The 72,089-nt window shown below is 31.7% G+C and overlaps 5 protein-coding genes across 5 annotated transcripts in view; 4 read left to right on the forward strand and 1 right to left on the reverse strand.

Annotated features, from left to right (window-relative positions):
• Positions 1 to 130, forward strand: part of LOC124921914 (putative cyclin-A3-1) — a 1,349-nt gene extending 1,219 nt beyond the window's left edge. Inside the window, exon 1 of the mRNA XM_047462621.1 lies at positions 1 to 130. This exon is cut by the window's left edge and continues 1,219 nt beyond it. The gene's annotated coding sequence lies outside the window, so the exon portion shown is untranslated.
• A 9,514-nt stretch (positions 131 to 9,644) lies between these two features.
• LOC124921911 (cyclin-A3-2-like) lies at positions 9,645 to 10,715 on the forward strand. The gene has a single exon (XM_047462618.1). The coding sequence runs from the start codon at positions 9,696 to 9,698 to the stop codon at positions 10,713 to 10,715; it is 1,020 nt and encodes a 339-aa protein (XP_047318574.1). The 5' UTR covers positions 9,645 to 9,695.
• Positions 10,716 to 21,336: 10,621 nt separating this feature from the next.
• On the forward strand, positions 21,337 to 22,417 carry LOC124922156 (putative cyclin-A3-1). Its single transcript, XM_047462885.1, has one exon. The coding sequence runs from the start codon at positions 21,375 to 21,377 to the stop codon at positions 22,389 to 22,391; it is 1,017 nt and encodes a 338-aa protein (XP_047318841.1). The 5' UTR covers positions 21,337 to 21,374; the 3' UTR covers positions 22,392 to 22,417.
• Positions 22,418 to 33,667: 11,250 nt separating this feature from the next.
• LOC124921830 (putative cyclin-A3-1) lies at positions 33,668 to 35,119 on the forward strand. The gene has a single exon (XM_047462528.1). The coding sequence runs from the start codon at positions 33,893 to 33,895 to the stop codon at positions 34,904 to 34,906; it is 1,014 nt and encodes a 337-aa protein (XP_047318484.1). The 5' UTR covers positions 33,668 to 33,892; the 3' UTR covers positions 34,907 to 35,119.
• A 1,019-nt stretch (positions 35,120 to 36,138) lies between these two features.
• LOC124921333 (U-box domain-containing protein 8-like) lies at positions 36,139 to 37,523 on the reverse strand. Its single transcript, XM_047461977.1, has one exon. The coding sequence runs from the start codon at positions 37,382 to 37,384 to the stop codon at positions 36,272 to 36,274; it is 1,113 nt and encodes a 370-aa protein (XP_047317933.1). The 5' UTR covers positions 37,385 to 37,523; the 3' UTR covers positions 36,139 to 36,271.
• Positions 37,524 to 72,089: the final 34,566 nt, after the last annotated feature.

Genomic DNA, 72,089 nt, shown 5'->3' on the forward strand with positions numbered 1-72,089 from the left:
AGCCCTTTCAAGGAAAACTTTAGGTGTTAAATTGGTGTTTTGTTCATAATGTCCAAAATGTTTTGGCTAATTTCTTAGTTTGTACCTATTTCTAGTTTAATAGTTTAGTTTCTAAAAAATTCCATTTAAATGCAATGATATTAGATTTTTGTATGAGTGATTGCTCTTCATTTTCTTACTTAGTTAATGACGAGATCACGTTTGATTAGGCATTTGATTACGTTTAAACTAGGATAAATGTGTTAACGATGGTAGGTTAGAAAGTGCAGAAATAGTTTGCGATTGAAGAAGAAATTAATCGACATTTCGTGATTTTGTTGAACACTTGGGCTAGAATGATATTGGAACTGAAAATACCGACTCATTATTGTTATTAAATGATACAATGGTGTTTATTTGACAATCAAAAAATTATATGTTTTGAATATTATATTGTTTGATTATTTCGTATAATTCAATGAATTGTCGGAAGTCGTGAGAATATTTTCTTAGAAGCACCAAACTAGTTCAAAGAATTTGAAAGGTGGTGACAGGTAAATTAGATTGGAATATTTTACCATTGTTGAGATTGATGATTATTATTGTAATAGGTGTTGATTCATTCCCTCAAAAATATGGACATAGGTATTTCGATTCGTAAGATATCGAAATGCGATATGATAGAGAACAATGTGTGAAACTTTCAATTTCTCAGTCATCGTTGCTCGAGAGAAAAATATATGCACTATGATAGAATTGATAATGATGCTAGTCGTGGAAAAGGGAATTGATAATCACATATAAATTCTTAAGTAATCTCACATCTCTCAATGCCAAACGTCAACTAGAAGCTAGTACATCCCAATATCACGAGTGTCATTTAGAATATTGTAGTAGTTCGTATAAGTGAGACATTATACTCACAGTTGATCTAGTGACCGAAAAATGTTCTTGTAGACTTTGAAATATATATAATATTCCGTTCACCATATTGGAAGTTTTAGTATACTATTTTGAAATTTTAGGTAATATTGATATGGGGTGTACAGGTATGGCTGCATATGGCCAAATTAAAATATTAAATTAGGCCAAACAACAATGGGTCAATCTTCATAGAAACAATCTTCACAGGATCAAATCACACAAGGTCAATCTTTCACAAGGTTAATATTCACAAATTCAATCAGCACAAATTCAATCGTTAACACAAATTCAAGCTTGACATGCCTAATCATACAGACCTGTAACAACTCTGATTCCTAATTTAATTAGACCGAGTGCAAGATGTTTTAAAACGTACATACATAAGTGGAAAAACAAAAACCTTTGCGGAAGAGTTATAAATATATAAGTGGCATTACAAAACTCATTCCTTTAAAAACAGACACGGTCCTTTACATCAAAAACAATTAAAAGATGGTCCAATATTACAAAAATAGTGGTCTTTTAAGTGCTAGACCCTAAAAGTGCTTTAAACTTCATTTTGTTCCTCCTCCCACACACACACCTCCCCTACACCCTGCCCACTCTCCAAGCCTCCCTTCATTAAGGCAACATAAAGTTATGGCTATGTACCTACACCACACAAGCATAGTGAGTCTAAAGACCCAACAAACATTTATACAGAGTATAGCAAAGGCATTTAAACACTTATTGTATTGATATGCTGGTTTATAAAATAATATTCTCATAGTGATAAAATAGAAACATTTCGAGCACATATTTGACCCTTGACCTTGAGGGTTGATCCTCAAGGTGAGGTATCCATTTTGAGCACATATTTGGAGGGCACTCTTCGGAGTCTATCCCTAAAGTCCACAAACTGGTTAGACACATTCTGGGTGGGTAGATTTTCTGATAGCTCATGTTCAGAAATCAGTCCCATAATAAGCATCCATAACTTTGAATTCGGACTACCAGTGCTCATGTTGGCTATCCTTCCTCCCATAACCATAATATACATCCATATTCACTATGTTTTCCATAAAAATATATCATACCTTGAAAAACAGTTTATTGTTTGGGAAAACAGATCATAGCTTTGGAAAACAGATTATCATTTGGAAAACAGAATATATTTTGGGGAAACAGATCATAGATTGGAAAACAGAATATACTTTGTGAAACAGATCATAGAATATATATGAACTATATAAACTGGTGTGGGTTTCTAAAGATGGGTTGAGAAAAAGAGCTTGCCTTAGATGATCTTACTTCTATGTTATGATTTTGCTTCTAAAGTGTGCTATGACCTTGCTCCTAAAGTGTGCCTTTGGTTTTCTTAGTAGAGAGAAGGAGGAAAAAGATAAAATGAATGAAGGGGTGCAATATATATATTAATTAATAAGACTGGTCACTAGCTAGTCATAAGCATGGGATGGCCAAGTAAATGATGAAAGGGGCTGGTCATCAGTTTGTCATATGCATGAATTTAAGAAAAAGGGCTAGTCACCTACTTGTCATTGGCATAGGTTAATCAAAAAGGGCTGGTCACCTGCTTGTCATCAGCTGGGTTTAATAATAAAATAATAAAAGGGCTGGTCACCTGCTTGTCATTAGCATTGGTTAATCAAAAAGGGCTGGTCACCTGCTTGTCATCAACTGGGCTTAATAATAAAATAATAAAAGGGTTGGTCACCTTCTTGACATTGGCATGGATTAACAAAAAGAGTTGGTCACCTGCATGTCATATGTTTGTTGAATAAGTATGGGTTGGAAGCATGAGGTGGCATAAGAATGAGGTGGCATAAGTATGGGTTGGAAGCATGAGGTTACATAAGCATGAGGTGGCATAAGTATGGGTTGGAAGCATGAGGTTACATAAGCATGAGGTGACATAAGTATGAGTTGGAAGTATGAGGTGGAATAATCATGAGGTGGCATAATTATGAGTTGGAAAATATAATCAGTCGGACCCCCACAGTCGGACTCCCTCGGTCGAACCTTCTCGGTCGGACCCCCCTCGGTCGGACCCCCTCGGTTAGACTCCCTCGGTCGGACCCCGTTGATTGGACCCCCTCGGTCGGACCTCCTCGGTTAGACCCTTCGGTCGTGACATAGATTTTCCCTTGGCCCCGACACAGATTTGACTTGGGCCATTTGTTTTGGTCAGGACCGAAGTTACTCGGTCTAAAATGAAATTTTGGGTGTGTTACAAGATCTATCTAGTCTATTTCATAGACTATATGGTGGACCAATTTTAGTTGGTTCATGTAGAGGTAATGGTAATAAAGAAGGTCGATAAGTCGTAGTTAATGCAATTAAGTTACAATATGATATTATGCCACCGAACCTGTTGTTGAATAGTGCACCAACATTGTTAATGAGAAAATTGCAAGATATGATTAATGAAAAAAAAATTTGTTTGATAAAAAAAATTGTAGCTTTTAGCTATGATTAAGGATGTTAAATTATTAGTGGTAAAAAATATTTGAATGTGGATGATTTGTTTTTTTAGGTTAGTGGTAGTAATTTTTTGGGTGTAAGGATGATATTTTGTTGGTGGTAATAAACTTTTGGTTGTAATAATTTAATAATTCAGTTTTATTTATTTTACCCAAGTCAAACCTAAAAATAGTTAAAAATTATTTAATTATGATTTTAAACATAAATTATGTTTAATTTATTATTTAAAATAATTAAATAAATATCTCAAAATACCTAAAAATAAAAATAATAAACAAAATTTAATTATGTTTCTAAAAATATATTTTGTGTAATTTTTGGTGAAGAAAAACGAAAAAAAGATTTAAAATTCGATTAAAATAATCTTTTTATTAAAAATATAAACAGATAATCTGGTGTAACCGAAATTATGTTTATTTTTTGCAGCCATAATATCAGCCATACGATCAGCGCTAGATGAATGAGGACGCCACGCATCCGGATGTAACAAAGCACGCGCGCTCCCGGGACCACATCTGATCAACTAACGGGACTTTAGGCCCGTTAGACGAAACACCCAAATGCGGACGGATCTCCAAAGGACCGCCAACGAAGAGTTTTGGACTAATTAAAACAACGTCATTTTGATTGTCTTCTTTGTGAATTTTAGCAGGCCGCGATGAACTTCGGCGATCTTCCAGAAGGATTATCTCCTACGTTAGTCGACCTTATCCTTCCGTTTTTGCTCCCACGTGCTCACCTTATCATCATCATCAATAGCCCACACCTAGAATCACCACCTTAACCTAAAACTAGATTGTCGAAGATAAGGATAAAATTAGGGATAAAACTTCAAATAGAAAAAATTGAAGTTGAATTCCTCCATCTCAACCGACCTAAACCTAGTATAAAAAGTCCTTAGGTGTTCCTCTAAAAAATGATAAAACATAAATCATATATTATAATTCAATCGAAGAATCAAATTCCGGCCAAGAACATATTTTTGTAAAATCTCCTCTAGTGATCATAGCTTCGATCCAGGCTTTGGAAAAGTTTCCAACAACTCATTGGAGTGTTCTCCAGCTGTTGGTATGCTTCCGTTCATTGAATTTCAATTTGTTATTGAAAATTATATTTTTCTATGTTTGATTAGTTTGACCTGTTCTAAGGTTCAATTGCATGATTTCTTTGTTTAGAATCAGTCCCTAAATGTTATATTAACTTTCTGTTGAAAGAGTTTTGATCAAATGAACCTTAAACGAAAAAAAAGATAATTGGATTGAAATTCTAGATTGTTTGAAATTCATGTTTTTAAGCTTTAATCCTGAATTTTTGATTTAATTAGTTACTAACATGTTTGTAAACATGTTAGGATGATTTCTAAATTATTGTAACATCATCCCGATCATGTTTGATCAAACTGAAATTAAAAAAAGTTGAATTTTGATTTTAAAAAGTTGTTATTAGTGATGCTATGATGTTCTTGTTTTGGTTGTGTTCAACTATGTTCATCATTTCAAATTTAATGGAATAATAATTAGGCCATAAGATGTCCTAGTTCAAAATATCCCAAATTTTGACCTAAAAACGGTTTTTAGAAATTGATCTTTGTTGAGATCATTTGATCGTGATTAGGGCTAGAGCTTTTGATCCCTTCCATCATATGAGTTGATTGCAACTTACAGACCGTGATTCCATGATCTAAACCAAAAGTTATAAGACCTAAAATTCTTGACCAAATCAAGAACACTTAGTCTCAACAAGACCAAGGATGAGGACCGAGAATCTTAGCCAGGACCGAGACTATGGACCGATGTTCTTGAGTCCAGTCCGAGAGCAAGGACCGCTGTTCTTGATTCTGGACCGAGAACAAGGATCGATGTTCTTGAGTCTGGACCTAGAGCAAGGACCGCTGTTTTTGAGTCTAGACCGAGAATAAGGATCAATGTTCTTGAGAAAGGACCAAAGAATCCAACCAAGGTTTCTTACCTCAGACAGAGAAGTCTGACTTGAGACTGAGTCTCCCAGTTCCATGACCGAGAAACCTAGACCTAAGAGACCGAGCCTCCCAAACCTAGGACCGAACAACCCGAGTTCAATACCGAGACTCTTGAACCCCAAGACCGAGTCATCTGGTCCCTCAACCGAATAGTCCGAGTTCGAGACCGAGCTTCCAAAACCTAGTACCGAGTTCTCCAGATCCATGGACCCATGCTCTTGAGCCCTAATCTAGACCACCCTAGTCTAGACCGAGCCACTCGAGCCTAGATCAGTTAAAACCAGACCCATACCCTAGGACTCCAGTCCAAAGGCATGTTTGGTTCCACTTTTCGAAATCCAAAATTATTTTTATAATTTTAGAACCTCAATTCATTTTCAAATAATCCTGAAAGTTTAAAAATAATATTTAAATATTTTGGGGATATTTCCTAAACAAATATTTTGACTAAGGCCCCGTTTGAAATTTATTTTTAAATTTTAACACTTTTATGATATTTTCAGGGTTTTAACTCAGTTTTATACCAATGCAATCACATATATGCCCTTTTAAATAATTTTGTACAATTATTTACGTAATCTAAACATATCTTTATTTAGGACTCCGGACTACTAATTAAATAAATAAATTTTATAATAGCCAGACTTTGTTTATTTTAAAATAAAATCGTCATTTTACTGGCGCGGAGGACATAGCGAGAAAACTCTTTCCCGAGCGTAACCAAAATCTTAATCTTTTACAAAAACTCTAGTGTAAAATACATTTATACATGTATCATTTTACTGATTTTTTAAAAATAATTTGGCAACTCTGTTTTCAAATAAATAATATTTTAAATTAATTATATTTGATTAATTTAAACCAAGTTTTAACCAAATTACTATTTGGTCCCTAGATTATTAAAATTTGAATAAAATTAATTATTTTTACCTAATTAGTTTCAAAATCTCCCAGTCATTCTTAAAATCTTTTAAAATAATGTTTTCTTTTAAGCGATGCTTATCACACAAACTAAGGTTAAAACACATTGAACCTCGAGCACCACCCCATGATATTTCCCATATTACCACGTGTTGTCCAAACACGTGCTAAGCTGTGGGGGAGTAATTCCTAAGGGTTACAGCTTTCTTGACGACTCTGCTGGGGAATGAATAGTTCTTTTAAAAATAAATAAAACTCTAGTTATATAAATTTTTATTTATAAAATTTAAAGAACATTCATAATAGTCTACCTTACAAGGTCTATCACCCCAAAAGGTAGCTAAGTTATATCCTAATAATTGCTAGAAACCCCAAAACGGGTATATCACCCGGGATTATGTGAGGAAGTACCAGATCGAAACTCTATACTTCTATGAATTAGGTGAACACCGATAATACCAATCTATGACCGAGAGATGTTGCAAGAGGAAAAACTAGGAACCCAGAATGGATCCTCCCTTACGACTTTGATACATTCGTCAGGTAGTGACCTTAGTGAAGATGGGGATAGATTTCAACAAAAACCTCTAATAAACCATAGCACACAAAACCTGGTTACTTTATCCAGCCGTTGTTTGATGTGCCTGAACAACAAAGCCTCGACAAAGTCAAACATCTACGTTCTTATTTATTATACATGCATACATCTATAATAGATATAATAAACATCTCTAAGAATATTTACTTTTATCAAAATTAAACGACATGTTTGTCAAGTAGATTATACAATCATAGAATGTCTCTTCTTGAGAATGATGATTTGTTCTTCTAGACTCACAATTTCCATGGAGCGGAATAGTACTATCGAGTCTACGGTCTTAGTACTGCTCTCAAATACACCTACTTCTGGATCCATCATAACTTCATGATGGAAATGCAACAAAAATGGACCCGATGCGTATGGCCTTCATGTTAGGAGATTGCCAGATTTGTCCGACCATCAAAGAATTCAAGGCCATCATGATGATCGATAACAAGAACATCATAAGACTTAATCTATACACAGAGTCCATGTCTCTTAGGCGTCTATTCCATGAGGAATTCGGCTATACGAAGACCACAACAGTTAAAATCATGGCAAGAACGTACCTAGACCTTCCACGTTGGGTAAACCAAGCCACTCAAACTGGAGAAATCCCATTAAACTTTAGTACCTCCCTACTCACCATGACAATCATGTTTACTCACTATTTCCTCGCCCCAACAGACAATTGTTCATTATCCTCTAAAGTACTGGTAGTGGTTTATCACCTTAGGGAAAGAAATACGAATCCCACGAGAATCATCTTAGTTGAGACATTGCTAGGTTTAAGCGAATCCTATTTCATGTGCTATCTCAACAAGATAGGGGCTCCAATCATCCTTTATATTGGCTATTGGAAAAGATGGAACGTATACCTCCTCCACTTCCTAGCAATGTGACGAGTGTTTTCTTCCAATATCGACACATTAGGGGTGTTAAGCCGGAAATGTCCGACGACGACAACGACTCCATATGTGAGCTTTTACCTTGGTATGATATTAAGAAAATGGTCTACCATATAGATGATCAACCCATGATCATGCTTATGGGTCTGAAATGGATCATTTTTTACTACACCAACGAGCTTTTTAAGCAATTCGGGTGAGATTGCATGTCTCCCTATCGTGACTGCATGGTCGCCATATATAGGCCCATCGAACCAACGAATTTGTAAACTACCTTGAATTGTGGAACGACGCAGTCAAGATGAGCATCCCAAAAGACAGGAAGAACTATATCGACCAGATCATCGATGAGTTCTGATACCAGCAAGAGAAATAAGAATGTGAAGGTTTTATAACGTCTACCTACTGCGGCCGAACCCGCTCCCCCTAAAGAAGGGCTCTAGTTTTACCCATTTTTGTATAAACGAAAAAAGTTAGAAATCCTAGTATAGCAAACCTAGAACACCGATATTTTTAAATATGAAAAATCGGTAGTTCTTTTAAAAAAAGCAAGTATTTAAAACTTTATGAGATGTTTACTCTAAGTCATGTTATTTGCATATGCATTTGCTCTAGTTTTTACAATTATAATACTCCACTCTTCTTCTATCACAATGATCAACGATGTCCATGCTAACGGATATCGAGTTGATTCCCTGGATCGATAACTTCCACACTAACAAATGGAATTATCAAAATTATGGCTTCATCCCCATCATAAGATTCATAAACTTCAAAGTGAATATAACTTTAATGATGGAGATGCAACAACAGTGGAACCCTGAAAAACGTGCATACTTCCTCGGTGAAAGCTATAAGTGCCCAACCATAGAGGAATTTCGAGTTATCTCTTTCTCTTCGCTAGTCGCAGTCCACTACCACAAGCCGATAAGATCTCACGATCCAAAAACTGGACGTTTTGTGCTCCAAAAAATGGCCAAAAGAACTCTAAAAATTGATAAAGATAAGGTTTTTCAACTTAGTTTGCTAAAATAAAAGCTACTCTTCAACAAATAACAGATAAGTTAGCAATATTAACTAATTTAATGATCAAGTTTGTTGTCAGGACTACCACACCAAACGGTTCCATCTATCATCTCACCAATAAGGATTAATATTCAAACTCGTCGAAACGTGGAAGAAACCTCACTCTACGAGGAATCTCTTTGAAAAAAGAGGTGATAAAATGGTGAGTATCTTAAAACAAAAGAAGAAGAAAAGAGTGAATTTTTTCATGATTTATATCAATTTCAAATCAAATAATTATTTAAAGAATAGAATTTTGAAATAAAATAAATAATAAATTTAAACTTATCTACATGATTTTTATAGTCTATCAATTGCAAATTTTATTTAAAATATATTAATATTAAAAGACTTTAATTTAAATAACGTGAAAACAATTGGAAATGCCCAATAAAGAAGGTCAAAAGTGTCTATGTAAATTTTACTTTATAATTATTTGTAATAATTTTTTAAAACATTATATATATATATATATATATATATATATATATATATATATATATATAATATTTTTATGTTAAAATTAATACAAATTATTTATTATATTATGTTAAATATCTTCTTTACAAGTCTAAACTAAAATATTGTTTTGAATTATTTAAATTTTCATTCCCCTTGAAACATTTTGGAATTTGGGGTTCTAATTTTGTTTTCATTTGAGAGAGAGCGCCACAGAGAAAACATTTGAAATTTACAGACATGGCGGCTTCTCTGGCAACATGCCTTCTTATTCATCACCCTCCCAAATCAAAGGCCATATCATCATCTCCTTCGTCGTCTTATTTTCCCCGGGTCTATCTCCTTCTTCTTCTAGGAAGAATCAATCATATAGGACGTGGGGGTGCGAGAGAAATTAGGTATGACTGTCAAAGTAAACTCAGTGAGTGTTACTCGCTTCGGGAAGAAGAGGACAGCCGACGCAATGGTCGGACAGGATTATCATCTGCAGCAGTCCCCCGCCAAGAAGAGATCCCCTCTCGATGGGATTTCCAATTTAATTAGTACGCATACGGCTGTACGTGAAATTGAAGCAGCAGCCTCCAAGTTTGATGATTCTGAGATGTGCGATGGTTATGTAACTGAAATCTACGATTATCTTCATAACATGGAGAAAGAGGCAAAGAGAAGGCCGCTGCAAGACTATATCGACAAGGTGCAGAAAGATGTGACTGCAAACATGAGAGGGGTTTTGGTGGATTGGTTGGTGGAGGTTGCAGAAGAATACAAGCTTCAATCCGATACACTTTTTCTCTCAATCACTTACATTGACAGATTCTTGTCTCTTAATCCTCTCAATAAGCAGAGGCTGCAGTTGCTAGGCGTTTCTTCAATGTCGATTGCATCAAAGTTTCAAGAGATTAATCCTCCAACACTTGATGACTTCTGCTACATCACGGATAACACTTACAAAAAGGAAGAGCTGGTGAAGATGGAAGCCGACATATTTAAATCTCTTAAATTCGAAGTCAGCAGTCCAACCATTAATACCTTCTTGAGAAGATTCTCCAGGATTTCTGAACAGGATCGCAAATATCCTGATTTGGAGTTTGAGTTATTGGGATGCTACTTGGCAGAGTTGAGTTTGCTGGACTATGGCTGTGTCAAGTTCTTGCCATCCATGATTGCTTCTTCTGTTGTATTCCTTTCCAGGTTTATGTTCCACCCTGATAAACATCCATGGAATGCAAACCTTGAAAGGTTTTCGGGATACAAACCTGCAGATTTACAGGAATGTGTTCTTCTTATACAAGACTTGCAGTTGGGTAAAAGAGGAGCCTCCTTGGTAGCAGTCAGAGACAAATACAACCAGCATAAGTTCAAATATGTTGGCTTGATGAAGGGCCCTCTTCAAATACCCAATTTATACTTTGAAGGTTGAAGAATGTTTGTTCTTGTCTTCCCCAAATCTATTTAATTCGTATAAAGATGACCTGAATGACCCACGATCAGAAAAGCCCTTTCAAGGAAAACTTTAGGTGTTAAATTGGTGTTTTTGTTCAAAATATCTAATGTTTAGGCTAAGGTCTTAGTTTGTACCTATTTATAGTTTAATAGTTTAGTTTCTAAAAAATTCCATTTAAATGAAATGATATTAGATTTTTGTATAAGTAATTGCTCTTTATTTTCTTATTTAAGTTAACGATGAGATCACGTTTGATTAGACATTTGATTACGTTTAAACTAGGATAAATATGTTAACGATGGTAGGTTAGAAAGTGCAGAAACAGTTTGCGATTGAAGAAGAACTTAATCGACATTTCGTGATTTTGTTGAACACTTGGGCTAGAATGATATTGGAACCGAAAATACCGACTCGTTATTGAACGACACAACGGTGTTTATTTGACAATCACTAAAAATTATATGTTTTGATTATTATATTGTTTGATTATTTCATTTAATTCAATGAATTGTCGGAAGTTGTGAGAATATTTTTCTAGAAACAAAATACATATTTTGTGCACGAAACTAGTTCAAAGAATTAGAAAGGTGGTGACAGGTAAATTAGATTGGAATATTCTACCATTGTTAAGATTGATGATTAGTATTGTAATAGGTGTTGATTCATTCCCTACAAAAATATGGACATATGTATTTCGATCGTCAGAAAACGAAATGCGATATTATAGAGAACAATGTGTGAAACTTTCAATTCCTCCTTTATCGTTGCTTGAGAAAAAAATATATGCACTGTGATAGAATTGATAATGGTGCTAGTCGTGGAAAAGGGAATTGGTAATCACATATAAATTCTTAAGTAATCTCACAAGATCTCTCAATGCCAAACGTCAACTAGAAGCTAGTACATCTCAATATCATAATATCATGAGTGTCATTTGGAATATTGTAGAAGTTCGTATAAGTGAGACATGATACTCACAATTGATCTAGTGACCGAAAAATGTTCTCGTAGACTTTGAAATATAAATAATATTCTGTTCACCATATTGGAAGTTTTAGTATACTATTTTGAGATTTTAGGTAATATTGATATTGGATGTACAGGTCAAGCTGCACATGGACAAATTAAAGTATCAAATTAGGCCAAACAATCAGCACAAATTCAATCGTTAACACAAAATTCAAACTTGACATGCCTAATTATACTGACCTGCCACACAAGATCTATCTAGTCTATTTCGTAGATTATATGGTGGACCAATTGTAGTTGGTTCATGTAGAGGTAATGGTAATAAAGAAGGTGTATAAGTTGCAGTTAATGCAATTGAGTTACAATATGATATTATGCCATCAGACCTGATGTTGAATAGTGCACCAACAGTGTTAATGAGAAAATTGCAAGATATGATTAATGAAAAAAAATATTTTTTTGATAAAAAAATTGTAGCTTAAAACACATAATCAGCATAATCAGCATGCATTGGCGGACCTACTAGGGGCCTCGGGGGGCGGGCCTCCCCTAACCAGGGTAAAAGTTTTAAGATATTATATATATATATATTTAACAAATAAGACTTTGTTCTGCTAGTTTTGGAGTTGAAATATATAAGAGAGGTCAAATTTATTTATATAAGTTAAAATATAAAGAATTATATATAAAATAATGAAAATTATATAATATTATTATTTATTTTAAAACTACATTTATATTATAATTATATATATATATATATTATTAATTTCAATATAATTAATAATACAAGTTACTTATAAAATAAAGATTAAAATAACAAATTATATAAATATAAGGGTAAAATATTATTTTATATTTCTTAATTTTAAATTAGTTTTAAATTATTTCAACAAATAAATGTAATTGTTAGATTTTATTTAGGGGGCTAGGGTTGTGACACATATTTATTTTATGTAGGATATAGAATAATGGAGATGTTCTATAAACGAATTTGTACTTCTACATCACATGACCAGCCTGAGCCTTCTCAATCAATTAATGAGCCTACTAATGAGTCTAATGTACATGGTTAAATATACATGGTTAGAATATAGCATATCAAAAGATGTATCATTTTGTTTTTGGTGTTATCTAATCAAGCCTTTAAATAGAGAATATGTAGATGATACCTTTATAGAAGATGGGTACAAAAATTGGAAAAGGGCATTAGAAAGATTCAATCGTCATATGGGAACTTCAAATAGTTGTCATAATGAAGATATAATTTAATTTGAATCATTTCAAGATCAAAGAATTAGCGTGAGAAACGTTTTACGTACACATGGTCGTGATATAGAAATAAATTATCGCACCCGTTTAACGACAATGTTTGATGTAACACATTATCTATTAAGGAAATGATTACATTTTCAAGGACATGATAAGTCAAGTAGTTCATCAAATAAAAGTAATTTTCTTGAATTGATTGATTGGTTTAGTCAACGTAATGAAGATGTTTTGTCTTCTTTTGTAACGACTCATGGACAAGAATAATTTAGTAATTGTGCTTGTTAGTATTTTGTAATTATGTTTATTAGTATTTTTATGTAATTACCGAGTAAAATTTTATATTTATTTGATCGCCAAAAAATGCTACGTTACTATGTATTTGACCCCTGAGAAAATATTTTTGGGTCCGCCACTATCAGCATGTGTGGAACAGATGCACGAATGACACAAATGATACAGCATGACATTGTTTTGGAATTATTATAGAAAAGTGATGTTAAAATGACAAAATATGGGAAAGTGAAAAAGAAAGGAAAGAAAATATAATGAATAAGTAGTTTATGTATTTGTCCTACATTAAAAGGCTAAAGAACCTCCAACATCACATGCCACTATAAATAAAATAGGCAATTTTCCACATTAAAATACATAGAAAGTGAGCCAAAAACAAATTCCGAGAGAGCCAAGGAAGCTGAAAGGAAAGAAATCCACATTTGTCGTCGGAGCACCTTGCCGAAAAAGTTCTAATTTGTGAAAGGGACATTCAAACACATTTCTTTTTCGACTGGAAATTCCCCTAAACTTGTTAGAAACTTTCTAAACCAGTTGTAAGTCTTCATTCAACCTGTAACTCTTGTGCTTGACAAAAATAAAAATTCAAGAAAGTTGAGTTTGAGTTTCCAGTTTAAGCTATTCATTCTCTAATTTGATTGCATATTACTGACCCTTAAATTGACTAAATTTTTTTGGCTGAATTGATTTGATCTAAACGAGCTAAATCAGAAATGTCGAATTTCAAAATTGATTTTCTGGATAAATAAGTTGTTGCACTCAAGAACAACAACTTAAAAATGATCTTAACATTTTCTAAAATGGTTTAGGATATTATTAGTTAATTTAATCAATGTTTGAGGCATTAGAATAAATTTTTTGGAGAATAGTGAAACCTTCGGATTTTTTATCAAGATATGTTGTAGAATAGTTTAGGCTGGTATTAAAATGTTTATACATGTGTTAGACTATGTTATATTAGTTGATATTCTATTATTATATGTGATTAAATGGGATAGAGATACAACTCATTAGGTTATAGAATGTTCATGTATATATATATATACTCTACACAAACCCTATTTAGGGTTAAGAATGAAATTACATTTGACATGGTATTAGAGCCTATCTAAATATTAAACCCTACCCAATATTTTGTCTAATCACCGCTGATATGTCAAACGGTGATGATATTTTCGGCGTCTTCGACGCGGAATTGCAGTCTTCCGGCGGCCTAGCCGCGGAGATGAGTTTCGCTTAGCAGCTTGCGATGTTGCTGCAGCAAGCGACGTTCGGTGGAGCTACTGGTTCAGTTCGTACAGGCGCGGCTGGTGGAGGCCAACCTCCGAAGGACCCATTTTTTTAGTAGTACTGATTTGTCCGGTCTCGTTATTACTTATGTTGTTTTGAAGGTTAATAATTATGTTGAGTGGTCAAAATCATTTCGTTTATCTTTGATGGCTCGTCGTAAGATGGGTTTTTTAAATGGTACTGTGATGAAATTAGAGGGTGATTTGGCATGATTGGAGGATTGGCATGTTGTTCAGGCAATATTAGTTTAATGGATATTAAACACCATTGATCCTAAATTGCGTGGTGAGATTCCTTACTATGATGAGGTGGGCCCTTTATGAAGTCTGCTTGAGGAGCATTATGCTATTTCGAACTCCTTTCTTAGTGAATTGTCTTCCTGTAACCAGTCTGTGATGATGTCTATCTCTTTTTACTTTGGGACATTACAACACCTATGGAGTCTGCTTGAGGAGCGTTATGCTGTTTCGAATGGAACCCGTCAGAACTCCTTTCTTCGTGGATTGTCTTCCTATAACCAATCTGCGACGATGTCTATCTCTTCTTACTTTGGGGCATTAAAACGCCTATGAGAGGAGCAAGTTTTCTTATTTCCTCTTCTGATATGTGAGTGTGGCAGGCCCCCGACACAGTTGCAGAGAATTATCATTAGTTTTTGGGGGGCTTGAGCTCTGAGTATTCTTCTACTCGTTCTGCTTTATTGGCTCAGAAACCCCCACCCACGTTGAATAGTGCTTATCAAACGCTTCGTGAAGCTGAGGATGCCCGTAATGCTAATTAGAAGGTCGTCTCTCATGAAATCTTTGCTTTATCTTCTCGCCCTTCTAATGTGGTTGATAAATCAAAGTTGGTGTGTTCTCACTGTAAGAAACCGGGACATGATGTTGCTGACTGTTTTGATAAGCATGGGTTTCTAGAGTGGTTTCTTGAGCGACAACGTAAAGGGCAATGTGGTGATCCCAGACGCAGAGGCGTGACGGTTAAAGGTGCCTCAGTTGGAGGTGCGCAGGCTAGAGGTGATTAGGCTACTATCGTAGTTCCGAGTTTCGTTGGAGGCTTTGGCACGGGTTCAGCTGGTGCGCAGGGTTTGGTGGAGCATCCCCCTTCACCCTAACATGGTTCATTCCCTATTCCTGGTTTAACTCCCACTTATTGGAAGAATCTCATTCGCCTAGCTAGTAACGATGGTTCTTGCACTGATCGTTTGAGTGGTAAGTATCATTTATCTTGGATTATTGATTTAGGTGCTATCTTACATGCCACTAGGGTCCAAGACTGTTTAGTTGATTGCTTTGTGGTGACGGAGTGTCCCATTTCTCTACCCGATGGTAGCATTGTTACTGCTCATATACTGGGTTCTGTGTACTTATCTCCTGAGATTACTTTGAAAAATGTTTTATTTGTCCCATCTTTAACCTGTAACTTGATTTCTATTACTCAATTGATTGATGATTATCATAGTGATATCTCATTCTCATCTCATTTATGTACTTTTTAGGACCGTAGTACTAGGAAGGTGATTGAAGCAAGTGAATGAAGGGGGGTCTCTACTATTGGTGTAGTGTTCTGGCGTCACTTTTTGTCTGCCTAACTGAGAGTCTGAGGATTTGGCATAGTAGGATGGGGCATCCTTCAGACAGTGTGCTGCAGCATTTACCTGGTGTTAGTGTTACTCGTCGTTCTTCTAGTGTTAGCCCTTGTGATATCAGTCATCAGGACAAACAGTCTAGGAGTGTTTTTTATGACAGTGATTCATATGCTAGGAGTATTTTTGATTTAGTACACTGTGACTTTAGGGTCCTTATGTTGTTCCCTCCTCTAATGGAGCACGTTATTTTCTTACTTTGGTTGATGATTTTAGTCAAGCTGTGTGGGTAGTTCTTTTATCTGTTAAAACTGAAGTTTTCACTATCTTTATACAGTTTATTACTATGGTCAAAAGACAATTTGGAGTTGATATTAGACATGTAAGAACTGACAATGGAACATAATTTAATTGTTTGAAATCTTATTTTTCTGAGACTGGTGTATTATTTCAAAATTCTTGTGTGCATACTCCTCAACAAAATGGTAGAGTGGAGAGGAAACATCGACATATCTTGAATGTTGCACGGGTTGTCATGTTCTAGAGTTCTATTCATATTGAGTATTGGGGGGAATGTGTTCTTACTGCATGCTACTTGATAAATAGGACTCCTTCTCGTGTTTTGGGCTTTCGTACTCCTTATAAGGTGTTATATGGTGGTACCGCTCCCACTCTGTATAATGTGCGTGTTTTTGGTTGCCTCTGTTATGCCTTTGATTTACACTCTCGTCGTGACAAGTTTGCTAGTCGTAAGTGTGTATTTTTGGGTTATCCCTTTGATAAGAATGGGTGGAGGTTATTGGATTGGGAAACTAAGGAGGTTTTTGTGTCTCGTGATGTTGTTTTCTATGAAAATGAGTTTCCTTTTGCCCCTATGGATTGTCTTGTCTCTATTCCTCCCATTAGTGTTGTGGAGGAGGCACCAGACCAGGTTTCAGTAGGAGAGTTCATGGTGTCCGATGAGCTAGAGAGGGCTTTGGGCGAAGAGGCTGGTGCGCAAGATTCGGTGAAGGAGACTAATGCGCAGGGCTCTACTTAGGAGTCTGGTTCGCCGGTTGTGCAGCAGGCGAGCGAGTCTAGCGTTGAACAGCCGTAGTCAAGCGTCAAACAGCCACAGTTGGGCATAGGTATGTGGACTCGGACTCCATCTTCTTGGTTGACTGATTATATTACCTTCCTTAAACATCATTCATCTGGCTCCGACCCTTCGTCAGGTACTCGGTATCCTCTTGCACATCATTTGAGTTATGATTTATTCTCTATGAGACATTGAAATTTTTTGGCTTCCATTTCTATAGGCGTTGAGCCTAAATCTTACAGACATACCTCTCGTGATCCTGGATGGCGCAGCCATGCAGAGTGAGATACGAGCCTTGGAGGACAATGGAACATGGAGTTTGAAGGATTTACCTTAAGGGAAGAAGGCATTGGGAAGTCGATGGGTCTACAAGATCAATCACAATTTTGATGGGTCTATTGAGCGCTTGAAGGCACGTTTAGTTGTCTTTGGCAACCATCAGCTTGAGCGGATTGACTACTCTGAGACCTTTGCTCCAGTTGTCAAAATGAGTACTGTTCGGGGTTGGCACTTGCACCAGATGGATGTGCATAATGCATTTCTCCATGGTGATATGACAGAGGAAGTATACATGTGCCTACCACCAGGTTTTGAGTTCGGTCATACCAACAAAGTGTGTCGCCTGCGTAAGTCTCTCTATGGACTGAAACAGGCACCTCATTGTTGGTTTGTCAAACTGACAACTGTCTTGCTTTCTTATGGTTTTATCCAGTCTCGTTCGGATCATTCTCTGTTTTCCTTTGTGAGCAGTGATGCTATCTTACATGTCTTGATATATGCGGATGACATGATAGTATCATGGAGTGATTTGGGGACACTAGAGGCCTTCAAGCAATATTTATCATCATGTTTTCATATGAAGGACTTGGGGGATCTGAAGTACTTTCTGGGGGTTGAGGTTGCTAGGAGTGTTGAGGGAATTTCTTTGTGTCAACGAAAATACGTTCTAGATATTATTTCCGAGTCTGGTTTTCTGGGTGCTAAGCCTGCTGGTTTTCTTATGGAGTAGAACCATAAGTTGGGGGAGTCAGTGAGTGCGCAAATGGAGGATCCTGAGAGCTATTGACAATTGGTGGGGAGATTGATATATTTGTCTTTCACAAGACCTGATATAGCTTACTCTGTACATATATTATCTCAGTTTATGCATGACCCATTACAGGATCACTATCAGGCAACATTACGGTTTGTGAGATATCTAAAGAATGCCCTAGGACAGGGTATACTCTTGAGGAGTGATTGTGATCTTCGGTTATCTAGATGGTGTGATTCGGACTGGGCATCATATCCCATGTCTCGCAGATCGGTTACTGGGTGGTTGGTGTTTCTTGGCTCTTCTCTCGTGTCCTGGAGGTCCAAGAAATAGTCAATTGTGGCCTTATCTTCCGCTGAGGCTGAGTATCGATCTTTAGCAGTATTGATTTGTGAGTTGAAGTGGATATAAGGGGTCATGGTGTTCCTTGGAGTACCTTAATCGGGTATGCATGTATACTTAGACAGCCAATCAACTCTTCATATGGCTCAGAATCCAGTGTTTCATGAGCGTAGCAAGCACATTGAAGTGGATTTACATTTCTTATGGGATCATATCCAGGATGGGACTATTGTTGCTTCCCATGTTTCCACGACTTCTCAATTGGCTGATATTCTCACTAAGCCTCTTGGAAAACAATTATTCGACCATTTTAGATCCAAGTTGGGCATCTGTGATTTGCGTGCTCCAACTTGAGGATGGGTGTTAGACTATGTTATATTAGTTGATATTATATTATTATATATAATTAAATGGGCCGGAGATACGGCCCATTAGGTTATAGAATGTTCATGTACATATATACTCTACACAAACCTTATTCAAGGTTAAGAATGAAATTACATTTGACAACATGTCCGAAATGATCATAGGTTCGATTTAGAATTGATTTAAAGCGATTTGGTGCTGAATTAAGAGAATTAGGATTTTCTTACAATACACCGGGAGTCTCGTGGTATTCGAGAGGTTGAAGATGACTCCTTAATAAATTAAAAATGTAGAGGAAAATTGAGTACAAACTAAGCATGAGAAAAAGAAAGTGTAAAAATTACATTTTCAAAAAAATGTCAAATATTCAAAGTCTTTAGATTGTCTTTAGACGGAAATGCGGGATACAACGTCGTAGTCATTTCCCACATGTAACAGTTATGCACTAAGCCCAAAACCGAATCTCAAAAATATTTTTTTCCTTGTTTGCGACGAAGAAAAATAAGTGACAATTCTCAAAGTCAAATCTGTTAAAATAAATATAAAAAAAAACTTATTAAGAGTAAACTTGGATACGAAAATTCGAGCTTATTTATCGGCATGACCAAAGTATGATTTTTTAAAGCTACAAGTAATAACTATTACAAAGAAACCTAGAATTCTCCTAAAACAATCCAAATATTTTTGATACATTATTCACAACAATTAATCTGATTTTCGATAAAATATAATAAAAGAAAAATAATTATTGAAAAACTCTTTGAAAGCAAAAGTGTATTCCCAACTCTTTTAAAAATATATATATATATTTCGGAAAAGTGTAAAATAAGAATTTAATTTTTTATTTTTATTTATTATATAGTAGAAAGAGAAAAAAAAAAAGAGCAAAAAAAAAATAAAATAAAATAAACAAAACCAATAAAAATAGTAAAAATTTGAGATAACATCCACTTTATTAAATAATGAGTGTTTCGTCAAACTTAGAATCATAATTCGTTTCTCTCTCTAACCTTTTACGTAGATCTAAATTAAGGATCTTTTATATAGATCAAATAAAAAAAAAAGTTTGATTTTTGTTTTTGTAAATGTTTGAGGAATGTAGACTTTCATTTTTGATTTTTCGGAAAAAAAATTCTTTTTTAAACCAAATATTAAAAATTTTAAAAATAGGAAAACTAAATAAAATTTAGTTCTAATAATTTTTTTTAAAAAAAGAATAAAATCCCCTATAAAAATCTTAAAAAATGACTTATTAAATTTATTATATTTTTAAAAATAAAAAAAAAATCTGAAAACTAAATTTTAATTCTATTATTTAGATTAAGAAAAGTCTCAAAATTGAGTGACACTAAAAAAAAATTATTTATAAAAAAAGACAATTATATAATTAATGAATTATTTAGCCAAATTCAATATACAAAATTAAAAAAAAAATTAAAATTTTCATTCATTTTCAAACATTTGGGGATTGGGGATTCTAATTTTCATTCCCTTTCAAACATTTGGGAATTTGAGTTCTAATTTTGCTTCTAAAATATTTATTGAAAAATCTTTTAAGCAAAAGTGTATTTCCAATTTTTTTTGGATAGATTAAAGGGACTTCTCATTTTTTTTTTTTATCTATCCGACCTATTGAATCCTTTCAATATATAAATATATATATATATATATATAAAGAGTAAAATAAGAATTTTTTATTTTATTATATAGAAGAAAAGAAAATAAAAGGAAAAGAGCAACAAAACAAATAAACAAAACCATGAAAATAGTATAAATTTGAGATAGCATTTACTTGATTAAATAATAAAAATTTCATCAACACTTAGAATCATAATCTATTTCTCTCCCAAGCCTTTATATAGACCTTTATATAGATTTAAACTAAGGATATTTCATATAGATCAAATGAAAAAAGAGAATTTTGATTTTGATTTTTGTTAAAGTTTGAGGAATGGAGACAAAATTTCCTTTTTTTGAAGAAAAATCTTATTTTAACTAAATATTAAAAATAAAAAATAAATAAAATCTAGTTCTAATAATTTTTTAAAAAGAACAAAATTCTCTCTAACAATCTTAAAAAAGGACTAATTAAAGTTATTCTATTTTTAAAAATAATAATAAAAAATTAAAAATTAAAATTTTCATTCCTTTGGAAACATTTGGAGATTCGGGATACTAATTTTCATTCCCTTTCAAACATTTGGGGATTTGAGGTTCTAATTTTGGTTTTCATGTGAAAGAGAGCGCCACTTCGAAAACATTTGAAATTTGCAGACATGGCTGCTTCTCTGGCAACATGCCTTCTTATTCATCACCCTCCTTCGTCGTCTTCACTACTCCTGGTCTATCTCTTTCTTCTTCTAGGAAGAATCAATCATATAGGACGTGGGGGTGCGAGAGAAATTAGGTATGACTGTCAAAGTAAACTCAGTGAGTGTTACTCGCTTCGGGAAGAAGAGGACAGCCGACGCAATGATCGGACAGGATTCTCATCTGCAGCATTCCCCCGCCAAGAAGAGATCCCCTCTCGATGGGATTTCCAATTTAATTAGTACGCATACGGCTGTACGTGAAATTGAAGCAGCAGCCTCCAAGTTTGATGATTCTGAGATGTGCGATGGTTATGTAACTGAAATCTACGATTATCTTCATAACATGGAGAAAGAGGCAAAGAGAAGGCCGCTGCAAGACTATATCGACAAGGTGCAGAAAGATGTGACTGCAAACATGAGAGGGGTTTTGGTGGATTGGTTGGTGGAGGTCGCAGAAGAATACAAGCTTCAATCTGATACACTTCATCTCTCAATCACTTACATTGACAGATTCTTGTCTCTTAATCCTCTCAATAAGCAGAGGCTGCAGTTGCTTGGCGTTACTTCAATGTCGATTGCATCAAAGTTTCAAGAGATTAATCCTCCTACACTTGATGACTTCTGCTACATCACAGATAACACTTACAAAAAGGAAGAGGTGGTGAAGATGGAAGCCGACATACTTAAGTCTCTTAAATTCGAAGTCAGCAGTCCAACCATTAATACCTTCTTGAGAAGATTCTCCAGGATTTCTGAACAGGATCGCAAATTCCCTGATTTGGAGTTTGAGTTATTGGGCTGCTACTTGGCAGAGTTGAGTTTGCTGGACTATGGTTGTGTCAAGTTCTTGCCATCCATGATTGCTTCTTCTGTTGTGTTCCTTTCCAGGTTTATGTTCCACCCTGATAAACATCCATGGAATGCAAACCTTGAAAGGTTTTCAGGATACAAACCTGCCGATTTACAGGAATGTGTTCTTATACAAGAATTGCAGTTGGGTAAAAGAGGAGGCTCCTTGGTAGCAGTCAGTGACAAATACAACCAGCATAAGTTCAAATATGTTGGCTTGATGAAGGGCCCTCTTCAAATACCCAATTTATACTTTGAAGCTTAAAGAATGTTTGATTCTTGTCTTCCCCAAATTGGATTCTGTCTATCTATCCGGTAGTATAAGCTGACCTGAATGTCCCATGATCAGACAAACCATTTCAAGGAAAACTTTAGTTGTTAAATTAGTGTTTTGTTCAAAATATCCATTTTTTTTGGGCTAATGTCTTAGTTTGTACCTAGAAAGTTTAATAGCTTAGTTTATAAAAAAAAAAAAATCATTCAATTCATTTTCTATTTAAGTTAATGTTGAGATCACTTTTGATTTAGGTTTAAATTAGGATGGACAATTTATGATGAAAGGTTAGAAATTGTAGAAACAATTTGCAATTGAAGAAGAAATTGAATGAGATAAATTGATTTCGTTCCCGGGCCTGCCCCAAAATTTGGGGCTATATGCAAATTTAAATTTGGGAACCTTAAAATAGTAAAAAAATAAAAAAAAAATTAATAATAAAAAATAAAATATAAATAATTAATATATTATAATACGGAGATTAAAAAGGAGATAAATTTTTTTTATAGTATATATTTAATATTAATAGAGAAAAAAGAGAAAAAATTAATATTAATAATATAATATTATTAAATATTAAAAAATGAGACACTATAAAAATGGGGTCTATATGCAACTGCATTGGTTGCCTTACCTAGGACCGGCCCTAACTTTGACTAGAATGATATTGGAGATGAAATATCAACTCATAGACGTTAGTTTTTTTTACTTGTTATTGAATGATAAGATTGTGTCGATTTGACAAGTGAGAAATGAAAAATGTATGTTTAATTATTATATTATTTGATTATATATGTATTGTATATTCTATCGTATAATTCAATGGATTAAAAGAAGTCGGGAGGACTTTTTTTCAGAAACAAAGCACATATTTTTTTTCACGAAACTAAGTGACTTTTGAAATTGCGTAAGATCAACATATCCAAATAAATTACCGATTAAGAGATGTTATTTTAGTCCATATAAAATATGGACACAAGCATAGGCATGTTAACGTAAGACAACGAAATGCGATATTATAAAAAACATGTGTGAGACTTTCAATTTCTCCATCATCGTTGCTCAGGAGAAAAATATATGCACTATAATAGATTTGATAACGGTTGAAGTCACAACATCTTTCAATGCCAAACTTCAACTAGAAGTTAGTAGATCCCTATATCACGAGTGTCACATGAAATATTGTGGTAATTCAGTTATGAGTGACCTATGGTACTCATAATCACATAGTTGATCTAGTGACTGAAAAATATTATTGTAGACTTTTGAATATACATGATATTATATAAATACATGTTGTTTGAGCAATTTGTCACTCTAATAATGATACTTTATTGACTTATGTATCTCATTGTTAAAAAAAAAATAGGTATCTAATTTATTTGACATAAATCCAATAAGAGGACTAGAGGCATAACATAATGACATTGAATTTAAAGAAAATTAGTTCGTAGACCGAAAAAAATTATAAAACAAATTCTCGAGATATTGAAATCTCATTAAAGTGGTTAAGGAAATGTATTTTTATGCATTTTACTAATTGTCGCCAAGAAGGACACCAAAAATGATGTAGAAATGAAAATGGTGGTATTGCAAATGCTCGACCAAGATATAATCGAGATAAATTTGATATTTTAGTACATTATATTGCAATGTTTAGAAATTTTAGATAATTTTAATATTTTAGGTAATTTTAAAATTTTAGGTCATTTTGATATTTTAGTTTACTATTTTGTACAGATTTGAGATTTTAAATAATTTAGGTAAAATTGATATTAGGGATACTACATTGCACTAATTTTAAGTTTTAGTATATTGTTTTGAGATTTTAGGTAATATTGAGAATTTAGGTAATATTATATTGGGGTACACTACATTTAAGGGTGTTCAACCGGTTGGTTAACCGATTAAATGGTTCCGGTTAAATTTGATTTTACCTCTTATTTTACAAACTGATTAACCGATCAGTATTGGTATCGTTTTTTACCGGTTTTATTGGTTAACTGGTTTAACCGTGAATCGATAATTCAATTTTTTGAATTAAGTATTAAACTTATTAAATGATTTTTTTTTTTTCAAAATTCTTATTTGCGACTTTTATGTTATTCTCCATTTTTTTTTATCTATATTATAATATATTATATTATTGTTATAATATAATATAACATATTATAATAATATTTCATAGATATATTTAAAAATATTTTATAATATATTATATTATTATAACAATATAATATATTTTAAAAGTATCCATATTTAAACTAATATCTATATAAATTAATTTTTTTTACAACAATTCTATACAAATTATAATTTAAAATTTAAAAATAAATAATATATATATTATTATTATTATTAAATATTATTTATAATATATCTAATATTTACAAATAACATATATAAATATATAATTAAATTATTACCGATTACCAGTTAAACCGTTAAAAAAATAGTTCAACAAAAAACCGAACCATTTAACTAGTAAAAAACCGGTTAATCGAAACTGTTAGAACCAGTTAACCAATAAACCGGTAAACTATCAGTTCGGTTGAGTTATCAATTTTTCGGTTTTATTGCACAGCCCTAACTATATTGCACTATTTTTAAAAGTTTAGTACTCTATTTTGAGATTTTAAGTAATATTGATATTGAGGTACATTATATTGCGTTAACTTGGAAGTTTAGTACATCTTTTTATATTTTTGATAATATTGAAATTTTAGGTAATACTAATATTTGGATACACTACATTACATTAATTTTGAAGTTTTAGAATACTATTTTTAAATTTTAGGTAATATTGATATTAGGTTCACATGTCAAATTGCACAAGGCCAAATTAAAGTATCAAAGTAAGACAAACAATAATGGATCAATCTTCTGGGGTCAATCTTCATAGGGTTAAGTCTCATAAGGTCAATCTTCACAAGTCCTTGCCTCACAAGGTCAATCTTCACCAATTTTGCACAGATACAGGTATCGTATCAACGGATACGGGGATACGCAAAATTATGAAAATATAGGATATAATACGTTTATGATACACAAATTATATATATAATATTTATATAAATTTAATATTGAAATAAATAAAAATAGAAACTCGTATTATTTTTTATAATATCCATTACAATGGATGTTTAGGAAAGAGAAAAAGTAAGAAAATGGATTATGCTTTAACTTAGGTCAAATATTGAAGACCTTTAAATTCTCTCTTTTATTGATTTTGATACTTAACTTTTTTTTAATTTTTTATCCTAAACATATCCAAAAACATATCTAAGTCATATCCAAAACGTATTGGATTTGTCAACCCCGTGAAAAGTCAATGATACGTGTTTTACTGTATCTGATACACGTATTTTCGTATTGTATGTGTATCCGATACTCCAATTTTTTTTGAAGTATTCATGCAACAAAGATATTCACATATTCAATCAACACAAATTCAAGTCTTAAATGCTCAATCATCATGATAGACCATGTATGATCTATCTATCTAGTCTATTTCATTGATTATATGGTAGACCAATGGTAATGGTAATGAAGAAGTTGGATAAGTAGTAATTAGTACAATTGAGTTACAACATTCTATTAGGTCACCATGTGTGATGTGGAAATGTGCACCAACAATGTTAATGAGACAATCGCAAGATGCGATTAATGAAATATTTAAAATTGTTTGTTAAAGAAAAAGTAGCTTTCAGTTATTCTTAGTCGTACTAAATATTTGAATGTATGGACGAAGAGAGAGGGTCTCCCTGCCTCACTCCGTTTGCACCCTTAAAGTAGTCTCTATGAACGCTATTGACGCAAACTACAAAATGAGAGGTAGTGATACACTACATAATCCAATCAATATAAATTCTAGGGAAACCATAAACAAAAAGAAAATTGTGGATAGTCCATCATTTGACAAAGTCAAAATCCTTATAGATATCAATCTTAAAAGCAACTCTCGGAGATATATTTTTTCTATCATAACCCTTAAGAATATTATGCATTAGAAGTATGTTATATGATATAGATCTACCGGGGATGAAAGTTGATTGTCCTAAACTCACAATTTTAGAAATCACTTTTTGAAAATATTTAGCAAGAATTTTTGAAATAATCTTATACATAACATTGCAACACGATATGAGTCTAAAATCTTGGATTTTTTCGGGCATAGAGTTTTTAGGGATAAGGTTAAGGATGGTGACGTTCCATTGTTTAAGCATCCTCCTATTCCTAAAAAACTCTAACACCCCCTCAGTAACGTCATGTCTAATAACATGCCAGTTCTCTTTAAAGAATTTCGCATTGAAACAGTCCGGACCGGGACGTTTATTTCCATTAATGCTGAACAAAGCCTTCCTAACATCTTCTATGTAACCATCTCAATTAGATCCCGACTATCATCAACCGATATCATATTGTCAACAATATGGTAAAGTGTGTTAAGATGACTATGTTGCTGCCCGGTTTTTGTACCCATAAGACCCCGATAGAATTAGACAACCAACTCCTAAATATGATCTTGCCCTTGTGCAAATTATCCATTGTCTTTCCTAAGTCTATAGACGTTGTTTCGAAGGTTTCTAGATGAGCACTTCCGATAGAAAAAAAGCAGTGTTCTTATCACTAAGAGAAATCCAGTTTTGCCTCGACTTTTTCCTTGTAAAGCTCTCCTCCATTGTACTAAGTTTTCTAAACAAGGTTATGGAAGTTTTCTCCTCCTCCCGTAGTTGAATATCAACATCATATTCAAGTAAACACCCTTAAACCTCCTCTAAATCATCCCTCGCATCCATCACACTTTTAGAGATGTTGCTGAATTTTTTTATATCAAACTTGACAAGCTGATTTTTTAGGAGTTTCAATTTTTCCAAAACCCGAAACATGTTGGTGCTATTAACTTGTTTTTCCTACCTCATTTATAATACTTTTGAAGTTGTCATTCTCCATCCAAAAATTGAAGAACTTGAATGGTCGTCTCACTTTCTTCTCTTTTTCCCATAAGGGCTTGTTAGGACAATGGTCATAAATTCCCAAATTTATGACATGAATATGGCTTCTTGGATATCTAGTTGTTCACTCCGCATTAATAAGACCCATATCGATTCTGCTCTTCCTAACTTGCTCATCACCTCTCATCGAGGATCATGTACAGAAATTTCCAGAATTGGTAGGTTCAACGCAACTAATGTCTCTAATACACTCATTAAAGTCGATCATATTTTGTATAAATTCAGATTCTGGGTTCCTTTCGTTTTCAGCCCTTATGACGTTGAAGTCACCTAACACTTCCCATGGGTCTTTGTCCTCAATCCGAGCATTTAAACAATGCCATAACAACCTTCTGTCTAATCCTGAGTTACTGCCATAGACGATTTCCAAACAAAAAAGATTATCATCAATTTTGCTCTTAACTTCAACCATTATGACCTGATCATCAGAATGTAACAATTTAACATCAATCACTTTTGTATCCCAAGTTACCCAAATCTTGCATGTCCTCGTGTTTGAAATGTGCACCAAATCCCAACTACTATCCATACAAAGGCCTTTAATTCCGTCCACATTTCGACTCTTCACCCTTAGTCTCAAGAATTCCAATAATGGTCAAATTCTGATCATCAATGACCATTATGATTTCCTTTCTTTTGATGGGGTCATTGAGCCCTTGTATATTCCAAGTCATAATATTCATGAATGGATATACGGGTTGGACCCCTGCTCTTCGGTTTCATCATGGCTATCATGTTGCTCAACCATTTCAAATTCACAGCCAATGCTAGCTTCAACATTAGAATAATCATAAGCATCACTATCTTAGTTGTCTTCTATGGACACAGATTGGTTTGCATCATAAGAAGCTTGGGTCACTACCAACTTCTCCCTTTTCATTGTCAAGGTTCTACACTTTGCTAGTAGACATAGATGGTGTGTCTTGGTCTATACTGTCATTGGAGATAGGGTCTGTCTTATTTTAATTACATATTTTTCTGTTCAACATACCCACAACAAATTAATCACATCATTCAACAATTATCCTCACAATCTGACTTCTAACCTTGTCTCTTTTAGTTAACAACCTTTTGTCTGACCCCGAGTTATTGTCATAGACGATTGTGAAACGAAAAAGATTATCATCAATTTTCCTTTTAACTTCAACTGTTAGACATGATCTGACAAATGCAGCAATTTAACATCAATCACTTTCGTATCTCAAGTTATCCAAATCATGCTTGTCCTCATGTTTGAATTGTGCACCAAATCTCAGTTGTTGTCCATACAAAGGCCTTAAAATACGTCCACATTTCGACTCTTCATCTTAGTCTCAAAATTTCCAATAATGGTTAAATTTTTATCATCAATGACCCTTCTGATTTCCTTTCTTTTGATGGGGTCATTGAGCCCGCGTATATTCCATGTCATTATATTCATGAATGGATATACGGGTTGGACTCCTACTCTTCGATCTCATCATGGCTAGCTTGCCACTTAGCCATTTCAACTTCACAGCCAATGTTATGTTCAATATCATAATAATCATAAGCACCACTATATTGGTTGTCTTCTATGGAAACAGATTGGTTTGTCTCATTAGAGGTAAGAGGGATCATGTCACTACTAAATCCTCCCTTATCGTTGCATTTATGCTCAAGGCTCTCCATTTTGTCAAATGACAAACACTGTGTGTCTTGGTCAAGTCTGCCATTAGAATCGGGTCAGTCACATTTGAATCACATGTTCTTCTGTCCAACATACCCACATCAATATATTCACAGCCATCTATAGAAATTCTAACAATCTGGCTTCAACCTTCGTTTTTCTTCCATCAAGAACTTGTCTTCTTTTAACCGATGTATTACAATTCTCAATCAACCCAAAACTCACACCACAAGAGCCTGCTAACCTATACACTATCGACCCAAACATAACTACTTTGGGGGTTTCCAACCCAGAATCTTCCGACCTAGACCCAACTAACCCAGACCCTACTAACCCGGGATCTGTTGTAAATTGCTCACTAATCCTCTTTCCAATATTAGCACTACTACCTAGAACTTGTTGCAGTCCAACCCTGCATCTTTGATTATCTTTTTCTTCTTTAATAAAATATCCTGCCCAAGTGTACCAGTCCCAGACCGATCATGAGTTCCAGACCGAGGATTAGGACCTAGAGGCGACTCACCTAGGGTGTCAATGGCTCCCAGTTCACATACAACTTTCTCTTTTGTATCACAACCAACCTGATTAGAAATATTTAGATTCAGGTTGCAATTCATATGAGAAACATCCTCAGAATCTTGAATATTATGATTGCGACCCATTTTTGGAGCTTCCTCGGTTCTTTTAATTTCTTGGTCGTGTCTTGAGTTAGGTGCTTTGTCAGGTCCTAGATTCTCCTAGTTATAAATAAAATCTGAATCATTTCTGAAATTCAGATCTTCATAGTAATAGTTCAGTGTTGGGGAAATTTTAAGACCCATGGATTTTTGGTCTCGTTTATGATCTGCATTTTTAGGACCCAATCATCCTCAGTCGGGGTTCATTTTTTTAGTACCCTGTCAAAAATTTAGGTCGCAATTCAATGTTGCTTCATTATTGAGAACCAAAAACTCTCGGTCAAAGTTTAATTTCCCAGCTCCATGGCAAAAACGTCGGTCAAGACCCATTTTCCCTACACCTTGACGGATTCGAAAACCTCGGTCCTGATTAGAAAATCCTCGGCCTTAAATGCTTGCATTTTCACAATTTGGATCGAGCTTTCTAGCACCATGTCGGTCCAAATCTCTTCGGTCTTCTTCAGTATTACTAGCATCCTTATAAATTCCACTCTACTGATTTCACCCTAAGTTCCGACCTTCTTTAGGACCCTTAGTTTTATGAATACTTCCTAACTTCGCAGCATTTATAGGGATCTGAGCTTCTCGGTCACTTTCAAGATTGTTAGCGTCCAGATGATTTAGCATTACTTAGTCACTATTCAACCTCTCAGCATCCACAGTGCCCTGGGTTCCTTGGTCGCTTTTTAACTTTCCAACACCCACATTACTCCGGTCTTGATTATCCTATTGAAGTTTCTGTCTATGACCCATGATCCTAGCCTCCTCAACATTACCATTCTACCTCTGATCATAACATGCTTCAAAATTATCTGCCTTTCCTTCACATTTCCACCATTTTGACCCAGACCCAAACCTTCTACTTTTTGATTAACAACTTGATCCAGCCCATTACGAATCTAATCCTCATTAAGCACCTCCGCATCAAGCGTTTGCTCATAACCCAGAACTGAACATTCATCCCTCCGATCCTCAACCTGATCTAATTTACCCTAAATCTAACCTTGATCAAATAAATTCGCAATCTGCTTCTTTTCTTGACTTAGAACCTGTTCTGCATTACGACCTCAACCATGATCTTGCAACCTAACATTTTTCTGAACCCAAATACACTTCAACTTTCTCACTTTCCTTTTATTCACTCTGATTTTACTTTCTACCTGAACCTGATTAAGATTCTCAACATTTTGACCCATATTTTTATTTTCTTGAACCTGAGCCTCACTAATCTCTTCATGTCTTGGAACCTGAATCAAATCTTCTGCATTCTAACTTCTGTTCTGAGCTTCAACCTAACTCTTGATCTTGTGCCAATTCCAAACATATTTTTTAATCTTTTTCTAAACCTTAACCCATTTGTACTTCCACAACCTTTTCCCCTTGATCCTTTCATGATCAACAGTTTGATTCTGCCCCCGACTTTTTAAATCTCTAAACCTCGTTCTTACTGTTAGCATAATGAATTTCTTGAGTTTCACTTCCCATCTGAATCTCCACTCTTCTTCTGTCAACTTGAGTTTGATTTTTAGGATCCTGCCCAATTAGCTGAACCAAATTCTCATTATCATCCGGTGCAACCCCCTTAGCTGACGCTACTTCTCTAGCAGGATTTATAGAGCTGGACTGACTGACTGGATTAGATGCTTGACCATTATTAACTAGACAATTCTTAATAGAATGAGTGAACGTGCTACATCTAGCACATTTATTCGGCATCCATTCATATTGTACCCTGATTTCAAAAGAATTTCATAGCTTATCATTTAGCTCAAGCTTCAATGGAAGATAGTTGTCATGGTGTATCTCAACACTGACCCTAGCAACAGACGCCATTTCATAACCTTTAATAGTTTTTTTTGGAAAACGGTTAAAACCATTTCATTAAAGTCCAAAAAGTGGGAGGGTTAGAAATTAAAGCTAAACAAACTCTATCTATGATTAAGGATGACAATCAAAAGACCCTAAAAAACTTATTAGTAACATTCATACATTCTAAAAAACCCAGAGATTACAAACAGAAAAGACTACATTAAAACCTAACTATCCCAACCTAGAATTTTCCCATGCCCTCCGTTTTTATTGAGAAACTTTCTTCTCCTTCCTCTAACGATGAAAGGAACCTTCAATAGTTGAGTCAAACATTTGGGGTTTTCTAATCATACTTGCAATGTATGCAAGCCCAACTGGACTGCATATATGTGGATGAATATTCTTAAGGTTATCCTAGATTTTCTCAAGCTCGGGCAGTTTGTGACTTGTATTGAGTTCTTCACTCCATTTGTATAATTTGAACCTTTGATTCCTGATGAAAGTATACTCACTTTTAATAATTCCCTAAATCTCACTACCATTACGAAAGGGGAGGAAGTAGAATCCATGATCATTGACAGTAACTCTTTTTATACCAACTTTTCCCCATAATTCCATAAGGGGACTTCTAACAGCATTGAATGACACTTTAGTATTACCTATAAAGTGATTTACAATTACAAACTCCCAAGCTTTGACACATTTCTCTTTTATTTCTTGTGAGATTTTGAATTTGTGTGGATGATCCAATGTAATCGCTGCCAAAGACACAATATCAACATCGAACCTGCCTTTTTCCAGGTCAGGTGTAGTAGATTTTTTTCCAGACTCTTCCCTTCTGCCAAGTTCTGCTGGGGTTGTTTCTAATTGTGTAAGCCTAATTCTTAGTGCATTTGTCATCCTTTAATCATAGCTAGGGTCTGTTTAGCCATGATTCTTGACCCTCCCATTTTTGAGATTTTTAATGAAATGGTATTAACCGTTTTTCCCAAAAAAACTTGTGCCTAAATTATATAAAATATTCATGAAAATTTCCTACATTCTTATAAAATTAAACCTCAATATTTGATGAACTAAATGATATATCTATAATTATTTCAAGTTTTTCCGGTTGGCATCCTACCTATAAGTATGTTAAAGTCTTACCTAATATTTTCCTATATTTCCAAATGACGAACCTAGTCGCATGCCTGGATAAGAAAATCCTTTGTTTTCTAGAAATATGAAAATAAATTAGAAATGTAGAGAAAAATAAAGTGCAAACTAAGCATAAGATAAACAAAAAAGTGTAAGAATCACATTTTCAAAAAATGTCAAATATTCAAAGTAGAGACCGTCTTTAACGGAAATGCGGGACACAACATCATAGTCATTTCCCACATGTAAATGCACCGAGCCCAAAACCGAATCTCAAAAATATTTTATTTCTTAATTTTTGAGGAAGAAAAATAGGTGACAACTCTCAAAGTCAAATCTGTTACAAATAAATTAAAAACCATTTTAGGAAATTGATCTCAAAGATGAGCTCAATTTGAGTTTGCCTCTTTTCAATTCGATTCACTCGACAATATTAGAAGTAAACTCGGATATGAAAATTCGAGTGTATTTATAGGCATGACCGAAGCTCAATTTTTGAGCGTTACAACTAATAATAAGGAAACATAGAATTCCCCTAAAACAATCTAAATATTTTTGATACATTATTCACAACAATCGGATTTTCGATAAAATATAATAAAAAAAAAATAATTATTGAAAAACTTTTTCAAGTAAATGTGTATTCCCCTCTTTCAAGCAAATCTGTATTCCCCACCCTTTTAAGATACGATAAAAGGGACCCTCTCATTTTTTTTTATCTATCGGAACTAAAGAAGTCTTTTAAAAATTTATATATATTTTTGGAAAAAAGTAAGAAAAAGAATCTAAGTTTTTTTATATAATGAAGAAAAGAGAAAAAAAAAGCAACAAAAACAAACAAAACAAAAAAAAAAAAAATCATGTGAGCAACAAAAATTTCAATATTCAAAATAAAAAGACAAAATTAAAATTTTCATTCATTTTCAAACATTTGGGGATTTGGGATTCTAATTTTCATTCACTTTCAAACATTTGGGAATTTGAGGTTCTAATTTTGGTTTTCATGTGAGAGAGAGCGCCACTTCCGAAAACATTTGAAATTTGCAGACATGGCTGCTTCTCTGGTAACATGCCTTCTTATTCACCCTCCCAAATCACAGGCCATATCATCATCTCTTTCGTCGTCTTCGCTTCCCCGGGTCTATCTCTTTCTTCTTCTAGGAAGAATCAATCATATAGGACGTGGGGGTGCGAGAGAAATTAGGTATGACTGTCAAAGTAAACTCAGTGAGTGTTACTCGCTTCGGGAAGAAGAGGACAGCCGATGCAATTGTCGGACAGGACTCTCATCTGCAGCATTCCCCCGCCAAGAAGAGATCCCCTCTCGATGGGATTTCCAATTTAATTAGTACTCATACGGCTGTACGTGAAATTGAAGCAGCGAAGTTCGATGATTCTGAGATGTGCGATGGTTATGTAACTGAAATCTACGATTATCTTCATAACATGGAGAAAGAGGCAAAGAGAAGGCCGCTGCAAGACTATATCGACAAGGTGCAGAAAGATGTGACTGCAAACATGAGAGGGGTTTTGGTGGATTGGTTGGTGGAGGTTGCAGAAGAATACAAGCTTCAATCCGATACACTTTTTCTCTCAATCACCTACATTGACAGATTCTTGTCTCTTAATCCTCTCAATAAGCAGAGGCTGCAGTTGCTTGGCGTTTCTTCAATGTCGATTGCATCAAAGTTTCAAGAGATTAATCCTCCAACACTTGATGACTTCTGCTACATCACAGATAACACTTACAAAAAGGAAGAGGTGGTGAAGATGGAAGCCGACATACTTATGTCTCTTAAATTCGAAGTCAGCAGTCCAACCATTAATACCTTCTTGAGAAGATTCTCCAGGATTTCTGAACAGGATCGCAAATATCCTGATTTGGAGTTTGAGTTATTGGGATGCTACTTGGCAGAGTTGAGTTTGCTGGACTATGGCTGTGTCAAGTTCTTGCCATCCATGATTGCTTCTTCTGTTGTGTTCCTTTCCAGGTTTATGTTCCACCCTGATAAACATCCATGGAATGCAAACCTTGAAAGGTTTTCGGGATACAAACCTGCCGATTTACAGGAATGTGTTCTTCTTATACAAGACTTGCAGTTGGGTAAAAGAGGAGCCTCCTTGGTAGCAGTCAGAGACAAATACAACCAGCATAAGTTCAAATATGTTGGCTTGATGAAGGGCCCTCTTCAAATACCCAATTTATACTTTGAAGGTTAAAGAACGTTTGATTCTTGTTTTCCCCAAATTGGATTCTGTCTATCTATCCGGTGGCATAAGCTGACCTGAATGACCCACGATCAGACAAGCCATTTCAAGGAAAACTTTAGGTGTTAAATTAGTGTTTTGTTCAAAATATCCAAATTTTTTTTTGGCTAATGTCTTAGTTTGTACCTAGAAAGTTTAATAGTTTAGTTTATAAAAAAATCATTCAAATGCAATGAGATTAGATTTATGTATAATTGATGGCTCTTTATGTTGTTAATTAAATTAACGAGGCATTTGATTACGTTTATAAGGTGTTAATTCAAATTGATTTTTATTGTTAGGCATTGATTTTGTTGGAACTGGCAAGAAGTGTCAAACCTTAATTTCTAAAACTTCTATGTTTAAAACAACTTGAGATTTTGTAATTTTATAATGACCCAAATCCCAATGATTCAAATGTCTTGAAAACTTGTTAGTCACAGTTTGGAGAAATTGAGAGTCGTTTTAATAAAATATCTAAGATTTAAGTATGACAGATTTTCGAGGACTTAGCTCTCCTTTAAGAGGATATTCAAGGGCATCAAGTTCCCTGAATTTTCCCCTCCTTACTCGTTACACTTAGTTTTTTAATGATGTATTGAATCTTTTAAAATAAAATAATTGTCGTGATAGAAGGAGACAAAATCCCTCAATTGGTATGGATAAGGATGGAGATAACATTTCGCATTTACAACTTGCCATCTTTCTTCTTTCAACAGCACAACTCTTCCAACCATAAGACTTCAACAAGCCCATGAAGTTCAATTTGAAACTTTAGCTTCTCAAAGAGAAGCATTTGAAAAAAAATACTTGCAATAGCTTTGCCCAAGAAACTTGATAATCTTTGTGTAGTAAAAGAGACTTGTTGATAACATTAAATTATCTGAAATCACACCCCCATCACTTTTTTGTTTTATAATGTAATAAATTTCCAAGATTCAAAATGAATACAATTCATTTTCATTGATTTTCCCCACCAAAATTTTAATCTATATTCAAGGTATCATTAAAAGATTTCGGAAAATAGAATGTAGACAAATTGCATGATTATGAATGAGTAAAGCTTCTTCCCCATCTCAAAGGCAATCCCAGCCATTTGAAGTATTGAAGAAATTTAAAACATACATTTGATTTGATTTAAATTAGATTGTTGTTGCCTTGTTCAAAACATTCATTAACAATCTATATATACAAAAGAAATCTTTGAACAAGAATGTGCCATCTTTATTGGGATATAGGTATAACAACGTTCGACAGACCATTAAAAAAACCTAGGACTATGAAGAGTATCTCTTTAGTCTGCACAATGACTAAAACTAATTGAAAACAAAACCTATCTCATTCTCCTAAAGATGAAAGATTTCTTCCTCTAAGAAGTTGAATCAAACTTGAAGCGTTTCTTCTTACCTTTTCATTCTCATCTTCAAGCAATCCCAAGCAAAACTCAAACACCCCTTCTTCTCTAAGAACCTCTAAGCACACATCTTCACTGTAACAGCAGACAGAATTCAAAGTCATAAGAGCGTATTGAACTCCTCTCAAGCTACCATTTCTCAACACATTCACAATAACCGCTACAAAATCACCCACTTTCACCATCTCTTCCCTCCCTTCCTTACATTTCGCCAACAAACCCAGTAAAGCCACCGCTCTTTCTAGCCCTGACCCAGCAATACCAATCAATATTGGCACCGACCCATGTTCAACAGCTCGCCGCCGGTTATCTGGAAACGAACATAGAGTATAAAGAGCCGTAGTGGCCTCTTTTCTTTCTCGGGAATGTCCATTACTAAGAAGCAAAGTTAAAGCCTTAATTGCATAAGGGAAAGCACCAATTGTCGCTTTATTTACCTCAACAACCGCTAGGCTAGTCAACACCGTCGCGGCTACGGCCCGGGTATCGGGAGAGGCGTCGGCGGAAGATAAAGCGGATACAACGCGGCCGATTGCTCCCTCCGCCACCAAACCCACCTTATTATCATCATCAAGACTGAGATTGAGAAGTAAGGTTAAGGCTCTTTCTTGAAGAACAGGGTTATCTGAGGCGACGCAGTTTAGGACGGCGGAAACGGCACCCGATTCGGTTAACCTCCGGCGGAGACCTGAGTCGCGTTTGGAGAGTCGCGTGAGTTGATCGAGGGAGTTGAGTTTGAGATCAAGAGGGGAATATTGAGATGTGAGTGAGGAGAGTAGCGTTTGTGGATTCTCTGGGTGGGGAATAGAGACGGTGGTTGTGTAATTGGAAATCAGACTTCTGAGAGCGTGATTGGGGATGAGAGAAGGGGGGTCGGAGAGAGGTAATTTGGAAATTGGACAAGTACGGTGACCGGATTGAAGCCAGCGTTGGATGGAGGAACGATCATAGGTGTGACCTGATGAGAGGATGACTGGGTCAGACATTATCTCAAGAGAAATTGGACACTTGAAAACATCAGGGAGATGGGTCGCCATCAAATTCTATTCAAGTTTAATCTCTCTCTCTCTCTCTTCTGGATCATCTATCTATGAACTCTCTCAAGTGGAGAGAGAAGAGAGATGAACAGCAGCAAGCAAGCATATGAGGAGGTCACAATTTGGGAGGTGGCATTATGAGGTGGAGACTCTCGGGGCGTATTGATACGACCGTTATTTTCTTTTATTATTATATTCTAACAAGGATTAAATTTCATCAATTAAATTCTATTAATTACTAAATTTCAAATCTAAAATCTTAATTAAATCCACAAATTGTATTTGATATATATATTATTTTAATAAATAATTATATGTATAAACAAAAAAAAAACTATTTTTATTAATTATTTTATAATATTTATAATTATAAATATATATACAACAACCTATTTAAAAATTAATTCATAATATATTTATATAAAAATAAAGTATTTTATTTGAATATTTGTTTATATTTTTATTTAAAGAATAAAAATATATAGTGCCGAAAGCAAGTTGTTTAATAATTTTAGTTATCAATGGTAAAAAAACCCATTTAGTAACAAAAAATAGTAACCGTTTTTTCAGCAATTGATATTAAAAAAGTAATAAAGATATAAAGGGTCAATATCCACCGCTCTTAAAACGGTTGATATTGATTATCCACCGCTCTTAAAATGGTTGATATTAACTCATCTATATTAACAGAATTTTAAAACGGTTGATATAGAATTTTAAAACGGTTGATATAGAATTTTAAAACGGTTGATATTGATTTTTAAAACGGTTGATATTGATTACACTCTATGTCAACAATTTCAAAAACCTTTAATACAAAAGGGGCCCAATATCAAACGCTTTTAAAACGGTTGATATTAACTCATCTATATTAACGAAAATTTAAAACGGTTGATATTGACCTACTCTATATCAACAAGTTTAAAAACCGTTGATATTAACCAAATCTATATCAACCACTTTAAAAACGGTTGATATTAACCAAATCTATATTAACCACTTTAAAAATCGTTGATATCGTTGATATTAACCAAATCTATATCAACCACTTTAAAAACTGTTGATATTAACCAAATCTATATTAACCACTTTAAAAATCGTTGATATTGACCAAATCTATATCAATCATTTTAAAAATTCTTAATATAAATGGGACAATATCAGCAAGTATTATAATGCTTATTTTAATATGTATTATTTTAATTTTTTTTATTTTGTATATTTTATTATTAAAACTTCTGTATAAATTTTATTATATTATATTTTATTATTGCAGCTAAATGTTTGAATAAATTTTATTCTTTTAGTAAAAAAGAAATTATTCAATATTTTTATTAAAAGTTGTTATGAGAATTTATTTATAATTTTTGAGTTATTTTTATTTATTTTATATGAGGAATAAAAGTGAGATAAAGATAAAAAAAAATACACACAGGAATATTGTTTTTAGGGAAAGTAAAAATAAAAATGATAATAAAATTTAGTATTTATGAAAAATATAAAATATTAATAAATTTTAATATTTAATAAGAATAAAAAAATACTATTACAAAGTAAAAATTAAAATTTAAGGTTTAAAGAAAAAAATTAATAAGTTTAGAGATAGATAAACTAAGAAAGATATATAATCATATATTTTTATTAAATTTAAAATATAATTAATAATTATTTACATAAATATACATGAATTTATTAATAATTAATTATATAAATTATATATATATATATTAAATAATAAGTAAAAAAATTAAAATTTTATGACAATATATTTTAAATTTAAAAACATAATATAATTTCATATATTATGTAATAAAAAAAATATATATATATATAATTAAATTTGAAATATTCATATTTATTTAATAAAATATACATATAATATATTTTAAATTTTAAATTTTTATATAAATTAATTTGATTTGTTATTTAATAGAGTAAATATATATAATATTACCATTTTAAAAATAGTTGATATTAAATATTTTTTAATGTTTTTAATTTAATAATTTATATTTATATATAATATTTAATAGTTAATATATATATATATATATATATATATATATATATATATATATATATATAATATTTAAGTAATTAAATTTGTTAAAATATAATATATATATATATATATATAATTAAAATAAATAAATAAAATATCATTAAAATTGTGAGTTGTTAAACAAAATAATTAATTAATTATTCATCATCTGATAACCTCGATTACTTATTCTCTCCTCAATCTCTCTCTCATCCCACAACCTATGCTTTCAAATCCCAACGACAACTCTCCTCTTTCAAATCAATGCTCTTAATTCCTTTCTCATTTGCCTTATAGTTATAGGTAAAATTATCATTGTATAATCAGGTTTTTGAGGTATACTAAGAAGTTGTTAAATAGATTAAACAGATTCCTCCAATAATGTTTATATTATTAACTTTAATTTTTAATTATTTATGTTGTAAATGTCTTTATATGTAGGTATACTAAATTTGGACGGAATTTATTATGAATAAGAGGAGGTAGTTAATTATGAAAGAAAAGGAGGTTTATGCTGAAGGAAGATGATAGAAGTTGAAGATTGAATTATTATTTTTTATTTTTTGTATTATGAATTTTTTTTATATTTAAATGTAGTATTTGTATGTATTGGAATTAAATTGTTTTAATGTTAATTTTGAAATTATATTTAAAAATTATCTTGTCATTTGAAATTTTGTATAAAATAATTAAATTAATTTTAAAGTGATTTTTAATTAAATAATTGAAATATTTTTTTTTATAAATTCGGAATAAAAAATGTCAACAATTAAGAAAATAACAACAGCCTACAAAATGGTTGTTATTGATTAATAACAACATGCTTTATGTAAAACGGTTGCAATTGTTTAATAAGAACCGTCCTTACAGCATCCTTAATAACAACCGCTCACAAAACGGTTATTATTGAGTAATAACAACCGCCCCAAAATGGTTAATATTTCATGTTTGAGCAATGCCTACAGAGGCTCTGGTAACGGATGTCAACCGCTTTTTGAGCTGTTGTTATTACTCAATATTAACCATTTTTTGTTTAATAACAATGGTAAAAACCGTTGATATTGACCTTTTTTTACTAGTGATATTAATACATAAAATTATAAAAATAAATCAACAATCTTAAATGGTGTAATAGTTAAGTGTTCATAATTCATAATAAAGACTAATAGTTCAAATCTTGAGGAAAACTTTATAATGATGGTTCTAGTGTAAAATGATAATTCGGTTTGAATATGTTTAGGAATAAGGTATATATTTTGGTTGGATGAAGTAGTGAGAATGTCTGTAATGTGATGAGATCGTTGAGTGTAAAATATTCAAAATGATAGTTCAATTAGGAAACAAGAGATATAATGTTGGTTGACTGAAGTGTGAAGATTTGTAATATGATGAGATTGTTAAGTATAAAATGCTCGAAATAATAGTTTGATTGAGGACAAGAGATATATATTGGTTGACCAAAGTGAGAAGGTCTGTAATACGATGAGATCGTTGAGTGCAAAATACTCGAAATAATAGTTTGATTTGGGTGAGAAGATATGTAATATGATGAGATGGTTGTGTGCAAAATGCTCAAAATGATTTATAGTTCGATTGTGGAACAAGAGATGTATATATTGGTTCGCTGAAGTGAGAAGGTTTGTAATATGATGAGATGGTTAGATGCAAAATGCTAAATGATAGTTCAATTAAGGAATAAGGAATATATTAATTGGTTGAAGTGAGAATATGGTAAGAGAAAATGTTTACAATGACGAGATGTTTGTGGTGTAGAATGTTTTAAATAATAGTTTGATTGAGAAGTGTTAGAATATAAAATAATATATATAAGATATTATTATAATATTATAAATTGTGATAATATCATTATTATATTATATTATATTATATTATATTATATTATATTATATTATTAGTTTCCTTTTAAGCTGAATGTAATGTCTATATAATAGACATAATTTATGTGATTTAATATAACCATTCAATATAATCTCTTTCTCTTTATTCTAATATGGTATCAGAGCCTTGTTATCGTTTTTGAGTCAATTAAGTGATAGTCTTTCGTTGCCTCCATCAATGGTTACTTTAGTCATTGATAGAGGGCTCTAATAATGCTTTATTAATTATTATTACTATTTCTTAACAATATTTTCTTCTTTCAAATAATTATGCTGATATTCTTACTTTCTTCGTCAATCATATTCTCTGAGTTTGTTTTCAGTTATTGCTTTATTTCAGTAGTTAATGCCATATTTTTATTGGTGTTAATCCAATTATATGTGCTATTTTACTGGTTATTTGGTCAACACACTGCTATTCTCTCGTTAGAATGAGTTTTACAGTTGTTGTTTCACCCAACATTCTATTCTAATGGGATTCTACATTCTTCGCTGATTTTTTTCTTTAATGCAACACACTGCCATCCCACTATTGGATGGATTTCGAGACTCGCGAGTAACTTCGGAGTTCATTCGGTTGTTGTCGTTTCACCCCAGCATTCATGCCCATGGAATTCTACCTCTTCGCTGGTTTATCCGTCAACACAATATCATTCTTTAATTGGATGGAGCTCACGAGTTTTTGAAGCTTGAATAATACAACATCAACACTTTATCATCTCGTCTTCAACCTCAAGTTGTTCAAGCGTTTTCTATCTTAAGTTTGAGGAGGGATATTAGAATATAAGATAATATATGTAAAATATTATTACAATATTATAAATTGTGATAATATAATATAATATTATATTATATTATATTATTAGTTTCCTTATAAACATAATGTAATGTTTATATAATAGACATAACTTATGTGATTCAATATATCATTCTAATACAATATTCTTTTCTCCCTTTATTCTAACAAGAAGAATGAGATATGTTAGTTGACCGAAATGAGAGGTCTATAATATAATATATAGTTCAATTGTGAGAAACAATGAATATGTTGGTTACTCGAATTGAGAGAGGGTAAGAGATCGATAATGATAAGATTATAGGGCGAATGAGGCGAAATGGTATTTTATAATCTTTAACTGTGCAAATATACAAAATCATGGTTGAGGTTAGTTTAGCGTAGTCTAAAGAAAATTATGTTAATCTAAAAAATAAAAATCTTTTTGTAAAAATTATGAATATTTTTATTAAAATAAGAAAATAACTCTTATTTAACTAATTAAATTATTTGTATTACTTATATTTTCCAACAAAATTAGTTAAGGATTTTTTTTCTACAACATGTAAATTTATAGTGCCTTGCTAAACAGGAACTACAAACTTAATATTACAAAAAAAAAATACAATCCAATTTGTATCAAATTAAAAATGACATAATAAGACAAAACAAACTAATATTCTATCTCGTTTTGGATTATCAATCTCACCATCTAATATTTTAATTGACACTTATGAATATATGATCATACTTGTGAGATGACAATTGTGCTCTCAAATGATTCAAATTCTCTAATTCATTTCAATGCTGGATTGTTTATAAGTTTTTAAGCTACAATTATAAAAAACTACGTAACTAATTAAAAGATAATAATAAAAAGAATAGAATATGATAGTCACATACATGAAAACAATATTGTTATATTGGACATGGTAACAAAATTACAGCACATATGATGATATTTTATCTCGTTTTGAATGTGTTTATCAATTTTCTCCTATATGTTTATGATCGATCTTTATAAATTATCAAGCACATTTATGGAAAAAATAATTTTAAACGGATAAATAATACCAAATTGAAAAATAATAGTAGATAAGACATAAAATGATAATCACATACATACAAATTATATTATTGTTGGACAAAGTAAGCATGTAAATTTATAATGTATAGTATAGGATAAATAATCACCAAATTGAAAAATAATAGTAGATAAGACATAAAATGATAATCACATACATACAAATTATATTATTGTTGGACAAATTAAGCATGTAGATTTATAATGTATAGTATAGTACCTTGCATCATTTTGAATGTGTCATTTTTCTTCATCAGCCTTCTCATTGATCCTATCAAATTATCCACATTATCCGCATCAAAAAATGAGATAGAAAACGAATAAAAAATTACATAATTAAATTATTATAGTAAAATGTACATAAAATTGTTAGAATTTATAAGGTCACTAATATAATAAATAATTATGCAAATGTCATATTAAATATAAGCCAAAATAATGTGATCTAATGTGAAATTAAGTTTATGGCTTAAGAATGTATTTGTCATTAATATAAAGTGAGGATACCTATGTGATATTTCTAATTTTATGAAGGGCTAAATTAGAAATGATCTAACTATAATAACTAACTTAATGTTGGTTATATTTAACGGTAATGGTTCCCATTTGAAGTACAAACAATTTTCTTTTGCGTCCCCATCAATAGACATAGAAAATCATTGACGTACTCATCAAAATGGAAAAACCATTCCACATAAAGAAAGTTTAAGGAAAGAGATTAAAAAATCATTCAATCCATGCAAAGTCTAAAAAATTGAAAATTCATGATTAATCAAATTCAGGTATGCCGTCCGCATTCAAATTTTAATTTCTCGCACATTACATTATAATCTAATTAGAATAATTCTAACAATTGGTATTCACAGTCCTAATTAATGTTGTGAGAATATATATCATACGGCTTAAGATATATATATATGAATTTAATTTATGATAATTTCAAATAATATATATATTGACAATTTCAAATCATATCAATAATATTATTAGGAATAAATATATTGATTTTGATAATATTAATAATAATATGTATTTTAGATTTGAATAAATCGAATTATATATATATATCATGAAGATTGATGCGAATAGATATTTGAATTATCTCATACAATCCCTAGATGTAGAGATATTTAGATTCTCATGAATGATAATTTCAAAGGATGTTTTTGGATTATGTATATATTGGTAGGGATAGTAATGGGTCGGTTCGGGTGGGAATGTATTTACCATCTCCGCCTCATTTTTATTTCGGAGATTTTTTTAATACCATCCCTGCCCCATTCGATTTTGTTCGGTTTCGGAGAATCCCCGTGGGGCACCGTTAATAAAATATTTTAAAAAATAAAAAAATAAACAAGATTATCTGTTTAAATTGAGGAAATGGAAGATACTATTGATTATATAAATTGAGGAAATTGAAGATAGGACTAATTATATTGAGGAGATGAAAGATCTTATTCCGCAATATATTTTGAATTTGAATATTAATTAATTACTCTCTTTAATATCATTTCCTCCTTCAAATTCTCTCCCTCTATCACTTCTCTAATATATATTATAAATTTCCTTCATTCCCTCCCTCAAATTCCCTATCCTATCACTCCTCTAATATATTTTATAAATTAATGAGAGAATTAAGAAATACTGTTTATGGTTATATATATATATATATATATATATATATATATATAAATTGATATATAATAAAATTTTAATTATATCTTTTATTTTAGGATTATAAGATTAAGAAGAAGGTTAATGATTATTAATAAATTAATAAATAATTAGATTTTGTCCATAATAATATTTGAAAAAATAAATTTTGAGGATTTATTATTTTATTTAATTAATATAAAACATTATCAATTTCAAATTCAATAATTAATGATATTATTGTTCATTATTTGGCCTACGTAACTTTATTTTTTATAATAAAATAAATTACATATTTTTTTGGTAAATTATATATTATTTTTTTTGAGTTTTATACAAATAAGAATTTTAAATTTAAAATAATGATATTATTGATCATTATTTAGATTGTATTGATTGATACAAATAATCATCAAATTGACAATGTTGGTTGAAATTAATTCAAAATAATTTTGAATTATAATATTGTGTAATTCATGTGATTATATTATTTGGCTCAAAGACTTATAATTAATTGACAGAATTGCATCAATACTTTGTGATGGTAAATATGTAATAATTATAAAGTCTTATTTATGTGAATAATTAATTTATCCAAAGATAGATTGATTATTTGACATATCTTATTATTAATGTTTGATCATTACACCAAAATACTATTAGCAATTAATATTACTGTCCAAAAACTTGATATTAATGTTGCATTAAGTATTTTGAGATGGGATAAATTATTATTTGAATTTAGTTGTTACTTAAGTTTATAAATGTGAACAACTACTTTATTGAATATCCTAAATAATTAAGGGCCGCAATTTTTATGATGTCAAGTTAAAGATAGTTTTTTTTCTTCTTTTAGACGAGATTGTAATATTTTTATTTTTGAGGATATTGAGTTTGAGGGGAGAAATGATTTTGTCTTTAAAAATAATTTAGATCAATAATTCATATTGTGGAAGATATGATTTATATCAAGTGTTTTTTGACATTGATAAGGTTTTTATTGATGTTGATGATAATGTTCAAAAATCAAGAGTAACAAGATAGTATTGATCAAATTCATTAAGTACAAACTCAGCAACCTCAAAATCAAGTGTCTTTATGACAATCCAGTTTAATTGAATTACTCTTTAAGGACAATTTATAGTACTCGTTGCATATTTTGATATGGAGCTTCACCAAATAGATGTTAAGGGGTTAAGGGATTTTTCAATAAAGACATTGAAAAACAATTTGATGCAATGAGAAAACTTTGAGTGGAGAGACCAAATTAATATGATTTGAAAATTAAAGACTTAAAAAAGCATCTTGTTAGTGAAACCATAAATTTCAAAAAAATAACAATTCTCTCTTTTGGTTTTGAGGTGAATTTAATTGCTAATTTGTGTATCACAAGTTCAGTGGGACTAAACGTCTATTTATGGTTTTATATATGAGTGACATTTTGTTTGTCACAAATTTTTCTTGACATTAAATAACCAATATTTATGAGATATTTAAAAAGTGATAAGAATTAAATGCTCATATATAGAAAGTCAGAAAATCTTGAGATCATTGAGTATTCTGACTCTAATTTTACGGGATGCCAAAACAGTATGAAATCCACTTCGGGTTATATTTTTCGCTAGCTGGTTTTGTCATTTCTTGAAAAAGTGTCAAACAAACACTTATGACATCATCCACTATTGCAGCAGAATTTATGACATGTTATTAGGCATCAAATTAAGTGATATTGACATTAGGTTTATTGTTATGAAAGAAGTGGTACAAAGTGGATAGATTTTTATAAAATATTTATGTAAAAACTCTATGATTATGAACCTCTTGACAATAGGTTTATCACCTAATGTCTTTCATGAGAATATTGCTCATATGATTGTCGTAGAGATCAATAATCTCTAACTTCAGTGGGAGTTTGTACTTTTGGCATCTTTCAGTTTAATTATTTTATAGAGATTTATAAAGTTTTTATTCTGATGAGAAATTAAGTATTATTCAATTTATTACACTTTGTATATTTATGTTTAAAGTATAATCTCACTAAAGTTAAGTAGGACCAGTTGAAAATTGACATGAAAAGATCATCTTGCATGGAATTTTCATTCCTCACATTCATGATATGATTTGTCCAATTAATTGTATTAATTTATGTGATCATTGTTAGTTCTAGTTGTGCTTAAATACAACGACAAGCTCTTTGGTCCTATACTGATATGTTTAATTGATAAAATTGTTTATACAACATATTGAGATGACATAAAATTTCAAGCGTATTATGGTTGATACATTTATTTTTGTACATACGTGACCTAGTGGAAGATTGTTGGAATTTATAGGGCCACTAATATAATAAATAATTGTGCAAATGTCATATTTAATATAAGCCAAAATAATGTGAAATTAAGTTTATGGCTTATGATGTATTTGTCATGAATATAAAGTGAGGATATTTAAGGGACATTTCTAATCTTATGAAGGGGCTAAATTAGAAACGACTTAACTATAATAACTAACTTAATGTTGGTTATATGTAACGGTAATGGTCCCTATTTGAAATAAATGTATATACATATTATTGTTATTGAGAATTGTGAAAAAATGGTACCTAGAAAATATCAATTAAAGAGGTTAGATTTAAAAATAATTTCAAACAGATTTTTAATAAAATATTTTTTTTAAATGTTCTAAAAACATTTTACTAGAGTTTTTATTTTTAAAAATAGTTTCAAGCCTTTAAAATATCAAAAACATTTAAAATTAAAAATTAAAACAAACGGGCCTAAGGGGCCCTTGGATCGAAAGTACGGTGGACTGATGGTTCACTAGGCTCGGTTTGGGCTAACTTAGATGCAATTTGGGTCGAGATCAAAGAGTTTGATCTTCCGTCAATGCGGGCTGAGTACGCTCAGGTGGACTAGGCGAGGCACAAATCAGACTTAGACTTAGGCGCTCTGGCTGAGTTTTGGCCGAATTCTCTTCGTCTTTAACCTCTGGTAAGACCAAAACTTTTGGTCTTTTGCTAGGAAGTGTTGGGTCATCTCATTTGGCAGCTGGGCCTAACAAATTAATAAAGCCCATTAGGGCATATTTAATTAAGAAAAAAAACACAGAAGTTTTGAGTTGTTTTTTTCTCTCTCTCTACCAGCAGTTCTTCCTCCATTGAAGCAGCAGGTTCTTCTTCTGATTTCCTTTATCTCTTCTCCATTTGGTTAGCCATCTTTAGTGATGATGATAATGTAAGTGAATGACAAGTTAGGATGAGGTCAATTGATAAATTTTGTTAGATTACCTCTAGACTTGTATTGAACTACATTGTATACCCATTTGATATAGTGGATGATTTAAGTGGCCGAAGTGTCCCGTGGTTTTTACCTAATTTGGGGTTTCCATGTAAAATCATGGTGTCTTGCTCTCTGTTTCTTTGATTGTTTGATGCTCAATTGTTTTGGTTGCATATTTGATTACACAAAAGGGAAAAAGAATTGTTAGGCCTTGTTGTAGCTTGTTTATTTCTGAATTGCTAAACATGTGCTATTATTCGATTTCTCCAACAAGTGGTATCAGAGCTGAGTTCGTTTGGTGGTGATTCTTGTATAATTCAAATGGAAGAATCGTTGAGTAGTAATGGAACGATGATCAAACTCACAGTTGCCAATTACACAATCTGGAAGTCACGGATGGAGGACTTATTGTGTAATTATGATTACGAAGACACTATTTTGGGTGATAAAGGCAAACTAGAGGCTATGACAGATGCAGATTGGAAGAGGCTGAACAGAAAGGCAGTTGGTAAAATCAGGCAATGGGTTGACAACAGTGTGTATCAGCATGTGGCTACTGAAGTTAATGCTCATAAAGTGTGAACTATTTTGAGTGATTTGTATGATAAGAACAACACTCAAAACAGAGCATTTCTATTTAGGAAGCTTTGCGCGTTGAAATATCAAGATGAGTTTTCTATGTCTGAGCATCTAAATGCTTTTCAGGGGATTCTAAATGAGTTGGCTGCAATAGGAATGAAATTTGATGATGAGCTTCATGCTATGTGTTTGATTAATTCCCTGCCTGATAGTTGGGAGACACTTGTGGTTTCAATTACCAATTCTGTTCCACAAGGTAAGCTCACTTTGAAAATGATGAAAGAGAGCGTGTTGAATGAAGAGGCTAGAAGAAAAGAACAGGGCTTCTCGACTCCAAGTCAGGTGTTCGTGACTGAAAAAAGGGGTAGAAGTAAAAGTAAAACTCCAAAGAATCGCAGTGGCAGTTCAGACAGGTCACGGGGAACATCCAGCTCGAGAAAAGAGATTACATGTTATCATTGTGGAAATCCAGGACACAAGAAGTATCAGTGCAGATCTTTGAAGCGGGAACAAAAGGAGAATAAGCAAGATGGAAGTAGTAAGGTTGCAGATGTAGGTGGTAACGACATCGATATTGTTTACGACAATGATAGTATCAACATTGTTTCTCAAGATACACAATGGGTGGTAGACTCAGGTGCTTCTTATCATATCACCAATCGTTGTGATATATTTTCTTCATACACTAGTGGACAGTTTGGTTCAGTGACGTTGGGAAACCATGTTACGTGTAAGATTGTTGGAGAAGGAGATGTCTATTTGGATACTAACACTTCGTGCAAGCTACTTTTGAAGAATGTTCGACATGTTCCTGATATTCGGATGAATTTGATCTCTACTAGTATTCTTGATGATGAGGGCTATCATAGTTACTTTGGTGAAGGAAAATGGAAACTCACTAAGGGATCTTTGGTGATAGCTAAAGGAAAGAAGGTCGGTTCTCTTTATGTGATAGAGACTAAGTCTTATGGAGGAGAAGAAAATGCAGTTAATGATTGTTCAACACAACTTTGGCATAAGCGACTTGGTCACTTAAGTCAGAATGGCATGCGAGTTCTCTCCAAGATAGTCGATCTTCAGGGCTTAAAGTCCACAGATTTGAAGACATGCACAGATTGCTTAGTTGGTAAGCAACATAGAGTTTCCTTCAAAAGTTTCTCTCCATCTAAGAAGCCCAATATCCTAGATATGGTTCAAACAGACATATGTTCTATGGATTCCTTGAGTTTAGGTGGTGCTCATTATTACATCACTTTTATCGATAATTGCTCAAGGAATGTGTGGGCCTATTGCTTGAAGACTAAGGATCAAGCATTGAATTACTTCAAGTTATTTCACGCTGAAGTGGAGAGAGAAACTGGGAAGAAGTTGAAATGTGTTCGTTCAGACAATGGTGGCGAATACAGAGGACTATTTGTGGAATATTGTAAAAGTCATGGGATCAAGCTTTTGAAGACTGTTCCAAAAACACCTCAACAAAATGGAGTTACAGAGAGGATGAACAGGTCTATCAATGAGAGAATTTTGTGTATGTTGTCTCATGCTAAGTTTCCAAAATCTTTTTGGGGAGAGGCAATGAAGACAACGGTTGATCTGATAAACCTTTCACCCTCAACTCCTTTAGATGGTGATGTTCCAAAAAGAGTTTGGAGAGGTAAAGACGTCTCTTATGATCACTTGAGAGTTTTTGGTTGTAAAGTGTTTGTTCATGTTCCCTGAGATGAGAGAGCTAAACTTAATAACAAGACGAGACAGTGTATCTTTATTGGGTATGGTCACGGAGAATTTGGGTACCGGTGTTGGGATTCGGGTAACAAGAAACTCATTAGAAGCAGAGATGTGGTATTCTTTGAAGATCAGACCATTGAAGACTTTGAGAAAAAAGAAAAGCCGAAGTTTACGAAGAATGAATTGCTTGACAATGGTAGGATTCTTACACCACAATCACAGCCCAATGATGTGGAAAATGCCCAAGTTGAGGTTGATGAGACTCCTCTAGTTGATGCTGAGCCAACAGAGGAAGCTAAACAAGATGATGATAGTTCTCTAGAGCCATCCGATGATCAGCATATTAGAATATCTAGTAGGCAGCGACAACCTTCAAGTAGGTATCCTCCCAATGAGTATGTGATGTTGACTGACGGGGGAGAACTAGAAACTTATCAAGAAGTATTGTCTCATGAAAACAAGAACAATTGGTTGGTGGCAATGCAAGAAGAGATAAATTCCTTGCAAGAGAACGAGACTTATGACTTGGTAAAACTTCCGAAAGGAAAGAAGACTTTGAAGAACAAGTGGGTATTCAAGTTAAATCATCAATAGAATAGCTCACAACCTCGATACAAAGCAAGACTGGTTGTGAAGGCTTTGGACAGAAAAAGGGGATTGATTTTGAAGAGATCTTCTCATCGTTTGTGAAGAGGTCATCCATCAGAGTTCTGTTAGCATTGGCTGCTAGTCAAGATTTGGAAATTGAACAACTGGATGTGAAGACTGCATTTCTCCATGGTGACTCGGAGGAAGAGATCTATATGGAACAACTCGAGGGTTTCAAAGTTAAAGGTAAAGAAGACCTTGTCTGCAGGTTGAGGAAAAGCTTGTATGGGCTCAAGCAAGCGCCTAGACAATGGTACAGAAAATTTGACTCCTTCATGGAAGAAAATGAGTACAGTAAGACTACTTCTGATCATTGTGTTTTCATCAAGAGATACGGTGTTGATGATTATGTTATTCTTCTACTCTATGTTGATGATATGTTGATTGTTGGGCAAGATATTGCGAAAATTGAGAAGCTCAAAAGGGAGTTGAACAAGTCTTTTGCGATGAAGGATTTGAGTTCAGTGAAGCAGATCCTAGGCATGGAAATCACAAGAGACAGAAAGAACATAACACTTTGGCTATCACAGGAGAAGTACATTGAGAAGGTACTTGAGAGGTTTGTAATGAAAAATGCAAAACCGGTTTAAGTTCCAATTGCAGGTCATTTCAAGTTGAGTTCTAAACAATGTCCTACAAGTGAGAAAGAGAAAGATGAAATGAATAATGTACCTTATGCGTCTGCAGTTGGTAGTCTTATGTATTCCATGGTATGTACCAGACCGGATATAGCACACACGGTTGGTGTTGGTAGTCAGTACCTCTCCAATCCGGGAGAAGAACACTGGTTGGCTGTTAAGTGGATTCTCAGATATCTTCGAGGCTCTTCGAAAGCACGTTTATGCTTCGAAAGTGATACTCCTATTTTGGAAGGTTTTACAGATTCTGATATGGCGGGTGATGTTGATTCAAGAAAATCTGTATCAGGTTTTTTGGTTACCTTTGCAGGCGGTGCTGTTTCGTGACAGTCAAGGTTACTAAAGTGTGTTGCTTTGTCTACTATAGAAGCTGAGTATATTGCAGCTACCGAGGCATGTAAAGAGGTATTATGGATGAAGAAATTCTTACAAGAGTTGGGCCAAAAGCAAGAGAAGTTTACTTTGTTTTGCGACAGTCAAAGTGCCATTCATCTCTCAAAGAATTCAGCTTTTCATTCGAGATCCAAACACATCGACGTGAGATATCATTGGATACGTGATGTGCTTGAGGCAAAAGAGCTGAACTTGGAGAAGATTCATACAAGTGAGAATGGTGCCGATATGTTTACGAAATCCTTGTCTAAGGACAAGTTTGAAGATTGTCGGGAGAGAGCGGGTTTATTGGAGCCCGCGAAGTTGCCCTGACGGGGGTGATTTGTTGGGTCAACTCATTTGGTAGTTGGGCCTAACAAATTAATAAAGCCCATTAGGGCATATTTAATTAAGAAAAAAAACACAGAAGTTTTGAGTTGTTTATCTCTCTCCCTCTTCCAGTAGTTCTTCCTCCATTGAAGCAATAATTCCTCCATTGGAGCAGCAGGTTCTTCTTCTGATTTCCTTTATCTCTTCTCCATTTGGTTAGCCATCTTTAGTGATGATGATAATGTATGTGAATGAAAAGTTAGGATGAGGTCAATTGATAATTTTTGTTAGATTACCTCTAGACTTGTATTGAACTACATTGTATACCAATTTGATATAATGGATGATTTAAGTGGCCGAAGTGTCCCGTGGTTTTTACCTAATTTGGGGTTTCCACATAAAATCTTGGTGTCCTGCTCTCTGTTTCTTTGATTGTTTGATTGTTTGATGCTCAATTGTTTTGGCTGCCTATTTGATTACACAAAAGGGAAAAAGAATTGTTAGGCCTTGTTATAGCTTGTTTATTTCTGAATTGCTAAACATGTGCTATTATTCGATTTCTCCAACAGGAGGCTCTAATCCTGAATCCAAAGACACAAGGATCTTCGTCTCCCTATTTAGAACATATTTTATGTACTCCGAACATGTCATTCAACTGGGAAGAACCTCAATGGAGTTTGATAGAAAATACCATTTCAAAACACAACTGAGCATATGAACATAGATAACTACACGTTTTAACTAATTTCAAAACTCAAATCCAAAACGTTTTTAGAAAATTATAAATTCGGGCAAACATGCTTCAAATACTTTGGGATTGATTCAAAAATATTCCTAATACAATAACATATTATTGTTATTAGGAAGCTCTTTAGATAGTCATTCTTGAGCTAAAATACGAGATCATCTAATACGTTATTTTAAAAAAAAAATTCTTCTCTTAGTTAAAGTGAATTGATTCAATTGAATTCGATAGAAAACTCACAAACCACGTCAAGATCAAATCCAAATCAAGAAAATTAGCAAAACATGCGATATTGAAGAACACATGCACTGAAATATAAAAATTTAAACATTGTTCACGACATGAATTACAATGAGAATGACAACTTACAATGAGTTGAAGAACACTCATGAACTCTTGTTAAAGCTTTTGGATGGACCAAATCCGAGCTTAGAGACCCTTTAAAAGGTTTTTAAAAAATTATAAAAAAAACTTGAAATTTTTTAGTGGCGGATTGTGATGGAAGTTGATTTATTATATGAGGCTTGGTTTTTGTCGTTCCTCTTCCTTGAGGCTTCCCTTTTATAGTTGCCTTGAGCAAGCAAGTGGCCTAAGTCGGTTTAATTTCGAACAAAAGTAATTAATGATTGATCACTTACTTAGTTGAATTCCCCCTTCTCAGCGAGTATGATGACCTGTAATCGCGGGGAAAATAATTACACATCTACTATGATCATTGCCTTTCGAACTTTCTCGTTTGGTCGAGAAATAGTTGAGATATGATCGATCGATTTTAAAGAAAGCGACCATTCTTATCATTGTCACGAGGAAAAGACGAAGTCGATTCGCAAATCGCTCTGTCCGTATTTCGTTGGAGTTCCATTAAGCCGGGACATTCCACGTGCTAGGCTCCGTTGGGATTCCATTTGGCCTATTTGTTGCGTGCTTGCGCTTCGTATGGCTATGGTCCGTTTGATATGGGCTAAATGGTTTTGGCCTCATTTGTCCTTCTCATTTTTTTTGTTTTCTTATATTTTTACCCAAAAATATACAAAATAATTAATAGATATAAAAAATATCTATTTATTTACATATTTTATGTATTTTTGGACTTTATTTTAATTCTTTTAGGATAAATCGATATTTTCTCTAAATGGTTATTTAAATTTATTTTTGGCCATTATTTAAATTATTTTAAATTTAATAAAATAATATTTATCCAATATAATTATTTATTTTATTTTTAGCCTTTATTTTAATTATTGAAAGGTATGAATACAAATTTTTTTCTAAATAATTGGTTAATTTATTTTAATTATTTTGAGATAAATCATGAATTGATACAACATTACTTTGACTTATTTGAAAATTTTCTATAAGTGAAATTTTAGTGTACAAAATAAACATGTCAACGTTTATATTACACATATTGTATTTTACATCATTTATACTCGTTTATAATTTTTCTATTCTAACCTTGAGGTTGATTTAAATGATCGAGCATATATGTATATATATGAACTAGAAATATACAAATATATTATAGTTTTTAAAACTATATTGTTTGACACACATATTGGGTTGGATAAGATAAAAGGGAGATAACTAAAAAAGAAATCGATAGGATTGCTGAAGAAATTATTCATGAAAAGCAGGAATCAACAAAGGTAAAAACCAATTACTAATATAAATTTTGAAGAAAGTGCATACAAAGGTCAAATCTACTTGGGTGAGTTTAAAACAAAAGTTGAGATTCTCAACTCTCCTTTTGAATTTATATTGCCCACTGAAGTGGAGGAGAAATGCGTCAAAAGAATGGGAAAATTTAGTTATTGGGAACTACATAGGAAAAAACCGTGTATCTTTCCCAAACACTAAGGAATCACTAATGAAACAATGGGAGCAGAAAGGACTAGAGAAGGTTTCTACAAACATCCATGATCTCTATTTTTTACAATTCAAAAAGGGAACGAACTTGGATGATATTCTGCAAATTGGGCTTTCTTATATTGGATTCAACTGTATGAAGTTTGAGAGATGGTATGAAGAATTGAGCCTTCTAAGCAAGCCAAAGGAAACAACCCAAATATGGTTCAAACTTAGGAACATCCCAGTACACATGTATAATTTAGAAGCTCTAAGTCACTTTGTTAGTCTATTGGGGAAACCATTATATATGGACCCAATTATAGAGGGAGGAGCGCCTTACTCTTTCTAGAATAAGCATTGAAGTGCATTATCAAAGTACACTGCCAAAGAACATTATAGTTGTTGATAGGAAGAGAAAACCCACAGTAATGGAAATCTTATATGAATGGAGGCCAAACAGGTGTGCTTTCTGTAATAATTTCCAACATGTTAGTACTAAATGTGTAAAAGCAATTGAGGAAGAACATAAAATCATGAAAGCCCAGGAAGCAAAAAAAAATAGGAAAATAAAACAGAAGAATCAAGAATAGAAGAGCATATTGTGGAAGTCAAGGATAATGATAAAAAAAGACAAAAATGAGGATATGCAGAGGAGGAAAGTTAGAAGGATTCTAGGAAAAATGAAAGCAGTGAAGAAAAGAAAGTAAATGGAATCAAGGTGAAGAGGAAAATAAAATTTTCTATAATGCGAATGATCAGAATGAAAATGGAAGATGAACCTCGAGTTGTTGTTGAGGAAACTTAAGAGGAAGATACAACAATATTCTTCATCATATTCAATACAACCTCCTTTCATCGTCAGAGGAAAAGGAAAAAGAAGATAAAGGGAAGAAGACATCTCAATGAAAATGGATGGCATGGGAATATGCTAGGCTGGGATAGTTATGTTTGAATATAGTCTTTTCTGTTTATAATCTCTGTTTTTTTAGAATGTATGAATGTTATAAAACAGATTTTTTCAGGGTTTTTTAATTGTCATCCTTAGCTAGGGTTTGTTTAGCTTTGAATTTTAACCCTCCCACTTTTGAGATTTTAATGAAATGAGTATAACCGTTTTCCAAAAAAATATAATGTCGAATTGATAATACATTGAAAAATATTTTATATTATATTTATTTACAAATTTGAATTATTTTATTTCAATTATAATTTTTTATTGTTTAATTATATTTTTTAATATGTATTAAGTTTTGTTAGATAATTACACAATAACTTTTATTTCATTTTATAATTTTTTAAAATAAATTCTGTACTTTAATGTTTTTAAATATACATAAATGATTAACATTTGATATTCAATATTAACAATACTAATTTTTTTTATTATATAATTAATTAGTAACTTGTAACTAGTATTAATATTATATTTACATCCAAAATATAATCAAAATTTTATTTCAATATTTTTTAAAATATATATTAAATAAAAATATTTTAATATAAATTTGATTTTATTAAAAAAAATAGTAATAAGTATTTTTTTTTCTCATTACAAAACAGTAATTTAAAATATTAAGTTAAATTAGGTGAGGGAATTTGGTGAGGGAATTTGGTGAGGGAATGATGTGGCATAATTTTATTCGATGAAAAAATCAAATAATTTCTCTCTTTTCTCTCTTTCCTCCCACTTTTACATTTTCCAACCAATCAAGTCAAGGTGATGCCACGTCATTCCCTCACCAAATTTCCTCACCAAATTCCCTCACTCTATCACTCCTCAATTTGAGAAATGATTAGGTGAGGGAATTTGGTGAGGGAATTTGGTGAGGGAATGACGTGGCATAATTTTATTCGATGAAAAAATCAAATAATTTCTCTCTTTTCTCTCTTTCCTCCCACTTTTACATTTTCCAACCAATCAAGGTGATGCCACGTCATTCCCTCACCAAATTTCCTCACCAAATTCCCTCACTCTATCACTCCTCAATTTGAGAAATGATTAGGTGAGGGAATTTGGTGAAGGAATGACGTCGCATAATTTTATTCGATGAAAAAATCAAATAATTTCTCTCTTTTCTCTCTTTTCTCCCACTTTTACATTTTCCAACCAAGGTGATGCCACGTCATTCCCTCACCAAATTTCCTCACCAAATTCCCTCACTCTATCACTCCTCTTACAATTTATATCTAATATCAAATATATTTTAACTTTTATTTTTATTTAATTTAAATACAAAATAATATTTTATTACTAAATAACTTAATATAAATATATATATATATATATAATTGATTTTTTTTAAGTTTATCTAAAATATTAAAAATTGAGATAAAAGAAGAAAATAACATTTAATTTATAAATAATTTTAAAATTAATATTAAAAAAAATTATTTTTTTTATTATCTATGTATAAATAATAATATACAATAAAAAATAAAATAATTATAGCTAATATATATATATATATATATATATATATATATATAATTAAAATAACAATAATACAATTTTTTTACAAATTTTAAATAATAAATTTTATTGTAAAAATAATGATTTCAAATATTATTTCTAATTAATATAATTAAATTTATAAAATTAAACAAAAAAATATTAATATTTGTAATGTATTATTTTCTATTATTTTAATAAATTTATATATATTATTATTTTGATCTTATTATATATAATAATTTAATTTATAATTATAATTTATTTATATATTAATAAGTATTTTACTTCTTAAATTTTAAATTAAATTATGATCTTTTTAAATCTCAAACAAAATTTGATTCAATACAAATCTTAACCACTATATTCATTTTAATCACAATACTTTAAATTTTATTTATTTTTATTATTAATTTAATTAAATGTTTTTGAATTTTAGTTTAAGATATTTATTAACAACTAATATAATATTTATTATCATCTAAAATTCTAAAAAGTATCTATTAGATTTACATTCATTAATTATCGATATATATATATTTTAAAAATTTATGTTAATGTTATATTTAAAAAAATTAATTTTTTATTGTTTAATTATATTTTTAATATCTATTAAGTTTTGTTAGATAATTACACAATAACTTTTGTTTCATTTTATAATTTTTTTATTAAATAAATTTTGTACTTTTATTTTTAATTATACATTTAAATTTCATATCATTATTAACAATACTAATGTTTTTTATTACATAATTAATTAATAACTCTAACTTTATTAATACTATATTTACATCCAAAATATAATCAAAATTTAATTTCAAATTTTTAAAAAATATACATTAAATAAAATTAATTTATTATAAATTTGATTTTATTAAAAAATTTAGTAATAAGTATTTTTTCTCATATAAAAAATTAATCAAAAATATTAAGTTAATAATATTTTATTATTTATATATTTCTAATTTATATCTAATCTCAATTATATTTTAAATTTTATTTTTATATAATTGAAATACAAAATAATATTTTATTACTAAATAACTTAATTATATATATATATATATTTATATTAATAATTGGATTTTTTAAGTTTATCTAAAACATTAAAAATTAAATAAAAGAAGATATTAACATTTAATTTATAAATAATTTTAAAATAAAATAAAAAAAAATTATTATTTTTATTTATCTATGTATAAATACTAATATACAATAATAAACTAAGAAGATGAAGAAGTACTCATATACATTAAGGGCTTGTTCGGATTGGGGTTTTTTAAAAACCTAGAAGGAGAAAATAATAATGATTGGTGATGATTTTGAGAAAGTGATGATTATTTTTGGTAAAATGATTAAAGGGTATTGATATATATAAATAAAATAAAAAATAATAATTTAAAATAGAGGGTATTTTAGTACTTTGGTTAATGAAATGAGTGATGTGATTGATGAGAAGTAATTGATTGGAAAATTGATTTTGTTTGGGTTTTTCAAATAACCTAAAGAGAACAAGGCTTAAAAGAAGAAGATGAAGAAAGAGAAGAAGAAGAATAATACCATTTTTTTTAAATTTTAAGTAATAAATTTTATTGTAAAAATAATGATTAAATTATAATTTATATTTAATATAAATAAATTTATAAAATTAAACTACAAAATATTAATATTTGTAATGTATTATTTTCTATAATTTTAATAAATATATATTTTTATTTTTAATCTTGTTATAAATAATAATTTAATTTATAATTATAATTTATTTATATTTTAATATTATGAGTGTTATATATTCATTTTAATCACAATACTTTAAATTTTATTATTAATTTAATTTAATTTTTAATTTTCTTTGAATTATCATAAAAATTTAATGTCAATGTAATATTTAATTATTATAAATATTAAAACTTATAATATATTAAAATATTATAGTATTTATATAATTAATTAATAATTAATAGTAATTATCAAATTATTAAATATTATAAGAATAGTTTTATATATATATATATATATATTATTAAAAATAATTATATAATATTAATATGATTAGAATAATGGTTTATTTTTATTAATTATTAAATTAAATATGTATATTTATTTTAAAGAAAAATAATATTTATATAGTAAAAAGTTTCGAATATATAATACCTATTTATTTTAATAAAATTAATTATTATTATTTTAAATAAAAAATTTAATTATAAATTTTTTATGTTTTTTAATAAATAATTTATTAATTTATAAATATTAATAATTTTAATTAAAAAAATATTTTAAATAAAAGTTATAAATATATTATATATTATAAATAATTATAAAATATGAATATTAAAAAAATAATTATAAAATATGAACATTATAAAAATGATGAAAATTTTATAATATTAATGAAAATTTTAATTATTAACAATATTTTGAATGTATATGTTATATATTATTATAATTTAAATTTATAAATCTTAATAATTTAATATTTATTTATAATAAATTACTTTTTATTAAATTTTAATATATATATAAATTATATATAATTTGTTAATATATATTTTTATTATATTATTTATATAGATATAAAAATTTAATTATTTAATTTTAATAACTATAATAAAAAAAATAACTTATTTTGCTTAAATTATATGTTTATATTCTAATTTAATTTAATTTTAAATCTAATTAAATAAAAAATCATAATAACTATAAACTTAAAAAATAATTTAAAAACTTTTATAATATATTAACATTATATATATAATTAAATAATATTAACAAACATAAGAATAATATAATAAAAATAATTAATTTTAGATAAAAATATTAAAATTTTTAAATAATAATAATAATTTAATTTAAACTACATATATTATTATAAAATATGAACATTATTAAAATAATTATAAAATATGAACATTATTAAAATAATTATAAAATATGAACATTATTAAAATAATTATGAATTTGTTTTTATAAAAATAATGAAAATTTTAATTATTACCAATATTTATAATATATATTATATAATATTAAAATTTAAATTTATATATATTAATAATTTAATATTTATTTATAATAAATTACGTTTTATTAACTTTTAATATGTATTTAAATTATATATGATTTATTTATATATATATTTAATATATTATTAATTTATTATCGATAAAGATATAACAATTTAATTATTTAAATTTTAATAAATTAATATAATAAATTTATTTTCCTTATTTTGTTTAAATTATATGTTTATATTCTAATTTAATTTAATTTTAAATCTAATTGAATAAAAAATCATAATAACTATATAAACTTAAAAAATAATTTTAAAACTTTTATAATATTATTTAGATATATTTTTATTACGTTTAAATTTAAGTTTTTTATATTTAACATACTTATTTTTTATTGTTTTTAACTTTATAAAATCTAATAATATTTTAGTAAGTATTTATAAATTTAGTTTTATTAATATTCCGTTAAGTTTTAATTTAGTTTATTTTAAATTTAATAAATTTTCGGATTTTTTTATTTAATTGATTTATTTAATTTCAATTTTTTTAGAAATATAAATAATTAAAACAAATTTTTAATACTTAATTAACTAAATTTAAATTATATAAATAAATATTAAATTATAGAAAAAATTAAATATTTGACATAAAAAATATATATTGATTTAATTATTATAATTTTTATAAAAAAGGTATATTAATTTATATATTTATAATAACATGTAAATAGTTTATAAAGAAAATAAAATTAATATTAAATAATATATATGAATTTTAATAAAAATATTAATATATTTAAATTATATATATAATTAATTATAAAATACATATAATTAAAAAAATTACTAATGATATAATAAAAAATTAATATTTTTAAATAATGATAATAATTTTATTTAAAATGCATATATTATTAAAAATAATTATAAAATTATAAAATTATTAATTTTATAAAATTAATAAAAATTTTATTGTTTTATTATTAACAATATTTATAATATATTATATAATATTAAAATTATTTATATATATTATTAATTTTAATATTTATTTATAATAAAATACATTTTATTTACTGATAAGGTTGAACACCTATTGAGTGATAGGGTTTTTGTTTCGAGATATTTGGATATAGTGATCTTGGGAGAAGTGATATCTATCAAGAGATAGGTTTTTGCGGAATCGTATAAAAATGATGTCTCGACCTATTGACAAATAGGGTTTACTGGCAGAATCGTGTACGAACGATTAACGCACCTATCAATATCAACAGATAGGGTTTAGTCATGGAGTTGTGTATGAACAAGGTTTCGACCTATTAACAAATAGGATTTAGTTATGAAGTCATGTACGAACGATGTCTCGACCTATTGACAAAGAATATTTAGTTACAGAGTCGTGTATGGACGACGTCTCGACCTATTGACAAATAGAATTTAGTTACGGAGTTGTATACGAATGACGTTTAGACCTATTGACATATAAAATTTAGTCACGGAGTCGTATACAAACGATGTCTCGACCTATTGACAAATAAGATTTACAAACAGAATCGTGTACGAACGATTAATTCATTAATCAACAGATAGAGTTTCTGATGGAACCGTATACAAATGATGTCTCGACCTATCATAGATGGGGTTTACAGACAAGATCGTGTATGAATGATGTCTCGCACCTATCAACAGATAGGGTTTCTAACGGAATCATAGACAAATGATGTCTCGACCTATTGAAAAATAGGGTTTAAAATTGGATCATGTATGTATGACTTCAAGTTCTTGTCAGTAGACAAGATTGTTAACGGATCATCTTACAAATGATTTATATGCTTGCTAACAAACAAGGTTTACAACGGAATTGTGTACAAACAATCTCTCATACCTATCAACAGATAGAGTTTAGATGCCTAACTACAATTAGGTTTTAGCGGAATCGTATAAAAATGATATATCGCACATATCAACAAATATGGTTTTGGAGACCTAACTATAATTAGGGTTTTTACCGGAATCATATAAAAATGATCTATCGCATCTATCAACAAATATGGTTTTGGATACCTAACTACAAATAGAGTTTTTAGCGAAATTGTATAAAAATGATCTATCGCATCTATCAACATATAGGGTTTTGGATACCTAACTACAATTAGGGTTTAACCAGGAGTGCGTACGAATAATCTCATGTACCTATCAACAAATAGGGTTTAGAGATCTAACTACAATTAGGGTTTTTAGCAGAATCGTTTATAAATGATTTATCGCACCTATCAATAGATGTGGTTTTGGACACATAACTACAATTAGGGTTTTTAGCGGAATCGTATAAAAACGATCTGTCACACCTATCAACAGATAGGGTTTTGAAGACTCGATGTTGCTTATTTTTGCTTTTTTAGTATCAGTCGCGGCCCAATGCCTTTTAAGAGAATATTTTAACAAAATCCTTGTTTCCCTTTTTTTCTAAGTGTCCTTCACAGCTAGTTGAAATCCTTCATTCGATGATTTCGAGCTTTATTTATGGACAAATGACTCATGATATTGGATAAAGAAACATTTTTTGTTTCTCAAGTTCATATCTTTGTTCATCTCTTTTCTTTTCTGAGATTGGAATGAACCTTGATCCTTTGAAATGAATCATAACATTTTCGGATTCGAAACGTATTCGGGGCTAGGCTTTAAATATATTTTCTATCCTTTGTGATGATTTATTTTTCCCCAACTTTCAAGATATCAGCTATAAATTCAATCTCGTGTACAAACGATTATCCATGGTCATAACCCTCGAGGAAGGCGGTCAATACCTTGACCTTTTAATAAAAGAGTGCAACTTATTTTTGGTTGCTCAGCCCTGAATCACATTTCTTGAAAGTTTGACTCATCACAAAAACATTTGGGAGAGGCTTTCGACTTTCTACTTTGGGTTTTTATATGCCATTTTCTATTTTGTTTTCCTTTTATTGACTCGCGGGTATATATGGTAGAATTGGTACATCCTTGTCTTTGCCATATGAAATCAAGATTTAGATCTTGGGTAGGCAACAAATAGTAATTTTAATACCTCAACCACTTAAGCCGTTTTCGTTTTTTGTTCCCGGGGTGTATTTGGTAGAATCAGTACATGCACTTGACGTAGAAATCAAGACTAGAGTTTGAGTGAGCATGAATGGTGATTTCAATACCTCAACCAACAAAGGAACATGTTTCAATTTTTTTAGAGATTTTTGGAGTTTTTGCGGTTCTCTTTTTGACATTTTCATTTTTTTGATTTTTTTCTTCCCAAAGAATGAGTTTCAAACATCTCATTCTTTAACAAAAGTAACAATGAGGTGTCATTTCTCAATTTGGGCTATAGACCTCGTTTTTATGGGGTTTATTCAGGTTTTTTTCTCTAAAACCTTTAATGGAGGGTTGCTCTCAAGATAATTGTCTACAAACGGAAAAAAATCTTTTGACCGTTATCTCTTGAATCGGGTTTATTGTGAAATCCTCGGTTTTATTTCAAAGAATATCACTCGAAAAGAAGCGATGCTCTAGGCTTTGCCTCTACTTGTTTCTTAAAATCCAAAACATCAACTCTAGGATGGAATCAAGGTTTTCTTCCTTTCTCAAAAGATTTTCCTTCTTTTGAGTAAGGGACTGGGGGTTTTATTTATGTAAATGAGACCGGATCCGCAAACATGCAGTTTACCTACGTATCTTCTCTCCTTTATTTTATTTTTTTTGTACTGAGAAGAATCAGGTCTATGTAGTTCGTACACGAGTCCTTTGTTCAAATTGTAAGTTATACAAAACTTGGGATTGGATTCTATTGAAATAAACTTCTTTTAAGATCGAGCTTTAAACTGTTCTACGCATGCTTGCTATTACAAAATATCTTTTTAACACATCGAGATTGCTTGGCGCAATGAACTCTTCTTCTACATTAGATAGATGGGCAGCTCCTCCAAAGAGGATTTTCTTAAGTAGGAAGAATCCTTCCCATTGGGGTCTAGGAGTTCTCGGGTACGTTTGAGGACTAGATCACCTTCTTTGAGGTTACTAGGTTTTACCTTCTTATTGAAGGTGTTTGACATGCGTTTTTGGTAGGCTTGGGTTTTACACAAAGCGTTTAACCTTATATCCTTCATTAACGTTAGTTGGTTATATCGATATTTAAGCTAGTCTTCTTCTTTGACATGAATTTCTAAGAGTATTCTTAGAGTTGGAATATTGATTTTGTTGGGTTGTACGTCGTCCATGTCATAAATCAAAGAGTAGGGAGTTTCGTTCGTCAAAGATTGAGCGGTTGTACAATATTACCATAAGGTATATGGAAGCTTCTCGTGTTAGTCCTTATACGTGCTGATCATAATCAAGTTTTTGTTTGTCGCTTCGACCGCACCATTTGTTTGGGGACTATAGGGCGATGATTTGTGATGTCCGATCTTAAATTCGTCGAGCAATTGCAACACTTTTCCTTGGAAGTGTCGACCATTGTCTGAAATCATAGTGTGAGAAACTCTATATCTAACGATAATGCTAGTTCGGATGAACTTTGCCACTTGAGATGATTTCAAGACTTTGTACGAGACTACTTCAACCCATTTGGGAAGTAGTGTATAGCGACGAATATGAATTTGTGTCCATTTGACGCGCGGGGATAAATTTTCCCGATTACGTTGATGCCCCATGTAGAAAATAGTCAAGTGGATGTTATGTTGTATAGAAGAGATGTCAATTCATGCTTTAGGTTAGCATAAATTTGGTATTGATGACAACTCCTTACATAACTCACACATTCTTGTTCGAGGGTTTTCCAATAATATCCTATATGAAGTATTTTCTTAGCTAAGGTCATTTCATTCATTTGTGGGCCACATGTCCTTACATGTACTTCCTCCATGATCCTCTTGAATTCAGGATTATCTATGCAGAACATGTTTTGACCATCAAAAGATTGACGGTAAAACCTGTTGGCGATCCAAGCGTAGTTTGTGGAATACTAGCGCAACGCCCGTCATTCCTTAGCTCCATTGGGAAGTGATCTTTAGGGTTGGCCTTGTTCAGATCCCGATAATCTACACACACACATTAGTTTATTGTCTTTCTTTAGGACGGGGATGGTTAACTTTCCATGTAGGATAGTCCACTACCTCGAGAAATCCAGCTTCGACTTGCTTTTGGACTTCTTCTCGGATTTTATTCATGATTTCCTCTTTCATCCATATGAGCTTTTTCTTTACTGACTTACCGTAAGGATATAGAGAAATATGATGTCGTGTGATCTTTGGATCAATGTCTGGCATGTCCTTGTATGACTAGGAGAAGACGTCTTTGTTGGGTTTTAGTAGCTCAACAATTTCCAAACATTCTTGGGGGTTTAAACTTTGGTCGATCAGTACGATTTGAGGATAGTAAGTCGTGTTTAGATTGATTTCGATTGTCTTTTCTGCTACGGAGACAATCTCATCCTTAGTTTCTAGGAAGTGTTTGGTTTCAAAGTTTAAGTCAGAGTAAAAGGAAATATTATTTTTACTCATAGATTTGAAGTCTACTTCTTGCATTACATTGAGAGATTTATTACATGTAAAAGAAGATGATCCAACAAGATCATTATTCTTAGGTTTCTTACAATGTTCAGAATTTAACTTCTCTATACACATGAGAGGGGAAAAAGTTCTACTTTCCATCGATCACAATATCGATGGATGAAAGGGAGTCTGTTTCTTGATAACCGAGATAGCTAAATTCTTGAGCTGGAGCATCTTTCTTGAGAATCCAAGCCATGTTTTGGAGGGCGTTGTGCCAATAGTCCTTTATTTTCTTCCTGAGAGGATTAGACATATCTCAAACCCGCTTAGTTCAACCTCAAGGGTGTCAATGTGGGTAGACCTTATGACTGTTGCAGTGTCAATTGTGCCATTGATTCTGATGACTTGGTCGTTGGCAATAAACCTAAGCTTTTAGTGTAGATTAGAGTCTAAAGTTTTGGCTTGATGAAGCCATGGTTTTCCTAAGATCAAGTTATAGAAAGGCTGCATGTTGATGACAAAAAATTCAACCTAGAAGGGGATACCGGTCACTCGGATGGTGCACTTGAAGCAGTCCATTATTTCCTAGCGAGAGTTTTCGAAACATCCAACACACAGGTTTGATAGTATGATCTTGTCTCAGGATACGTTTATCTTCTTAAGAATTCTCCAATGACATATGTTGAGAGTGGATCTATTGTATATTAATACCATCAGAACATTATTTCCCTCCATTTTCACAAAAATGTAGAGGGCTTTGTCATGATTTGTTTCGGCTAATGGAAAATACTTGTCTTCGAAGTCATTGATGTTGTGTTGTAAACTAGCGAATATGATCCCTACTAGTTCTTCTAAATGGTGGTGGCAGGGACATTGGCCTTGCATAACTCATTAAGGGTTGTTCTCTTGTGCTTGATAGAGTACATCAGGATTTCCCCGATAGATATGTTAGCATTCGTCCTTTTCAGTTGATTGAGGAAACTGTCTCTTGGGTTAAGAGCTCTAGGTTCATCTTCCCTTCTAGTTCTTACAGGAAACTAGGAGGTGGATGGCACATTGGCCGGTGTGGTTTTCATGAAACTAGGTTGGAAATACGTTCCATCATGTATTGACGTAACGTCTATCGGGGCATAAAACGTTGGCAATCATTTTTTATTTCCACCATTTAGAAGTCTCACTGGAGAGGCTTTAAACTTCTCTTTGGGTTAAAGATTGATCATGTTGATCTCTAATTCGGTGTTATGGATCATGCCCAATAACACATTGGAGTCAATGGATGCTTCATTAGTGGTAAGCATGTTGACTTTGTGATCGAGTAGCGGATTCTTTGTTATTTCCAGCTTGGCGATCATGTTTTGATTGATCGAGTCCTAGAACATATGTTTGAGGACACTACAACTGTCAATAGCATGGCTCTTTGCTTGGTAGTAGTCGCACTAGGCATTCTCTTACTTTCTTAAGAATTTTGTTTGTTTTGGGGGAGAGAGGTTTAATGATATTCTTTTCCTAGAGATTCTTCATCACCTGGATCATATGCATTCTTAGGTCGTCAAAGACTCTTAGGGGTTTAGGTGCCTTTGGAGGCGTGCCCTTGGTATGAGTAGTTGTACATACCTTGGGACGTAGAGACTTACTTGGGCTCCACATTTGAGGCGAGTGCTCTTGCCAGGTAGTGGTTACCTGGTGTGAAAATTTGACTTACCCTATTTGCAAAATAATATTATTATGTTTAATAATATTAAAATATTATTTTGGATTTTTATATTCAAAATAATTTAAAAGAATGAATTAAAACCTAATTAAGGATTAATTATTGTGATAATTAAACCTTAATTAAGGAAACTTTCTAAAATTTCAAAAATAATTTGAGGATAAAATATTTTTATATATTTTACCCAAATTAGACCAAGGAAGGGGTTAAAAATATTTAATTATGATTTATGTTTAATTAATGACTTAAATCAATTAAATAAAATACCCCAAAATTCCCAAAATTTCAAAAAAAAAATAAAACATGATCATAATTTTTATTATGAATCTAGAAATATATTTTGTGAAATTTTTGGTAAAAAAATGGATTTGAAAGGAATTAAATTCGATTTTCATTAACCTTTTAAATAAAATTTAAAATTGCATAATAATGTGTGACTGTTTTTATGTTTAAATTTTGCAGCAGGATCTAGGACCATCAGATGAGCGCCCAGATCCAATCCGACAGCCCAAAGCGCGCTAGAAATCCAGATGTAGTAGAACCACGCGCGCGCGCCTGCATTAGATCAACTAACAGGACAGACTAACCCCGTTAGTCAACCAGGCTGACTGCTAACAGAACCAGACAAAACTCGGTGTTCTATTACTCAAAACGACGCAGGGGTCGCTGGAATCGCGACCTAACCGGCGCGTTTCTTCCAAAAGCTCTAGCTTCGTCCACAAGCAATCAAATTCGTTGATTTTTTCGCCCACGTGATCCCCTCGTCAGCGCCTACGTTTCCCCCTTATCTTCCCTAGGATAAGACTGCCACGAATTAAGGATAAGAATGTCAGCGATCAAAGACGACTCAAATTGGCATTCTATAGTCGCCCTTCGATCACTATTAATAGTCTCCTACCCCTTTACTACAAATCCAAAATACAATAACTGCAAATTACACATCAAATCGCCTCAATCGAAGACCTGCAATTTCCGGCCAAGAACAGTTTTATGCAAAACTTTCTCCGGTGAGCCAAAATTCGATCTAGGCTTCTAGATCACTTCCAATACTGCCCAGGAATGTTTTCCAGCTGTTGGTATGATTCCAGAAGCCTTGATTTTCGATTTGTAATTCAAAAATTTGAATTTCTTCAAAAAAAATTATTTGATCACTTTGGTCTTGTTCTTATGCTTGATTGTGTGATTTCTTAGTAGAGAATCATTATATATATCATGTGTAAGCTTTTTGTTGAAAGAAAACTGATCAAATCAACCTAGAATAGAATTTTGCAAAAATTAGTTTGAAAATTGGATTTTTTGAAATATTGTGTTCTTGGTTTAAATCTGGATATGTTGGTCCAGATAGTTGTTATACATGTTTGTATACATGTTTGAATGATTTCTATACAACTGTAATCAAGTTTTGATCATGTTTGATCAAACTGAAAATTAAGAAAAAAATCTTAAAAATTTGAATTTTAAAATTCTGTGGTCTTACTTTTAATCTGATTTTGTTGGTTCAATTAGTTGTATTACATATTTGTGATAAGATCGGGATCGCCGATAGGGGACTGGAGTCCGGCTAAAGAAGAATGCTTACACACTCACAATGGTTGACACTAATCCGGTTAGAGATTACTACTAGTCTCAACACTGCACAGACTGTCACAAACTCTTGAACCGGGTTCAAGTGAAGAAGTAGCTTGTTTCAGCATGAAGCAACACACACAATTCAGATAGAAATAATAATGGAGAAGGATCGGTTTGGAATAAGAAAAAATCGGTTCAGATAGTAAAATGACCGGAAATAAGGAAAGAACACAACACAAGGTTTTATGAATGCTCGGAGATAAAGCTCCTATGTCACCCCTTCTTCTCTAACAACGAGAAGGATATTAACTAGGAATATTCAAACACAATACAATCTGTCAAATGATCAAGGCTTATTTACTGCTTGATATTTGACTTACAACTCTTTACACATAATAAGAATTGTAATACACTAAACAATACAAAGAACACTTAATGTTTTTGAATCAATTGGTTTCTCACTTGATAACTCTATGACTTGATCTGAAAAACCGTGAAAGAACTGCCTTACTGCTTTCTTCAGCTTCTCCTTTTATAGTGGAAATATGACAACGGTCATATTTCTCTCTCTGATTTGTTGGTCAAAAGAAGCAGCATTGCATTAAATGCGGTTGAAGCTTCCCAAGACATGAGACATCCGACCTAATTTGTCTTTACTTGACTTTATCATTCTTGCGGTTTTGACAGTTACCTACTCCTAGGAAGTTGCTTTTGGACTTATACCAAAATGGGTAACTGCACACTTGACAGTCTTCTACTGCCTGCAGTCTGATCAACAGACTTGTATCAAAATGGCAATGACACAAACTGAACCTTTGAGATCTTCTTTTTGCACATTCTCAAAGAAAAATCTATTTGCACTAAAATGTCAACTGCCAATATTTCCATATCTTTGATTTTGTCTTTGAATAATCTGCCCGTTGGAAATATACGTTGGCTTAGGATTTTTAGGAGATTGAACCAACCGGACATCATCAACCCGACCGATCAAAGTAAGAGATTGAGTTGAGCCGAGCCGGTCTTCTAAGGAGATCGGTCAATGGTTTGACTGACCAATTAAGAATATGACCGCTCCTTGTTTTTCCTACACAAAAGGTTGAATTTGATTAAGTTCTTTAGATAGTTAATTACTTATTAATTAACTATCTAATTTATCTAACAATTTATATACATGATTGGATGATTTCTAAGTAACTATAATCATGTTTTGATCACGTTTGATCAAATTGAAATTTTGGAAAAAAAGGTTAAAAAACTGAATTTTTGAAATTTCATGTTCTTGCTTCTAAATTGAATTTGTTTATTCAATTAGTAGATATACAAGATTTTTAACATGTAGGGATGAATTCCAAGTAACTGTTTCACCCTTTTGATCATGTTTGATCAAATTTGGTTTTTTAAAAAAGTTAGATTTTGATTTAATCTTCAAAAACAATTTTAATGAAGTAATGATGTTTTTGTTTTGGTATGGATTAACTATATTCATCATTTCAAATCTAATGGAACAAAAATCATGCATTAAAATGACCTAATTTAAAAGATCTCAAAATTTGACCTAAAATAGTGTTTTTTGAAATTGATCCTCTTAAGGTCTTCTAAATCATGATTTATGTTAGGGCTATAGTTCTTCATAGTTATATGAACCTACTACAACTTACGGATTTTGATTTGGACATCCCAATCAAAAGTTATGGCCTTCTGAAATTTCGGACCAAAACAAGAACACTAGGTCCTGAAATTTTGCCTTAGGATCGAGGAAATTGACCTAGGACCGAGGAAATCTTCTCAGGACTGTGAGCCTAAGACAGACAAAATTGGCTTTGGACCGACAAAACTAACCTAGACCAAATTAAACTAGAGCTGACCTTGCCACTTGACCTAGGATTGACCTTGACATCTAACCTAGGACCATCAATTCAGCCTAGCCTCATCTTAGCCTAGGCCAAGCCATAGCCCTTTTTTAGGATCAAACCCCCACTTAACCTAAGACCATTACGCTTAACCCCAGCCCTATACCTAAGTCCAAACCCTCACTCAAGATTGAACCTCTCAAACCCTACTAAGCCCGGATTGATAAGATCAGACTCGAACCTAGGATTTAATCCTTAGGCCAGTTTGGTTCCAACTTTCAAAAAATCCAAAACTATTTTGGAACCAAACCCCATTTTATCAAAATGGTATTCCCTAGGTCATAACGTAATTCTCAAAATTTCCGGGATGTTTCCCAAAGCAAAAATATTTTTGCTAAGGCCTTGTTTGGTTATACTCTCTAACATTTTTTTCTAATATTTTTAGGTTTTGTTAAATCTGAACATCAACGCAATAGGTACACACCTTCTTTAAATAATTTTGTACAATTATTTAAAGTCTATCCTTATTTAGGACCCCTGGACTACTAATTAAAGATAAGAAATGTTATAATTAGATTTATAGAAGCCAGACTTTGTCTATTTTAGAAGGATTTTGAAAACCGTCATTAGGTGGGCATAAATGACATAGCACGAAAGCCTTTCCCGAGCGTAAACAAACAATGAACCACCTTTTCAGAAACTCTGGTATAAATACGTTTGTACACATATCATTTTATTATTTTTCATAAAATCTATTGGCGACTTTAATTTTCAAATAAATAATCTTTAAATTGATTATGTTTAATTGATTTTAATCGGGCCAGGTTAAATTATTATTTAGCCTCCTAGATTATTAATGTTTGAACAAAGGATTAATTATTTTACATAATTAATTACTTACTGCTCCAGGTATTTTCAAAATCTTTTAAAAACTAAATGTTTCATTTTAAAAGATGTTTGGCACGCAAACCAAGGTTGAAATC

The sequence above is a fragment of the Impatiens glandulifera genome, chromosome 1, assembly GCF_907164915.1.
Source record: "Impatiens glandulifera chromosome 1, dImpGla2.1, whole genome shotgun sequence".
Lineage (NCBI taxonomy): Eukaryota > Viridiplantae > Streptophyta > Magnoliopsida > Ericales > Balsaminaceae > Impatiens > Impatiens glandulifera.

What these genes read in the sequence shown, in the direction of transcription:
- LOC124921333 (XM_047461977.1), bottom strand. Translation starts at nt 37,384, where the DNA reads ATGGCGACCCATCTCCCTGATGTTTTCAAGTGTCCAATTTCTCTTGAG.
- LOC124922156 (XM_047462885.1), top strand. Translation starts at nt 21,375, where the DNA reads ATGACTGTCAAAGTAAACTCAGTGAGTGTTACTCGCTTCGGGAAGAAG.
- LOC124921911 (XM_047462618.1), top strand. Translation starts at nt 9,696, where the DNA reads ATGACTGTCAAAGTAAACTCAGTGAGTGTTACTCGCTTCGGGAAGAAG.
- LOC124921830 (XM_047462528.1), top strand. Translation starts at nt 33,893, where the DNA reads ATGACTGTCAAAGTAAACTCAGTGAGTGTTACTCGCTTCGGGAAGAAG.